Source organism: Phaseolus vulgaris, chromosome 5 (assembly GCF_000499845.2).
Source record: "Phaseolus vulgaris cultivar G19833 chromosome 5, P. vulgaris v2.0, whole genome shotgun sequence".
In the NCBI taxonomy this organism is placed as follows: Eukaryota; Viridiplantae; Streptophyta; class Magnoliopsida; order Fabales; family Fabaceae; genus Phaseolus; species Phaseolus vulgaris.
Window position 1 is genome coordinate 18758613 of NC_023755.2, and position 72089 is coordinate 18830701.

Here is a 72089-nt window from a genome sequence, read left to right on the forward strand (position 1 = left end):
TTACAAGAATTCCTACCATTAGGGAAGACTGTTAGAATTAGAGGCTATAAACAAGAGGGGGTGAATTGTTTAATGAAAGATTTTCGAAAATTCTGGACAAGAATGAATATAAATGCAGAATCACAAAAAAAGAAATTAGATCAGCCAATCAACAAAACTGTATCGACCAGTCCCTGGGCGTTGACTAAACCATTGGTGATGTTGGTGCCACGTAACAAGCGATTAGACGCGCGCATTTTCCAGAGTTTAAAAGCAAGCGAAGAAGCGTAAGCGACGTTAAACCCTAGTCGTTGATCAAGACACATGTAGATAGATAAGATAGGCCCGGAAAGACGTCACTTTGGCGTCGTATTTACGTCCTGTCGGACAGAGCCACATAGATCACCCAGGGCAAGGACTTAGCCTCTTCGCTGAACCACTGGTGATGTTGGTGCCACGTAAGCGGGTCCCATGAGCAGCGCGAGCCAGTACCTCGCAAAGCACGTGCGCCAAGGAGCCGAGAGTGGTCAGAAATCGGTCATCAGGATGCACCGACTTGCCACTAAACAGTGTGGAGAGGTCGGACATCGGAAACCCAAGCACTAGAGATGGGCCACGAGAAGTGGATCCCAGATCACACACCAGTTATCAGTAAGGGAGAAGCCTAAATCACGAGTGCCCATACATGTAGAGTGGACGACGCATTCAAGCGTGACACAAAGTATAAAAGCCGCTGGAAGGATATGGCCAGCAAGGGCCACGATCAGGGGCGAGCTGCATGCATGACACGTGAACAGCTAGGGCACTCTCAGAGGCGGCTGATCCCAGAGATCATGTGCACGAGGAGGCATCCAGGTGGTCATCCCATCAGAAGTTGCACTCCAGTTAGGGACCCCCACGCGCTAGGTTATCCTAAGAGTAAGATAACAACAGTGTTGGGCCCGTCCATCAGAAAGGCCCATTTCAGGTAAACAGGAAACCCTAGTTTTCAATCTATAAATAGTAAGTTAACAAACTGGGCGAGGGAGAATCCTCTTGCGTCGTTACACACACACAAGAGTAAGAGTATATAGTTTTTTGTGTTTCCTAGCCCTAGTACTGACTTGAGCGTCGGAGTGCAAACAGTCGCTAGGGCGCCCATTGTCTTTGTGTTTCAGGTGTTCATCACAGGGACAGCGTACGCGAACGCAAGGACTCTGGACGTGAGCGTGACGTAGACGTACGAAGGCGTTTCGAGTCAACCGACAGGAACAAAAACTGTTTTAATTTGATTCCAGAAAATCAATTGATTGTTTATACGAATCAATCTATTGTTTTTATCAGCACTTTGGAAAATCACAAATCAAACTGTTTTAAAAGCAGTGACTGATAGAGAGATTTAACACACAAGGATTATATTGGTTCACTCTTAACCTGAGCTACATCCAATCCCCAGAAATCCTTGGGTATTTCACTAAGCAATCAAATACAGATTACACAACACAAGCACCAAATAGGTGATCTTGAACCCTTCAAGAACACTCACCCTCTTTGAAACATAGCGACTATAGGTCAGAACACCCTCTAACTGTACACATCAGTTTCTTACACTTTTACAAAATGAATTGAAGAACAAAAAATAATAGGAAGGATCACATCTGATACAAAAACTAATACAACATAACCTACTCCACTCTTAACCAATGCAAAGCTTTTAGCAATCTTTGGAAAATCTTTTTATCTTTTGTAATATGATCTCTCTCTCTCTAATTAGAGATTCAAAAACCAGTTATATAGCCTAAAAAATAGTCGTTTCAAACTATCAATTAGGGGCCAAAATAGATTTGAAATAAGCAAAAACAGTTTTAACTGATTTAACCAATTCTGTTAAGTTTTTAAAAAAATCAACCGATTTAAAGTGTGAATCAATCGATTGAAATGGTTTTGACTGTGAGGTCAGCCAAATTCAACTTTTTCAAATCCTTTCCAAAACTACGAAGTGGAAAACAACCGATTGAAACGACAAATCAATAGGTTATTTTTCACTTTCTTTGAAAAACACTTTTCTTTAAAGAGCTTAATTGATTTAGTTTTGGATTAAGCTACTGATTGACAAATTCTAATCTACCCAGAACCCATGCCCATAAGCAACAACCTAGTCTTCAAGCAATCTTCATGGATTTGGAGACATCAAAGCTTCAAGCTCAACAAATATTATCTTAACACATCCTATTCTAGAAAAGAGTTTAAAAGGGAGGAACACCCCTCCAAATCCAGGTATGAAAGGTCACACGAGGAAGAAATAGAAAAAAAAATAAAATGAAAAAAATAGAAAAGTCTTTGTCTTGAGATGAACCAGATATTCATAACATTTTACCTTCTGAAACAAACCTTGTGAGGATGTGCTTGAAGAAAAATTTATGTCTTGAGCTAAAACAGATATAGATATAAATTTTTCCTCAAAAAAGAATACATATATGCTTGATTCAAAAGGAAGAAGAAGAGCAAACCCTCAAAGAAGAAAAGTCTCTTATGACACCCCTGCAAGCATAGTTGAGAAAGAATCCTTAACGGGGGATTGCAATACTTTGAACTCTTCTTTTCAATTATATAATGCTCATTCTTCTCCACAAAATCTCAAAAACAACACTTTGTGATGTTGTTGCCTAGCTTGAGCAATAAACAACACAAAGTGAACAAAAATATTTTTGAAAAAGGTTCTATGTTTTTCTTTAAAAAAAATTATAAAAATAAATGACCTTATTTCTGTTTTCTTTTGTTTTAATTTTATTTTAATAAAAAAAATTATCTCATGTTTGTTTGATGTCTATTGTAGAATAACATTTGATCCAGGAGGAAAATAACAAATAAATGAAGGTTGTTGTCATTGAACATCATTCAGGATCTGAGGACAGATCATTCTCAAGAGGGAGGGAATGATGAAAACTCATCCAATCTCAAAACATTTGGCTAAGAAGATTGGAAACAAAAAAAAATCTTAGAACTTATTTCAGGGAGAATCAATGTTGTCTGCTCTTCCATTTTTATCTAGTTTTATAAACATGATATAGAGTAGTATAAGCTTGTATTTGGGTCATTTTCTTGAACCATGTTTTAGGCCCATTTTCATGGGCCATGTATTGGACCAATTAGAGTAGAGTAAATAAAAAAAGAAAAGTCTAGCTAGAGTTACAATTGGACCTCTTAGGATACCACTTGTTATTATAAACGACATTCTATGAGTATAGAACCAAAAGAATATCAAAACAGGGAACGTCATACAGAAAGGTTTCGAGAGATTGAAATACAAAAGAGAGTATTTTACAGAATATCAAAAAAAGCCTACGACAACCAGAAGAAACCCACCTTATAAAAGCAATCCTTAAAAGAAATAACTAACAATAGTTATTTCAGTTATTTCTTACGTAACTAATTACAAAATATTCACAACAAAAGGATATACCTAAGTATAAAATGCATATCATCTGCTAAGTGGTGATAATTAACTAATGACTCTTCTCTTGGAAAGAAGAATCCATGTTGATAGAATATAGACCTATATCAGACATAAATGTTGAAGTTTCACCCATTGAGATGCTCTCTTCTTGAGTTATATTTTTCTTTCTCATACTGTAATATTGTTGCATCTCCAACTTCTTTCCATCTAATATTTCACTTGTATCTACTACCACCTCTGGAACTTTAGTTTTTCCTTCAAGCATGCATACAACAGAAGCCATGGTGGGTCTATGCATTGGAGAAACTTGCGTACATAATAGAGCCACATTAATCATTACCACTACTTCATCTTTTCTGAAATCCTTACCCAACCTCTCATCAACAAGGTCCATTAGATCACTTTGTTTTTTCAAGAGATGCACCTAGAAAAACAAAATAGAAATAACTTAGTTCTAATATAAATTAAAATCAACATATAAACTTATGGTTGTTTTGTTCTTCAAATGGTGCACTACATTAATACTGAATGATATTTTTAATAATGAAACAAAAAAATTCTCAGATACAATCATATGGGCATGGAAGTTGGAGATCCATGAGAGTAAAACTTACCAAATGAACGAGAGAGAAACATCCTTCCTTTGGCCAATTCATGTTATTACTTTTTCCGCTAACAATTTCTAGTGCAACAATACCAAAACTATAAACATCTGCTTTATCAGTTAAATAACCATGCATTGCATATTCTGGAGCCATGTATCCACTGCAGTTGTTAAAAACTCACATTAACAGTTGAGAATGCAATTTTAAAGTCAAAATAAATTTAGCAAAAGAATTTGGTTATGCATCTAACATATTTGAAGTCATAGTACATGTAATCTTCAAATATAAAAGGATGAAATATTACTAAAATTATTCATAAAAACATACTAATATATAATAACTCACTAAGTGCCAGCTACTCTGGTAGTTATGTGTGTGTTGCCCTCTTCATCAAGTTTGGCCAAACCAAAATCAGATATCTTTGGATTGAGATCTTTGTCTAGTAACACATTAGTGGCCTTGATGTCCCTGTGAACTATCTTTAGCCTTGACTCTCCATGGAGGTAAGCCAAACCTCTAGCAATACCAACACAGATCTTTTGCCTTGTTGACCAATTCAGCTTCAATTCAGATTTTTCTGGTTCTGCATTTTTATTTGTCACAAAAAGTAGAGGACATAGTATATTGAAATTTTTAGATTATTAATAGAGTTAACAAATGTAACACAAACAAAAGAATTACCAAATAAAGCACGAGCAAGACTGTTGTTTTCCATGTATTCATATATTAGCATCAACTGATTTCCCTCCATACAACAACCATATAGTTTAACTAGACAAGGGTGTTGCAAAGCAGAAATCATGCCAATCTCATTTACAAACTCACGATTCCCTTGTTTTGATTTAGAAGAAAGTTGTTTAACTGCTATTACCGTGCCATCTGAGAGAACACCCTGCATTTTAAGCTTTGATTAAAGTATTGCTTTTTTTTAGGAAGTTATGAATAAGTCATGTACAAAATGTTGAAAATCGAGAATACCTTGTATACAGGACCAAAACCTCCTTCTCCAATCTTGAAGCTAATATCAAAGTTTTTAGTTGCAGCTTTGATTTTTCTTAAGCTAAATAAGCCAGTTTGGAAATCTACACCCATTAATTCTGTTGAGACCGAAGAAAAGCATAAATATGTTGTGACATAATTAAAACCATAATTCCTATACTACCTATATTATAAGATATTATAAGTTATGCAAGCAAATGCATAAATAGTTGGGAAAAATATTGCCAAAAAAAAGTGAAATTTATGTCACAATAGATAAACTTGCTACTTTAAATAGGCTAAGAACTAATTTCAGTTTCAAAATAAGCATTGTTTAAACCTTAATAATTAGTGTCATTCAATACTTTATATTTTGGTAACAAGGTAAACACCATATTTTTTGTCCTTTATTAATTCTGGAGTCGGTAATAAGCAGATCAAAATGGTAATTTAGTATCAAAACTTTTTTTCTTTATTTTCTCTTAGAGATGTCAAAATACGATATTGGCGATCAAATTTATGTAATGGAACAAATTAAGGATGATCATATCTTTAAAAGAAAGTGTTAATAACAATATATATACAAACCTATTAATATATTAGAAATAGATCAAGTCTAACTAATAAAAGCTAGCCTAAGCGAGAAGGATTTGTTTAGAGAGTATTTTGGATATATTCTTGAAACATCTTAACACCTTTTTTATGCCTACGACCAAAAATTTGATGTGAAATTTATAACTAGATATTACAAAAGGTTCTATCAAGGTCCAATAAATATCCAAGGGCGCATTTCACCTACTCTAACTAGTGTATTAATTCCATGGTTTGTTTTAGTGCAATAAGGTAGATCTATAAAGGTGTAAGGTTTATTCTGTGTAGGAATGTATATAGGGCTTAAATACTGGGGACAACCACAGAAAATATTATGGTACAGTGCAAAACTTTTAAATTAGGGGATCGGTGTGGTGTTAGACATATAAAGCACAAGGAACGCTGAAGATCAAGTATCAAGGCACATTAGCTACAATCATTTGTCAAAAACTAACAGTCTGAAGCTTAAGTTTTGGTCTTGGTTAATTAGCAGTAGCAACTTTTGTGGTTGTAGGTTCACTAAAGAAGGTTTGGTGGCTACAAACATGTCTCACTACAACTTATGTTATAACTTTGTCTAATGTTGTCTTTGAAGTGAATTATTTGGGAGGGGGAAAGTGTTCTAGTGTAGGAAATAATATAGGTTTAGTAATCCCAATTTGTGGAGTACTAAAGAAAACAATAACCTTTGTAAATCTTCTTTTGCAGTTTTCGGACTTTTATGTATTGCAGCATTGTTGGCTTATTTTTTTAAAGTTGATACTTATTTTTTGTATAGTTGATACAGATTTATCAATCTTAAACTCTTCTTCTTTTATACAGGTTAAAATATCCTTTAAATACTTTAATTTTTTTGTTAATAGAAAAGATTAAAACTTTACTAGTTACCATTTCCTTATGAATAATCAAAGAAAATGTTGAATGTGTGAAACATTACTATATCAATCATCAAGTTTAAACATGTGAAGTTACTAGATAGACACAATTACCAAAAAAGTGTGAGATTTGTCAGAAATTCTTCTTGAATAAGATTAAAAAAAAAACACTCTGAAAACGTTGATTGATCCTTTTGACGAAAAAGAAATTAAGGATGTCATTTGAAATTGCGATAGTTATAAAAGCCCTGGTCCAGACAGAGTAACTTTCAATTTTATTAAAAAATACTGAGATTTACTAGAAAAGGATGTGCTAGGAGCAGTAAATCACTTTCACAGAGAGGGGAAGATCCTGAAGGGTTGTAATGCTTCATTCTTAACGTTGATCTCAAAGTCTGAGAATCCTCAATCACTTGAAGTGTATAGACTCATCTCACTCGTAGGATGTTTGTACAAGATTCTGACCAAAGTGTTATCAAATAGGATTAAAAAAAGTTATTGAGAAGGTGAAAGATGGGTCACAATCGGATTTTTTGTCTAATAGAGGATTATTAGACAATGTCCTTGTAGTGAACGAGGTTTTGGAAGATTTGAAAATAAGGAGGAAAAACGAGGTGATTATGAAACTTGATTTTGAGAAGGTGTATGACTCGGTGAGTTGGGAGTTCTTATTTTACATTATGGGAAGATTAGGGTTCTAGGGAAAATGGATACAGTGGATTAGAGCATGCCTTGAATCAACTACTATCTCGATTTTAGTAAACGGTAGCCCGACAAAAGAATTCAAACCATCTAGAGGCCTTAGACAAGGGGATCTGATGGCACCGTTTTTGTTTTTGATTGTTGTACAAGGACTGGCTAGGTTAGTAAAACAAGCGACAAGAAAAAACTTGTTCTCGGAAATAAAAGTTGGGGATAAAAATGTGGATGTGAATCTACTCCAATTTGCTTATGACACCCTTTTTGTATATGAATCAAATGTGCAGAATATCATGTGCATTAAGGGTATATTAAGATGTTTTAAATTAAGCTCCGGCCTTAGAGTTAACTTCCATAAGAGCAAAATTGGTGCAATTGGAGTAGACAGGTATGAGGTGAAAAGGTATTCAGAAATACTCCATTGCAGCCTAATGGATATATCATTCACATACTTAGGCCTACATATTGGTGGTTATCCATCTAAGTGTTCCTTTTGGGAGCCTGTGTTATCGAAGATAAGAAAGAAACTTTCAGTATGGAAGGGGAGGAACCTTTCCTTCGTGGGAAGAGTTTGTCTTATAAAATTTTTCATCAATGCCATACCACTATTCTTTCTATCCTTTTTTAAAGCCTCGATTGGAGTGTTTAAGGAGATCACAAAATTACAGAGAAAGTTTTTGTGGGGATGGGGAGCGGAAGGGAGAAAAATCACTTGGACTAGCTAGGAGAACATTTGTAAAGCGAAAGATGAGGGAGGCCTAGGTATTAGGCGCATTGATTTGTTCAATAAGGCACTCTTGGAAAAATGGTTATGGAGAATGGGATCCCCATAAATTGGACTTTGGAAGGATGTCCTTGAATCAAAGTACGGTTTGCGGAGGCTGACAAACTCATCTGCACCGAAACAAAACAGGTATACATCTAGATGGTGGAATGATTTATCCAAAGTCATCCTTTCAAACCAAGGTGACAATTGGTTCAATTTGAATATGGTTTGATAAGTTGGATCTGGGGAGAAGGTCAAATTTTGGGAAGATGAATGGCTAGCCAATGGTCAACTCAAAGAAAGATATGAAAGAATATACAATAACTCTAAGCTTAAAGAAAAGTCTATTGGTAGTTTTGGAAGATGGTATACAGAAGGGTGGGAGTGAAAATTTAGTTGGAGGAGAGAATGATTTGAGTGGGAAAAAACTATGATAGACGATTTTATGGCAAGTATATCACAGGTGTCACTACACCCAAATAAAGAGGATTTACGACTATGGAAGACCCTCCATTATACACATTGTCGGTAAAATCTGCTTATAATAAGTTAGTAAATCATAGATCTAGGGGGTATCGACGGTGTTTGAATATCTTTGGAATTTAAAGGTTATGCCCTCGGCTCTGTTTTATGTGTGGAGGGCCCTTTCAAATAGGATAGCAACTAAACAAAATATTTACAAAAGGGGCGTGACATTGAGGGATACTTTATGTGTTTTATGTGGGAGGGAGGAGGAGACAACTTCACACATCCTTGTTTCATGTAAGGAATCAATTAAAATATGAAATATGTGTTTTAGCTAGATGGGGATTAGTTCGGTGAATCACAATGAGTTGATTTATCATTTCGAACAATTCTCTTGCATATGCTTTAATTAAGAAGGCAATAAGTTATAATGAGTTGATTTATCATTTCGAACAATTCTCTTGCATATGCTTTAATCAAGAAGGCAATAAGTTATGGAAAAGCCTTTGAGTCTCAGTAGTATGGTGTATATGGAAGCATAGAATTATGGTTATTTTTAACCAAGCAAAGATATATGCAGAAGAAATTTTTACTTTGGTACAAGTACAATCATGGGTATGGATGAAACATAAAGAAAGGAAAGTCAAATTCTCTTTTTCTAATTAGATTTTATCCCCTTTAACATGCATTACATTGCAACAAAATAAATTTATAAATGTGTAATCAATCTTTTTTTCAATATTCACTGCATGTATGGTAGGGTTGTGGTAATAATTATGGGCATGTATTGTATCTTTGAACTAGTTGAGAGGTGTGGAAGGTAGTGTTTCTTGGTGCAGGTAAAGCTGGGGGAGCAGTGAATAACATATGTTAGAGGAGAATGCAGAGAGAAAGAATTTGGAAGGAGTACGCTGAACCTACTCTTGCTGGAAGGATATGGCACAGGGAGAATGTTTAAAGAGAAAAATCAAAGATAGAATGCCACTGTTTGTGCTGGTCAAAGAAGGCTGGAAGTGACTTAATGACCAACTGAGGAAGCCAATTTAAGGCTTTACCCAGAGTATTTATATAGAATTTGAATCCACAAGAGAAGGGGAAATAGAGGTGTTTTAGCAGCTGTCAATGTGAGGGACTAATGGGAGCATAGGTTTTATGAGTACCTGTAATTGGAGGGTGGGAGATGTAGGAGAAAGAGGCATGTTCTTGGATTTTTGAACTGGTGTTGTGATGGTGGCAATTGGAAGTTTGGAGGGTGGGGTTGGGATGGATTTATTGACAGCAAGTGTTATTCATTTGTATGGCGTTTAGGTGCGGCAGTTGGCCTATTCATATGGAACTTTAGAATATCAACATTGTGGCCTATTCATCCTCTACTTGCTTAAATGCAATTTCCAACACTTATCATATCAGAAACTTTTGAACCCCTATAGAGGAAGTAAACAATGTTGTTAAGGAAGCACGATAGTTGGAAACTGGTCCTAAAAGAACGCAGCTTTGGTATTTCTAAAGCTGGTATTAATTGGAGATGTTTCATTGATTTGGGGATGAAAATTGTTGCTTTGGTGTGATGACTCTTTTTTTCTGTGATACATGTTTTAATATTTCTTAGGGGCAGGGAGTTGTACTTATGTTTTTTCTGGTATGGGTACTGATGTTATCTGTTTTTGAATTTTTTTTTACTTTAGTTAGCAACATGTTATTTGTTTAAGGATCGAACATTCTTAAAATATCTCATTTTAATTCATTTTTATTTTGTTAAGAAAAAATAACAAAAGACAAAATTGAAATTATTTAGCCATATAATCATGTGAATAACTTATAAATGGGAGAAATAGCGTCATGCAATTTGTTTTCATCAAAATACATTCTTCTCAGGCATTTTTTTAAAGATTCTCAAGATACCAATAGTAATCACTATAGCATTTAAACATTGATTGTGCCCGACGTGTGGAATGAAGGACGAAGCCACAAATCACCTTTTTTTCACATGCAGGAAGGCTTGGGGTATTTAGAATATGTGTAATAGGTGGATAAGAGTAAATGTTTTGCATCACACTCCAAAAATGCCACTTTTGAACAATTTAATATGATAGGTCTGAACAAAAAATAGCAGGAGGTATGGAATGGAAAGTTGTGTGGATGGTAAGTTTATGGGTTTTATGGGTCATAGAAATATCATCATATTTAACAATGAGGTAAACGATAGTGTAGAGATTTTCATTGTGGTTCAGTTCAGAAGTTGGAGGTGGTAAACAAGTAAGGTATATAAAGCCAATTTCAGCTATTGGGATTGGTGCATTTGTCCTGTAACATGCCTTTTATTTTTAAGTGAACACTGATATGTAACTCTGTCATATGTAGGTGACCTAAAAAGTATGCAGTTCATTGCTTTGAGTAATAAACAATTATGTTTGGTGTGTCATGTTCTGTTGCCTTTTTGGACTAACTGTTGACCAAGAAATTAGAGTTTCGTTTCCAAGTGGATATACTTTCAAGTTCTAGGCTCCACCTCAAAGCATTGAGCTACAATCCTGTAAAGGAGACGAAGCCTTATTTTGCCCTTCCATTCTGTTGCAAATGACTTTTTCATGAAGGAAGAAGTATAAGCTAGTCTGTCTACTTTTGGTTTTGAGTTGCTGATAGTTTGCCTATTTTATGCAGCATTGACATATGCAAAGTGATGGAAGGTAGTTAGTAGAAGAACTTTTTATACTAGGATTTCCGTACAGTTTTGAACTAGTTTATTTTGTTGATGCAGCCTCATAGGTGTATTGGTATGAGGGCTGTTATTGTAGGTTAAGTATGTTGGGCGCTTTTGGTTAGTTTCAGTCCAGTAATCTTGTACGTTTAGGGGATAGGTAAAAAATGCAAGGTACGAACCTATTATGTGGTGGAGAGATTTAAGGAAGTTGGTATGAGGAATGGGGAGGGAAGTTTGAAGATCGTTTGAATTTGGAGGTCGGAAATGGGAGAGAGGTTATGTTTTGGTCAGACAATTGGATAGTCTTAGAAGACTTGAAGAGCAGATTTCTAAGGTTATATTCTTTGTCTGTTAATAAGGAGGCAGTTTTATGTGATTGTGGAATATGGGAGAACGAGACGTGGGAGTGGAACTTAAGGTGGAGAAGGGGTTTGTTTGCTTGGGAAGAGGAGCAAGAAAGTCAACTTTTAGAGTTGATCTCTAATAAGACACTAGAGATCGAAACAGTGGATAGATGGGTTTGGAAGGATAGCGATTCAACAGAGTTTTCAGTTAAGTCCACTTATGGGTTTTTAAGGGGAGAAGGTAGTGAGGAAGACTTAAGAAGATATAATTTTTTCTAGAAAATTAAGGCGCTCCCCTTAGCTCAAGTCACAACTTGGAGAGTGATTGAAAACAAGGTTGCTTATAGGGTTAATCTGAAGAGAAGAGGAATCGGGATCGAGAGTAATCTGTGTTGCTTGTGTAGGAGGTCAGAGGAGACAACAAATCATTGTTAAGGGCTAATTTTGAATCTTTGTTATAACTGGTTAGGAATAAGATCAGTCGATTGTATGGATCCTGGGTCTCATTTTGAACATTTCAAGATTCTGGATGCACCTATTTCAGTTAATCTTATTATGGGCAACTTGTGGATTGCGTTGGTTAGTGAGATATGGAGGCACGGAAATAACTATTAATTTAAAGGTGGAGTGGTTGATCATACTGAAGTTTTCTCTCTGAGATAGATTAAGGTTTGGTCCTGGATCTCATCAAAGATACCGTCAGCTAATTTCTCATTCTCTGATTGGTGTCTTGAATCCTTTGTATGTATGCATTCAGTTTACTTTTATGTAAAAGGTTGATTCTTGGGTTTCTTTTATTATTGGTAGAAATAGGATAGACACTAGGAGGTCTTTTGATTGATATGTAGATGGAAAGGTTTCTTTGGAAAAATCATTTTGCTGTATAAGGGTTGGACCACCCCTGAAGTGGCCTCATTTAATTTCATTGCTATTTAACATTCCTTCAACGCTCCACTTTTATTTTATTATTTTTTGTCTGATAAAAAAAATATTTACTCTTAAATCTATCTATTCTATGTTGGTAAAATAAGTTTATGGCAATTCTTTTTTTATAAATGATAATTATTATAACCTCTTAGTGCTTACCTTTTTCTAACGATACCTTTCTTCTTAAACATCCTCTCCACCAAGCTATGGCAAATATTATGATGATAACAAGTGCTCCAGTTATAATTGCAACAATATAATGCTTAGGTACACCATCTTTATTTTCCTCTTGGGGTGTAAAATCTGTTTCATTATGACAAAAATAAATTAGTTATATTAGATCATGAGGTGATGGGCGAGAAAAACAATGATGGAGAAGTAGCACTAACCAGGATCAACAGATATAGCAGATATGAGAGGACCATGAACTGATCCAAATGGTATACCAGTAGTCCCTTTTCCAGCCCACTGCAAGCGAATCTCTAAGGTACTGCTATTTACTGTAGCAGTGAACTTTTTTATGATTGCTTTACCAACTCCTCCTGCTTCTTTTGCAATATTGAAATCCTTCAGCACCAACTTTCTCTGCAATATTTCAATCCAAACACAAATGGCTCATGAAGAACAAAAGGAAGTTGTTAACATTAGCATGTGGTGGACAATGGTAAGATGATAAAACCATGCACCTGAACATAGATGTCAAATACACGTCTTCCCAAGCTGCTATATGTTTGATCATCAGTGAACATTATTTCTGCAAAATGAAGGCTTATTGTGTAGCTTCCATTTCCCATGCAAAATGCATAATATGTGAGAGAAAGGGGAGAAACACGTGCATCCATATATAATTCGCCATTGTTGATGTCAAGCTTTGTTGTATTAGACCAAGTATAGTAGTCCACACGACCACTATCAAAGAAATGACCAGTGTTGCTAAATACCCAATTTGATCCTGTTCGACGAAATCTTGCTGGGCCAGCTTCTTGTGAATCATCATCATATTTTATGTTTCCATTAGATATTAACTTCCCTCCACAATTTACATGGAGAGAGTATAAAGCTGGGACAACCAAAAAATGGTGAAAAACCAATGTAAGGAATCAAGCATAATAAGAAGATTGTTAGAAGAAAAATATTGAAAGCAAATTTTACTTTTTCTACTAATGTATAAAAAACTCAATTTTTTTTATTTCATCTTAAGTATGAAGGGAAAAACTAGAGAGTCTAACTGAAATATACAAGCCTGGGAATGGGAAACTAGTAATTTCTTTTTGTCAATATGACAAAGATAACATACCAAAGTTTATTTAATAGTACTTGACAATTACATCGCTTTCATGAAAAATAAAAATCGGAACATGATTAATATCTGTGATTCAAAATTGAAAAGAATAGTAAAATCTTTGTTGAGGAAAAGAATAATAAATAAAGAAAAGAATGAGACCCATCATTTGTTTTCTTTCTTTCTTTCATTTTGATGTGCTTTTGCCTATCAACCTTTTATTAAAAGGACAGTGATATGAATCACTAATTCTGGAAGTAAATATTTAGTGTACAACCATTAGTTGGAAATAATGAAAATCAAACTGGCACTTTATCGAACAAAAATACAAAACAAATGTAATCAAAATTTGCCGATGAAAGAAAGTGCAATCAAAATTGATACAAAGACCCCGTTACGTAGTTGTAATTGGGTTTGTAATTCATAGGAAATCATTGACAAATACCATCCATGATCATGACGAGTGGAATTATTCAAATGACTATAAGCATATGTTGGAAAGTGATTATCTAGGCAATATCATATCAACATACTAAGATATTTATATCATATTAAAATTGGACAAGTTCAAATAATAAAGCATTAGATAAATATTAATGTTTGAAACTTATAACATATAAACTTACTTTTAGGACAGTTAATGTGGCCTAAACATGAAACCATTCCCCTGAGAAAATAATAGACATGCTAAGTCAGTAGCATAAGATATACTTATAGATGAGATTAATTTAGCAGGAGTAATACAAATCTTACGAGTCATTTCCCTTTAAAGATGATGCAAACAAGTTCCTAAGGCACGTAGTAAACGGACAAGGCTCAGATAATATCTCAAAATTTTCTCAATAATAGAAATATGATAAGGAAAAGACTCTTACACACTTCCCTGTTGACATGTCAATTGCTCTGGGTTTTCGATGCTCAAATTGTTATATGAGAGATCGCTGTGAAAATTTATGCATGTGATCAATTCAAAACCACGGATGAAAGTAATTAATAATTTAATTTAACAAATCATATATAAGTTGCACATCGAATTACTTACGTATAATCTGGCCTGTCTATCCAGTTGGGCAGTGGTCCAGTGAAAAGATTTCCTGTTAAATATCTAAGTAAAAACAATTTAAAAAAATCAATTTACAGATTCATAAATTACTGATAAATTATCCATTTGATGAATATAAAACTTATTTCCAAATTATTTGATGTTTTCAAGAAAGATATGTATAACTTAAAAGGGTTTCATCTTATTAATATATTTTAATCTAGACAAGTCATGGAAAAAATAGTATTTACTAATCTCTCTATTTGTTCCCTTTTAAATATTTTTTGTTTTTATTTTTTATTTCCAAATTTTAATACAATATTAATTACTTTTTTTCATTTATATCCTTACAATTCACTTAAAATTTAATCAGTTTGCATAAAAATAACCATTTGGTATGTTTTATGGGTTTGGTTCCATGCAGGTCACTTATGCAGGATAAAGTAGATCACATGTTGGTAGAGGTATAGTTTCTAACTAAAGATCATAAACCATTTTGATAATTTTCTTTTCCTATTTAACATATCGATTATTTTTAATTAATAGAAAAAAAATTTGGTGAAATAGTCACATTAGGTATAATATCACCATTTTCAATACTAACATACAAATATATATAATAAAATATATCATATTTAAATTAAAAATATTAAAAAATATATTTAAAATTTTGATATTATTAATTGTGAAATAATTATTTTTTGAGATATTAAAGTCTTTTCATTCAATTTAAACAAGACAAATGTTTTGTAAAAAGAAAAAAAAAATTCATAATTGCTATATTTAAGAAAGTAACATTTTCAAGAATTAACCTTCTCGAATTTTTTATATTATGATTTCAAAAAATCATTTATATACAACATATGAAAATCTATTTTTTTTCAAAATAAAATGAAAATTTAAATAATAAAAGTCATAAGTCATTATTAATAATATATTTTATCAATTCAATTATTTATTTATAAAGTTTATAATTTATGAGATTCATAATTTTCAAGCATAAAAAAAATTGCATACCTAGTATCTCTTTAAAATAATTCAGAATTTAAAACATTGAGCATGAAAGTTATAAACTGGAAAAATAGTTATATTATTCATATAGTAAAATTTAATAGTATTTACATCGTTACTTCTTTCTTGTTAGAATGTTAATAGATATTCTTTAGAAAATTCCTAAATTATTGCAAGAAGTCCACAAAATTTGACCTCGTAACTTGATTAATAAAGTACATATGCATAATAATATAAAACAATTATATGAAATATAATAAAATACTATCATTAAAAGAATCATAGAATTTATAAAAATAAAAGAAATATTAAAAAAAAACAAAATGATTATATGGATTATGAATTTCACTATCATTTATACAAAAGGTTTTGTGTGCATTCATTTGTATTTGACAACCCTTTTGCAGGATTTACATTCTCTGTCGGCACCACCACAAACCTCTCTTGGCTAAATACGTTATACACAGTCAACTCTACTTCAAGAAAATTTAACCAGCCATATTTTAGGGTGTTCCTTGTTTCAACGGTCTCATCAGGAAGGTAAAATTCAACCAATAGAAGGGCTACCACTTATGTAAACATGTGAGCTTTGTGTTTTCCTATTAAGGGGTGGTACATGAGGTATGTATAAAGTGACCTCAATGGAGGAGACCAAGGTACAATTATCTAATCTCAATGTTACTGTAGTTAGCCAAAGTAAGTGGTGACCTAGGAATAGGTGGTGACCCGCTACCAACTTTCTACACAATTAATTAATTTTATAAATTTTGAGGTTTATGTTGTTCTTGTGTAGGATGGTGCAGTGCATGAGGTATGTGAAAAGTAACCCTAGTAGATGACACGAAGGTCAAGTTCTCTAATCTGACCATTAATGTAGTTAGAGATAGTCATATTAAGTGGTGACTTGTGTATAAGTGGTGACTTACTACCAAGTTTTTGCATAATTAAGTAACTTTATAAATTTTAAGCTTTATGTTGTTCTTGTGTGAGGTGGTGTTTGAGGTGTGTGTAAAGTGTGTTGAACCAAGTGGTGTTCAAGCTTTGAAGAATCCAAACCCTTTGAAGGATGTTGAAGCCTTAACTCTGCTTGTTGTTGTTGTGCTGGTTTAGTCCAGTTCTGGGGTAGTTTGAGTGTTGTAATCCACCCCTATATCGAATCTAAAGCATAGGCATTCTCAATCTTTGTGAAAGTAAAATATTTTCAAACTAAGTTAAAACAACCGATTGTTTTGTCGAAACAACCGATTGTTTATACTTAGATGTTTTAAGAAAAGATTGAAAACTGTTTTTCAAAAGGGTTGAACTGTTAGAACCAAAACAACCGATTGATTCGAGGAAACAACCGATTGTTTATTTTGGGACCATAACAGAAAAACTGTTTTATCTTTGACTGAGCTTTAAATGATTTAACTGCTTACGCTCCAGTCATTAAATGTTTTGACAAATCTTTTAATGCAATTTAAGAGTTTGTTAAGATTTGATAACAAACTACATCTTTGAATATATTCAAAAAAACATATTTGAGAATTAATCTTTGACAAGTTTTTTTTTGCTAAGAGTTTTTGAGTTTTTCAAAGAGCTGAGATTGCTAAAAGTTTGTGGAATAGGATTCTGCTTGTATTGATTTCAGATTATCTTCTGTAACAAGAGTAATCCTTGTACTCTGTGAAACAAGTTTTCGTTTATGTGTTTACTGAGATTGGCTGTGTGTTCTTGAGGGGATCAAGATCAGCAATCTTAGTGTTGGTATGTTGGCCAAGAAGAGTGTGTGTCTTGAGGTGTTCAAGGTCACTTTCTTGGTTGTGGTGTAAGTGATCAAGGTGTGATTGCTTTAGTGGAATTCCTCGGGGTTTCTAAGAAGACTGGATGTAGCTCTGGATTTGGAGTGAACTAGTATAAACATCTGTGTGAAATCTCTCTATCCCTAACTCTTTAAATTCAGTTTTGTTTGTTTTTTGCTGGTATAAACAACTGATTGTTTCTGTGAAACAACCGATTGTTTTTCTGGTACTGCTGTTTTTTATTGTTGTTTTGGCAAACTGAATTTCTTATCAATTGTTTCTTGAGATAATTTCATTCTTGTTTTAAAAGTTTGCGAAAACCCTCTTTAAACAATTCACCCCCCTCTAGTTTAAATCCATCCATTCTAACAATTGGCATCAAGAGCTTGGTTCTTGAAAGTTATTCAAGTTGATCCTAAAACTGTTTTTAAAATGGTTGATAGACTACCTTTTGGGGAAGGTGCTTCAATTAACAGACCACCTCTGTTTTGTGGTTTGAACTACCAATTTTGGAAAGTGAGAATGAAAATATTTATGGAATCACTTGACAAAGGAATTTGGGATGCAATTGAAAATGGTCCTTTTGTCCCAAAGTTTGAAAAAGATGAATCTGTAATTGAGAAGCCATGGTCTCAATGGACTGATGCAGAAAGCAAAAAGGCCAAATTCGATTGCATTGCCAAAAATATTATAACCTCTGCTTTAAATTCTGATGAGTTTTTCAGGGTCCCTCAATGCAAATCATCAAAAGAAATGTGGGACACCTTGGAAGTCACTCATGAAGGAACAAATGAGGTGAAGAGAGCTAGGAAGCATGCTCTAATTCAAGAGTATGAGATGTTCAGAATGCTTAAAGGAGAAACAATTACTGAGGTGCAGAAAAGATTCACGCATATCATCAATCATCTCATGAGTCTTGACAAGACCTTTGATAAAGAAGAGTTGAACATCAAAATCTTGAAATGTCTTGATAGAGCATGGCAACCCAAGGTAACTGCTATTTCCGAATCTAAAGATCTAACATCATTAAGTGTTGCTTCTTTGTTTGGAAAGCTTAGGGAACATGAGTTAGAGATGAATAGACTCAATGTTCAAGAGAGTGAAGACAAGCACACAAGGAGCATAGCCTTAAAAGCTTCCAAGCACAAAGGAAAACAAGAATCCACTGATGAAAGTGATGAGGAAAACCTTAGCTTGCTGTCAAGAAAGTTCAGCAAATTCCTAAAGAGAAACCGCAACAAAGACAACAACAAAGAAAGGTATGGAAACAAGAAATCCAATGATTTTAATTCCAATAACTATACTTGTTTTGGTTGTGGTGAGCAAGGTCATATAAAGGAAGATTGTCCAAACAAAGAAAGCAAGGAGAAAAAGTCTAGCTACAAGGAAAAGAAAGGCAAGACAAAAAGAGCCTAAATAGCTTGGGATGAAAATGAGGTGTCATCATCAAGTTCTTCATCAAGTGAAGATGAGAAAGCAAACATCTGCTTTGTTGCTAAAGATGATGATGAATCTTGCAGCTCAAGTGAGGTAAGTTCATGTGCTTCCTTGAATGAACAAAATTACAGTGAATTACTTGAAGCTTTTCAAGAAACTCATGATGAAGCTAATCGATTGGTTCTTTCAAACAACCCATTGAAAGATCTTAACAGCTGGCTAGAAAAGAGAGTGAAATCACTTGAAGATGAGATTGAAAAATCTAAAAATGATTTCAAAAATCTGGAAAACCATTTCAAAAATGCTTCTTGCAAGTGTGACACTCTCATTTGCGAAAATAGTGAAAATCTTGAGAAAAAGGTTCACTACCTTATTGAAACTGTGGACAAGCTTTCAAAGGGGAAATATAACTTTGAGAATGTCTTGGCATCTCAAAGCTGTGTTTTTGGAAAGGCTGGTTTAGGTTTCAATCCACAGAACCAACAAGATAAGTTTTCAAAATTCTTTTTAAGAAAGCCAGTGAAACAACCGATTGTTAAATCGAAACAACCGGTTGTTACATGCTTTTATTGCATGAAAAAGGACCATTCGGTTAGATTCTGCAAAATAAGAAAACTCTATGTTCCTAGAGGCTACATGAAATGGATTCCGAAAGGATGTGAGGTTCCAAATGAGAAAAAGAAATCTATTGGACCCACATTTGTGAAGGGACCAAATCGTGTTGCTTGAACTCATGCTTGTGCAGGAATTCTAAAGAAGTGTGAAGGACTAAGTCATGTGATCAAGTTCTTGGAAGAAAAAGACAATCATTGAAGCTGAATCAATGTTATGCGTCTGTCCAAAGGACCTCAATAGTGAAAAGAGGCTTCTTGATCATAAAGCACATGGCTCATTGAAGAATTAACATAAGGATAAGACTTTCCTTTATTTGTTCTTAATTTGTGTTTTATAGCTCTTTCTCATGGATAAAAAAAAATCTTTTTAATATGCTTAATATCATTTGCTTTGAACTCTTTCTGCTCATGGTTAAAAATCAAAATTAGTTTTAACTGTTGCAGAAAAACAACCGATTGTTTTAGGTCTGACAGCACTGTGAAGAAATCTTTTTAATTGCTATTTTGAATTTCTATCCATTGCAGATCAATTCAAAGAGAGAATCTTGGTCAAAGAATATGTGTTGAAAGTTGATCACGTTCAGAGAGAAGTTACAACAGTCATAAAGGAATATATTCCAAAATCTTGGAAATTCAAGAGCCTTAATGACTAGTCAAAGATCACATGTGAAGACCATGTGATTTTCAGCTTTTTCTAACGTTTTCTGTGCAGGGCAGAGTCAAGTCCTCTCTCTCTGAAAAATCAGGTACCCACTAATAAAATTGAATGCTAATTGATTCTTTTTCTTCTATAAAAACTGGTGCAGCTAATCTCTTCCACAAGAACAACCAATTGCAACATCTCTTGCAAAAATCTGTGAAGTGAGCTCTTCTCTGTTTTCTTCTCTGCCATCATGGAATCAACTCCTCCCACCTTAAAGAGAGTCAAAACCAGGGTTGTAAGGTCTGGAGGAAGGCTAGAAGGCTGGTTTTCTGGAGACAATGATCTTATTGAGAGATATAGGTATGAAACAAGTATCAAAAAGATAAACAACCCCAAGGTTGTATGCTTTGATTGGCTGAAAAGTCAAAAGCTTGACAATGTAAGAAGGTTGCTCAAGGATCAATCTCTCACAAAGTTCCTGGAGATGAAGGGAAACATTTATCCAGATTTGGTAAGGGTGTTCTACACAAATTTAAAGTTTGAGGGAAACAATCTAGTTTCTCATGTGAAAGGTGTAGAAATGGAGATAACTCATGAAGTATGGACTGTTGTTGCTGGTCTCAAGTTCTCTGGCCTTAGAATCAACAAGGGAAACCTTGGAGTAGTGGAGGATTTTAACAAAATCCAATACTACAAGAGTTTCTTGAAGAATCAACATGCTCAAGTGAGAACATGCTCGGTTGGAGGTCTAAAGCTTGATGAAAGATTGCTTGCTCTCATTGTGACTTGGATTTTAACTCCAAGGGGGAGTAATCATTCTGTTCTTACTGAGGAAGATCTGGTATATATCTTCTGCATCATGAAGAAAATCAAAATCAATTGGATCCACATCATCAAAGAGCACATGCAAAAGGCTATGAGGTTATGTGACTATCATTATCCATATGCTGTTTTGGTATCTAAATTTTTACTCTATTTTGAAGTGAACCTTGAGGATGAAACATCTGAGTTGGTCAAGTCAAATCAAGAGTTGAACAATGGATCACTCAGCAAAATGGGTTTTACCAAAGTAGGTGGCAAATGGATTAGCAAGGATGGTGACCTTGTTGCCTCATCTAATGGTGTTGTTGATCTGGAACAAGATGAACCTGCTGATATGGATGTTCAACATGAAGATCCACCTGAAGATTATCAAGATGCTGGACCTAGTGCTGGTGCTGGAAATCAAGAAGAAGAGATGCAAACCATGTCTCATTTTGAAAGACTCATGATGAATAGGCTTGATAGCTTTGGGGAGAATCAAAGAAACCTCCATGATCTCTGTGTTAGTAATTTCCAGAGGATTGACAACAGGTTTGACAACATGGATGCACGCTTCATGACTCTAGATGAACAAATTGAAGATGTCCAGAACCAAATCTTTGATCTTCAGTTTGCTGATGATGATGAATGAGGAAAAACAACCGGTTGATGTATCGAAACAACCGATTGTTTTTTGTGGTTATATCTGTTTTTTTTTAAATTCTCTTTCTTTCTACTGCTGCTGCTTTAATTCTGATGTAATCAAAACAATATTTTGTTTTATATCTTCTCTTTGTCTATTTGTGAAGACAAATAGGGGGAGATATATATATGCTGCTGTGTTTATATATTTTATTTTGTTAGAACAGTTTGGATGAGTAGTATTTGTTTCTGATTTAGTTCTAAAGTTTAATTTTTTTTATCTGTGCTAACCAAATATCAGAAGTTCTATGCTTTGTTCAAAATTGTATCTTGCAGGAACTGCTTCAGATTCAATCAGGTACAACACAAGCATCAGGGATTTGTCTTCATCAAATAGGGGGAGATTGTTGAACCAAGTGGTGTTCAAGCTTTGAAGAATCCAAACCCTTTGAAGGATGTTGAAGTCTTAGTTGTGCTTGTTGTTGCTGTGCAGGTTTAGTCTAGTTCTGGGGTAGTTTGAGTGTTGTAATCCACCCCTTGATCGAATCTAAAGCATAGGCATTCTCAATCTTTGTGAAAGTAAAATGTTTTCAAACTAAGTTAAAAACACCGATTCTTTTGTCGAAACAACCGATTGTTTATACTTAGATGTTTTAAGAAAAGATTGAAAACCGTTTTTCAAAATGGTTGAACTGTTAGAACCAAAACAACCGATTGATTCGAGGAAACAACCGATTGTTTGTTTTGGGACCATAACAGAAAAACTGTTTTATCTTTGACTGAGCTTTAAATGATTTAACTGCTTACGCTTCAGTCATTAAATGCTTTGACCAATCTTTTAATGCAATTTAAGAGTTTGTTAAGATTTGATAACAAACTACATCTTTGAATATGTTCAGAAAAACATATTTGGGAATTAATCTTTGACAAGTTTTTTTTTTTTGCTAAGAGTTTTTGAGTTTTTCAAAGAGCTGAGATTGCTGAAAGTTTGTGATTGATCAAAGTTTGTGGAATAGGATTCTGCTTGTATTGATTTCAGATTATCTTCTGTAACAAGAGTAATCCTTGTACTCTGTGAAACAAGTTTTTGTTTATGTGTTTGCTGAGATTGGTTGTGTGTTCTTGAGGGGATCAAGATCAGCAATCTTAGTGTTGGTATGTTGGCCAAGAAGAGTGTGTGTCTTGAGGTGTTCAAGGTCACTTTCTTGGTTGTGGTGTAAGTGATCAAGGTGTGATTGCTTAGTGGAATTCCTCAGGGTTTCTGAGAAGACTGGATGTAGCTCTAGATTTGGAGTGAACTAGTATAAACATCTGTGTGCAATCTCTCTATCCCTAACTCTTTAAATTCAGTTTTGTTTGTTGTTTGCTGGTATAAACAACCGATTGTTTCTGTGAAACAACCGATTGTTTTTTTGGTACTACTGTTTTTTATTGCTGTTTTGGCAAACTGAATTTCTTATCAATTGTTTCTTGAGATAATTTCATTCTTGTTTTAAAAGTTTGCGAAAACCCTCTTTAAACAATTCACCCCCCCCCCCTCTAGTTTAAAGCGATTCATTCTAACAAAGTGACCTTAATGGAAGACACCAAGGTACAATTTGTTGATCAAGTGTGATCAAGTGCTTTTGAAGAATTCAAATCCAAGGTGTTTGATGAAAGGTTGGTGTTGCTACTGTGTTTGGGTGGGATCTGGGTAGAATAAAGTGTGATCAACTCCTTTGTTGAATCTAAAATTGATGTGAATTAAAACCTTTTTGAAATTAAGTGTTTCCAACTAAGTGAAAAACAACCTATTGTTTTGTCGAATCAACTGGTTGTTTTACTCTTAGGAGTTTTTTAAAAAGGTTGAAAGGTGTTTGGTTTGGTTGACTTAACTGTCAAGCCAAAACAATCAGTTGTTTCGTGATTTCAACCGATTGTTTTTTTCAATGGTGAATCTGTTTTAAATGTTTTCGAACTGAATACGCTCATTCATTAATTGCTTTGACCAATCTTTGGAAAATATAAATGGTTTGTTTATGTTTTCAAATAAGAAAAAAACAACTTTGAGAAATTGAGTTTGACAGATTTGATTATAAGATTTCAAGATTCACATCAAGCTTTGGATTTTCAAGAGAGAGTGGAATAGGATTGCAATTGTATTCAATTCAGATTATACTGTTATCAGGTGTAATCCTTTCTAAACCTACTTTATTTATGGTGTTGTGTTGCCAAGGAGTATTGTGTGTTCTTGAGGTGTTCAAGATCAATACTCTTGGTGTGGTTAGCCAAAGGTAGTGTGTTTCTTGAAGGGTTCAAGGTCACTAATTTGGTGGTTTGTGTTTTGTAATCTGGTCTGATTGCTTAGTGGATTACCCAGTGGTATTCTGGGGACTGGATGTAGCTCTTGGTTTAAGAGTGAACCAGTATAAGTTGTTTGTGTGATTCTCTTTTACCCTGAACTCTTTTTTAATTCTGTTTTAAGGTTAACTAATATAAAAAAACTGATTGTTTCGAAGAAACAACCAATTTTTTTTTTCTATGTATTGCTGCATAACTGCTTGAGTTTTTGGCTAACTTGATTCCTCTTCTGGATTTATACAAAGAATTTCATTAAACCTGAAATTTTTTTCAAAAAACCCTTTTAAACAATTCACCCCTCTCCCTCTTGTTTAAGGTCATATATTCTAACAATTGGCATCAAGAGTTTCGAAAAATATTCTAGTTTGATCCTAAAATCTTTTTTCTATGGTTGAAAAACTACCTTTTGGGGAGGGTGCCTCAATTAACAGGCCACCTTTGTTTTTGTGGTTTGAATTATCAGTTTTGGAAGGTTAGAATGAAAATCCTTGTTGAAACCCTTGATAAAGGCATTTGGGATGCAATTGAAAATGACTCTTTTTTTCCAAAATTTGAAAAGGATGGATCTTCTATTGAAAAACCATGGTCCCAATGGACTGATGCTGAAAATAAAAAGGCCAAGTTTGATTGCATTGCCAAGAATATCATAACCTCTACGTTGAACTCTGATGAATTTTTCAAGATCTCACAATGTGCATCTGCTAAGGAAATGTGGGATACTCTAGAGGTCACCCAAGAAGGAACAAATTATGTGAAGAGAGCAAGGAAACATCTAATATAAGAGTATGAGATGTTTAGAATGTCCAAAGGAGAATCAATTGTTGAAGTACAAAAGAGATTCACTCACATTGTCAATCATCTAATGAGTCTTGGAAAAACCTTTGACAAAGAGGAGTTAAACATCAAGATTCTCAAGTTTCTTGATAGATCTTGGCAACCTAAAGTCACGGCTATCTCAGAATCAAAGGACTTGACATCTTTGACTACAGTCTCCTTGTTTGGAAGGCTTAGAGAACATGAGTTGGAGATGAATAGACTCAATGTTCAAGAAAGTGAAGACAAGCATGTAAGGGACATTGCCTTGAAAGCTGCCAAGCACAAGAATAAGCAAGACTCAAGTGATGAAAGTGAGGAAGAAACTCTTAGTTTGTTGTCCAAAAAGTTCAGCAAATTCTTGAAGAGAAACCGCAACAAGGAATCCAACAAAGAAAGGTATGGAAACAAGAAAACTAGTGATTTCAATTCTAACAATTACACTTGCTTTGGCTGTGGAGAACAAGGGCATATAAAAGTTGATTGCCCAAATAAAGAAGGCAAGGAAAAGAAGTCAAGCAATAAGGAAAAGAAAGGGAAATCAAAAAGAGCCTATATTGCTTGGGATGAAAATGAAGTTTCTTCATCAAGCTCATCATCAAGTGAAGATGAAAAAGCTAATCTGTGTTTGATGGATGAAAAAGATGATGATTCAAGCAGCTCAAGCAGTGTAAGTTCTTGTGCCTCCTTAAATGTTGAAAACTATAGTCAATTGCTTCAAGCTTTTAAAGAAACTCATGAAGAAGCAAACAGATTGGCTCTCTTAAACAAACGATTGAAAGGGTTGAATAACTGGCTTGAAAATAGAGTGAAGACTCTTGAAGAAGAATTAGAAAAGTAAAAAACTGATTTTGAAAATCTTGAAATGCATTGCAAAAAATTTTCTTACTTGTGTGACTCTAAAGTTTGTGAAAATTGTAAAACTCTTGAGAGTAAGGTCCACTATCTTGTAAGAACTATGGATAAACTTTCAAAGGGTAAATCCAACTTTAAAATTTTCTTGGCATTCCAAAAATGTGTTTTTGGAAAATATGTTTGGGGTTTAATCCTCAAAACTAGAAAAATGGGATTTCAAAGCCTTTTTCAAAAGTGTCAAAAAAACAACCGATTGAAAGATCGAAACAACCAGTTGTTACATGTTTTTACTGCATGAAGAGAGGCCACTCAGTTAGATTCTGTAAAATTAAGAAATATTTTGTTCCTAAAGGCACTATGAGTTGGATTCCCAAAGGTTCTGAAGTTTCCAGTGATAAAGTTGAATCAAAAGGATCCACATGTGTAAGGGAACCAAATCTTGTTGCTTGAATTTATTGTGTTGCATGAATACTAAAAGAAGCATGGGGTCTTGAGTTATAACATCAAGCTTTTGGAAGAAAAGGATTTTGTTTGGAATTCAATTAAGGTTCTGTACTAGCTTAAGGCATCCTGAAAGCCAAAAGAAGCATTCTTGATCATGAATAATTACTCATTGAAGGGACTCCATGACAAAAGGATAAGACTTTCTTTGTCTTTGTTTTTCTGTTATAAATTCATGCTAAAATCTTCATCTATGTGTATATGTACAATTACATTTTGATTCTTCTCTGTTTTTGTTTTAAACTCAAACTTTGTTGTTGCTTCAGAAAAACAACCGATTGTTTTCTCAAAACAACCGATTGTTTTTTCTCTGACAGCACTGCCTAAAATTGATTTAATTTCTTTATGCATTCTATCTTTTACAAATTTCTTTTTTAAAAGGATTATGAGTCAATAAAGCGGTCATGAGGTCTGATTTGGTTCAGGAGAAAGTTGCTTCTTGTCATAAAAGGAATATATTCCATATCTTGGAAATTCAAGTGCCTTTTTGACTAGTCAAATCCACATGTGTTGACCATGTGATTTTCTGGTAAGGGCTGACGTGGTTTTGTGCAAGATTGGACCATATTCTTCTTCTTGAAGACTGAAACTCACTACAACCAAAGGATCAAAGAGGATTTTTGTTTTGCTATAAAACCCTCTACAACTATTTTTCTACACAAAAACAACCCATTGGCATATCTCTTGCTTAATCTCATATCTTCCTCTGTTTTTCTGATTTCTCTCATTCTGGTTTCATGGATTCCACTCCTCCATCATAAAAAAGGATTAAAACCAGAGTTGTAAGATCAGGAGGGCGTCTTGAAGGATGATTTTCAGAAGACAATGAATAGATTGAGAAATACCACTTTGAAACAAGTAGAAAAGTGATAAACAATCCAAAAGTTGTCTCTTTTAGCTGATTGAAAAGTCAAAAGCTGGATGATGTGAGAAGACTACTCAAAGAACAACTGCTAAAGAGGTTCTTAGAGATGAAAGGAAACATCTATCCGGATCTTATTCGGGTTTCCTACAACAATTTAAAGTTTGAAGGTAACAATCTTGTTTCTCAAGTCAAGGGTGTGGATATGGAGATCACTCATGAGGTGTGGGCTGTTGTGACTGGAATAAAGTATGCTGGTTTGAGAATCAACAAAGAGAACATTGGTATGGTGGAAGATTTCAACAAAATTCAATATTACAAAAGCTGTTTGAAGAATCCTCATAAGAACTTGTTTTGTTGGAGGGTTGAAATTGAATGAAAGATTGTTGGCTCTCATTGTCACTTGGATTCTAATACCAAGAGGGAGCAACCATTTTGTTCTCACTGGGGAAGATCTTCTCTACATATACTGCATAATGATCAAAGTCAAGATCAATTGGATCCATATCATCAAGGAACACATGCAAAAATCTATGAGGTTAAGTGACTATCATTATCCTTATGCTATCTTGATTTCTATATTCTTAAACTATTTTGAAGTGAATCTTGAGAATGAAACATCTGAGTTGGTGAAATCAACACATGAAGTGAACAATGGTTCACTAAGCAAGATGGGTTTTACCAAGATTAATGGAAGATGGGTAAGTAAGGATGGTGAGCATGGTGGTTCCTCAAGTGGAATTCATGATGAACATGGTGAAGAAGATCAAAAAGTTGTTGAAGGTGCTAATATGAATGTTCAAGATGAAGAACAACCTGCTACTGACTTAGGTGTTGGACATCAAGGAAATAGGATTCCTTCAATGTCTTGTTTTGAGAGTTTCATGGTCAATAGGTTGGACAGGTTTGCTGAAAACCAATGGAATATTCATGATCTTTGTGTTACAAATTTTCAGAACTTTGACAACAGATTTCAAAGCATGGATACACGTTTTCAGACCCTTGATGAACAGATTGAAGCTGTTCAGAACCAGCTTTTTGAGCTGCAGTATGGGAAAAAAGATTGAAGCCAAAACAATTGGTTGATATCACGAAACAACCGATTGTGAATCTTGAAAGCCAAGTTTTGTTATTCTTTCTATGCTTGTATTGCTTTATTTTGGACTATTATGTTTTCATCTCTTCCTAAAGTGTATTTGTGAAGACAACTAGGGGGAGAATATGGTTTATGTGTTGTCCTACAAACTGCTATAACTTTGTTTTAGAATTCTGATGCAATCTGGTTTGTATGGTGCTGCAGTTTGGTGTGTTTTAGTTGAGTGTTTTGGCTGGTTTTTCTACTGTTATTGTTATGATTATGTAGAAAACTAGTTTATGTGCCATCATAACCTGCTATGAGAGACGCTTTGCATTGCATAGTTTTTTTGTTTTGCATGTGTTGTTTCAGATTCAATCAAGATCAACACAAGTAACCAGGGATTTGTCTTCATCAAATAGGGGGAGATTGTTGATCAAGTGTGATCAAGTGCTATGAAGAATCCAAATCCAAGGTGTTTGATGAAAGGCTGGTGTTTCTGTTGTGTTTGGGTGGGATTTGGGTAGAATAAAGTGTGATCTACTCCTTTGTTGAATCTAAAACTGATGTGAATTAAAACCTTTTTAAAATTAAGTGTTTTTCTAACTAAGTGAAAAACAACTTGTTGTTTTGTCGAATCAACCGGTTGTTTTACTCTTAGGAGTTTTTGAAAAAGGTTGAAAGGTGTTTGGTTTGGTTGACTTAACTGTCAAGCCAAAAACAATTGGTTGTTTCGTGATTTCAACCGATTGTTTCTTTGAAAATCCTAACAAAATTTAGTTTTGAATGGTGAATCTGTTTTAAATGTTTTCTAACTTAATACGCTCCTTCATTAATTGCTTTGACCAATCTTTGGAAAATATAAATGGCTTGTTTATGTTTTCAAATAAAAAAAAAACAGCTTTGAGAAATTGAGTTTGACAGATTTGATTCTAAGATTTCAAGATTCACATCAAGCTTTGGATTTTCAAGAGAGAGTGGAATAGGATTGCAATTATATTCAATTCAGATTGTATTGTGATCAGGTGTAATCCTTTCTAAACCTACTGTATTTCTGGTGTTGTGTTGCCAAGGAGTATTGTGTGTTCTTGAGGTGTTCAAGATCAATACTCTTGGTGTGGTTAGCCAAAGGTAGTGTGTTTCCTGAAAGGTGTTTGTGTGATTCTCTCTTACCCTGAACTCTTTTTAATTTTGTTTTAAGCTTAACTGATATAAACAACTGATTGTTTCATAGAAACAACCGATTGTTTTTTCTGTGTATTGTTGCATAACTGCTTGAGTTTTTGGTTAACTTGATTCCTGTTCTGGATTTATACAAAGAATTTCATTAAACCTAAAAACGTTTTCAAAAATCCCTTTTAAACAATTCACCCTCCCTCTTGTTTAAGGTCATATATTCTAACACAATTATCTAATCTCAGCGTTAATTAGTCAGAGTAAGTGGTGATCGGCTACCAAATTTCTGCACAAGGAAGTAATTTTTGAAATTTTAAGCTTTGTATTGTTCTTGGGTAGGGCGGTGCAGTGCATGAGATGTGTGTAAAGTCACCCTAGTGGAGAACACGATGTGTGTAAAGTCACCCTTGTAAAGTTCTCTAATGTCACTATTAATGTAGTTAGTCACGATCACATTAAATGGTGACCTGTGTAGGAAAAAGTGGTGGCCTATTACCAAGTTTTTGTATGGTAAAATAATTTTAGAAAATTAACTTTGTTTTGTTCTTGGACAGTGCATGACGTGTGTGTAAAGTGACCTTAGTGGAGGACACCAATGTCAAGTTCATTAATCTCAACATCAATGTAGGTAATAATAATAAGTGGTGACCTGTATAGTAATAAATGGTGACCTGCTACCATTTTTGTGTGCAGTGATGTATTTTTTAACTTTGTTTTGTTCTTGAGTGGGTTTATGCATGGGATGTATGTAAAGTGACCTCAATGGAGGACACCAAGATCAAGTTCTCTAATCTTGACGTGAATGTAGTTAGTCACAGTAAGTGGTGACTTTTTACTACGTTTTTGCACACTAATCAAATTTTTGAAAATCTGAGCTTACTGTTGTTCTTGGGTGGGTGGTGCATGAAGTGTGTGTAAAGTGACCTCAGTGGACTACACCAAGGCCAAGTTTTGTAATCCCATGTTTTATTAGTTAGAAGCGCATTATATTCTGATTGCATTGCTTTAAACTAGTTTGAATCAGATAAAGCTTATTTATAACCAAGGGGTTCAGCAGAAGATGTACTAACTTGATATATTTTGGGTTTGAACACACCAACTTTGTCACGGGTCACCATGGGATGATTTTTTATGATAGAAGCTAAAGCAGGTGGAGAAGAAGGAGACTCCATAGATTCACAAGAAATAGGTGCAGTGGTGCAAGCAGAAGTAGGAGAATAAGCAGTGGTGCAAGCATTATCAGTAGAAGTATTAATAAGAGCATATGGTAAAGAGGTGGGTGAAGTAACAACAGTGAGGGGCACATTACACTGAGTAGAAGGTGGCAAATCAGAAACAATAGAGAAAGGGTTATTTGTAAGAGCAAAAGGAAAAAAAGTTTAATTAAAAATGATATGCCGCGAGATAATGGTCTTACCAGAAGGCAATAAGCAAAGGTACCCTTTATGTTTAGAATCATATCCCAAAAACAGACATAGAGAAGCATGATATTCAAACTTATGATGATTATACGGTCTAAGCAAATGATAACAAGCACAACCAAAAACTTTAAAGAATTCATAATTGGGTTTCTTGTTAAAAAAAACTTCATAAGGGCTACGGTTGTTAAGCACATAAGATGGTAAGTGATTAATAATAGTAGTTGCAGTAAGAAAAGCTTCTCCCTAAAACTTATAAGGTAAAGATGTAGTGGATAACAAGGCTAAACCTATCTCAACAACATGTTTATGTTTCCTTTCAATTCATCCATTTTGCTCATGTGTGTGAGGACAAGTTAACCTATGTTTTATCCCATTATTATGCAGGTAAGGTGTAAGAGCAAGGAATTCCTTAACATTATCCATTTGTAAGCTTTTTAATGTGCATCCAGTTTGTTTTTCAGCAAAGAGTTTAAAACGCTGGAAAACCGAAAGAGCTTGAGATTTAGATGATATAAGATAAAGCCATGTAAAGCGTGAATAAGCATCAAGAAAAGCTAAGTAATAACGAGATCCATTAGACGAATAGTATGGAGAAGGACCCCATATATCAGCAAAAACAAGTTCAAGAGGACAAGTATAAACAATTTCAGAATCATGAAAAGGTAACTGATGATGTTCATCAATAGTACATTTTTCACACAAAAAAAAGTGTTTAATACATGGAACTTTGCACAATTTCATTATTTTGGTCACAGTGTTATAGGAAGCATGACCAAGGCGATTATGCCATAGTTGAAACTTAGAACACATAGAATTAACACTAATATTGAACACAGTAGGTTTGAGTTTGTGAGTAAACGGAGGAAACACATAAAGACCATCTTTAAGTTTTCCTTGAAGAATGATCTGCTTTGTATCTTGATGTTTGACAAGGCATTAATCAAAATAGAATTCAAAAAAGACATTACTGTCTTGAGCAAACTTAAAAACACCTGTAAGATTTTTTATGATGTTTGGAACATGAAAAAGTTGATTAAGATGAATTACAGTGTTATTGTAAGGAGTAACATAAGTGGTAGAGACAATGTGAGCAATGGGAGTACCTAAACCATTACCTAACTTTACATCCTCAAAGCCATTATAATTGGATTTAGTGGTAAAAGCATTGAAGTCACTTGTGAGATGATGTGTAGCACCGTTGTCAGGATACCAGAGAGGATTGGTGACCGTAGATGGTGCTCCCAAAATAGATGGTTCAACAGATTCATTTATTGAAGTAAAAAAATCAGTAGCATTAGCATTGACCGATTTATTTGAATAAGTGGCATACCTTTGCCAACAACAGAGAGCTGAGATACCCATCTTTCCATAAATTTGGCACTGGATCTTGAAATTGGGGTTTCTGTTTCCAGTAATTCTATTTGACCCTCTAGAGAAACGATTTAGAGGTCGTCCACCACGACGACCACCTTTGTGATTTTGATTCATCCATGGTTTGGTTGATGTAGGGTTTGACGTTTGCAAAGAAGCAGTCGAAAGATGTGCTTGAACAATACTAGAATCCAACAAGCAATGTTTGTCAAAATGTTCCTCTTGAGTAAGAAGAAGAGCCTCAATGTCTTCAATCGTGTATGGATTGATGCGAGAGGTGACAAAAGTAATGAAACCATCATATTCATCAAGTAGGTCGTCCAAAATAGCTTTAATTTGATCATCAATCAAGATTGGAGCACCAACAACGACAAGGGTATCCACGATTTTCTTTTCATCCAGAAGATAGGTGGAAATGGAGGGATCTTTCTCAGGATTGCGTAACTGTACCTTGAGTTTCTTAATTTTGGCTCGAGATTGAGTTGCGTAATACGTATGCAGTTTGGTCCATTTTTGATGCGTTGTGCAAAGTCCCACCATTTTCGTCAAGATTGGCATTGTCATGGACGCAAAAAGACAGGCGACAAGAAGGTGATCTTGTTGTTGTTGCTGAAGAAAAAGAGGGTTAAGGGTGGGCGACTCTGGGTTTTCAGTAGTGAGAAATTGTGGAGGTGATGAAGAATCCTCCAAGAATCGTGAAAGATTGAGACAATGTATCGTGGCAGTGACTTGTTGTTGCCAGAGAAGAAGTTATCATCATCCAATTTCAACGAGATTGGAGTAGAGAAAGTATAAGGTGTGAAGGATGAAACATCAAAAAAAAATTAAAGATTGTTAGCGGAAGAAGAGGAAGAGGAAGACATGAGTAAGAAGAGTTTTGTATACCATGTAAAGAAGAAGAAGGCACAGGGGTAAAGGAATAAAAACAAAGTGAAGGTTTTAAGAAAGGAAAGGAATTAGGAAAAGACTAAAAGAGAAGAGATATATTATCCCTTGACAATATATATATATATATATGTATCTTAAAAAAAATGCATTATAAATTTACAAAGTTCTTACCAACGACTTTATCTTGGTCAACTTAAATCAAACTATTTTTTTTATTTATTTTAGAAGTGTATTGGTCATTCTAATTTAGAACTAAAGTTCACACAATGATTTACTCAAGTAACAAAACTATAAAGATTTATACCATTTTAATTGTCAAAATCCTATATTCATTATACTAATTAGAATTATTGACAGCTTCTATAGGTAATATCCTAGAGAACTAGTTGGGCTATAAATCCCCATTAAAGGAATAGATAATTTTTAGTGATACCAAGTATATGCAAACTAAATGAAATTATGGTGAAATAAAAAATCAACAGGAAATATAAATTGTTACTTACAACATATTTATATCATTTAGGTCACCTAAGGTTTTTGGAATCGGCCCAGTTAATTTGTTAAAGCTGAGATCTCTGGAAAAGGGATAATAATGGTGTTAAAAGAAAATCGCGAAAATGTTTAGTGCCTACAATGCAATAAAACAACATAATGAACAAGTATGAAGTTCAACAATTATATGTAAAGAGTTCAAAATTCATAAATCAAGCTAAAAATGTTTGAACATTAACAAATGTATGTAGAAAAGAAATCAAACATCACTTACAATGATCGTAAACTAGTCACTTTTCCAAGGTATTCAGGAACCATTCCTATAAGATTGCAACTCCTCAGTACTCTGGGAAACCATCTAACAATATGTAAATATGTAGTAGCAGAAAGGAAATAAAATCGTTTATTCATATTTTTAATTATCAGAGCATTACATTTTGAGGCATCATAACATAATGGAAATGAGAAATTATAATATTAATCCAAGTATACTGACAATGTTTGCAAAATTGTTAAGTTTTTAAGTTGGGGAAATTGAGAATTTGGTCCTTTCAAGTCACTAATCCTCCTGCATCACATCTTAAACATGGTGAGGATAAAGAAGAATAAAATAAATTTTGAAACTTTGGTTGCAACATACTTACAAATCAGTGAGGTTGTTCAAAAATGAAATTCCAAAAGGAATTGGCCCACTAAAACCACTCCCGTACATCACCCTATTACAGTTAAAAACAATTGATCTATTAAATCAATAGATAAATAAATTTAAATTGCACAAGAAGAAAGGTTCATACAGCCTTTCTAAACTTGTCCATCTCTGAATGAAATCAGGTAAAGTTCCAGAGAATTGATTGTCGCCAAGTCGACTGCATAATAATAGTGTATGCATGAAATACATGTTCATTTTGCATTGAAACAAAATACAGTTAATGCAATTGAGAAGGATAAAAATATAATAAAAGAATGACACTTACATATGCTTTAGTGTAGTGAGTCTAGCAAATGTTGCAGGCAAATTTCCAGTAAAATAGTTGGATGTAAGAAGCCTATATAAGTCATTGAACTTTAGAACATAAGGCATAAAGAGTACAATGCAACTCAGTGAATTTGGAAATAATTTTCTCATAATTATTACCTAAGCACATTGAAGAAGACAAATCAAAGACATGTGAACAAAATTTTATCAATGAACATAAGTACTATTTAATTTTTCAGTGGTAAAAATTAATGAAGCCAGAAAAATCAACAAATGGCTTACAATCTTTCAAGTTGAGGGAGATTTCCAAGCTCGAGAGGAAGCTCTCCAGATAATTGATTGAACTCCAGGGCTCTATGAATTTCAAGTTTAAGACAAATTGAGTTGCCAAATACTTTCATAAAACTGAAAAGGAAATATTATTGTATGTAAATGACCACAAACTTACAAACTTTTCAGTGTGGTGATGTTTCCTAATTCTTTTGGTATTGGACCTGTTACCCGATTTCCAAGAATAGATCTATCATAATTAAGAAACATGCATAATTGGTTAAGTTAAATGTTTAAGAAATTAATTAGTATAACATTTTTAAAAAATATAAAAAAGTAAATGTGTTAATTATTCTTATGAATAAATGTTCTCTTTCACCAAAAAAAAAAAAAATCCTCTCCATTTAAAAAAAATGTGCTTTTGTAGATTGGAGTAAAATCATGTTAGGTCAAGCTAGGTTTTACTATGCTTGAACCCATCCTTGTTGGTTATAAGTGTTTTGACTAAGTTGGTTTGTTTAGAGTCTAAATTAGTGTAGTTATTAGTAGTTTCTAAATTGGTAAATAATTAGCTACCTAAATTTTAACTAAATTTTTTTATATTCTAAAGTTGGTATCTAAAACCTTTGTAACTAATTAGATACTAATTTAGAAACTAAGTTTATAAATTTTATTAATAATAGAAACTATTTTAGTACCAATAATTTTTTCTAGTCTATAAAATAATATTTAATTTAGTTAATATAGTAACTAAATATTTTGTCTTTAAAATTAATTTCTATTTAATAATTTATTTGTAGTGTATATTTTCATACAAACTAAAAAAAATCAATTATAATCAATTATTTTTAGTTACTCATATCTAACTCATACAAATCATATTCCTCTCACACTAAAAAATAAGCATAAAAGAAAGTCATTTTCCAATTATTTATACTTATAAATTATCTTGGGAGAGAATTTAAAAAAAAACATTTCACTATTTTTCATATAGAAACAACTAACAGTAGAAAAATCAAAAGGAAATGAGAGAGTACATGTTGACAAGCTTCATGAAGCCCCATTGTGGAGGAATTGTACCATTAAGGTAGTTTCGAGAGAGGTGACTGTGCCACATTTGAAGTGAAAGAATGAAAGTATTGTGGCAAAGTAAAGTATTATTATGGCAAAGAGAAGCATCTTTAGAATTTAGGTTTAGAATTACATACATTTTTTGGAGGTATGGCAATCTCACTAATTCACTTGGAAGTGTACCCGAAAGATTTTGTGACTTCAGAATACTGCAAGATAATCATCATACATATTGATCAAAAAATGAAATCATAAGTAAAATAATAATAATAATAATAATAATAGCTTGGCTTAATTATAATTTTGATTCTTTAATTATAGATGGTTTTTAGTTTGTTTTATCGTTAATTATGTAAACTAAATCCCAGAAATATTATAAATGTATGGTTTAATTTTATTTTATATATATAAACGAGAGAAAAATAACACAAGAGTTACATAATAAATTATCTTACAAAATCCAATCAACTAAATACAAAAATGGTCAATTTTATGATTGTGTAAGATGGTAAGTTCACAACAAGAAATTTATTAAATAACAATTAAATTTAGAGATAAAAAATATTTAGTCACTATATTAACTATATTAACTAAATTAGATATTATTTTTTAGAATAAAAAATTATTACTATCTAAATTAATTTTTATTATTAATAAAAAATTATAAAATAATTTTTAAATTGGTATCTAAATTAATTATCAAGATTTTAGTTACTAATATTTTATATTTTAAATTGGTCTTAATTCGTCTTTTAAAGACTAATTTAGAATCTAAGATATTAGTAGATAAAATCTTGATAACTAATGGTTAGATGACAATTTAAAAATTATTTTAGATACCAATAAATTTTAGTCTCTAAAATGGTTTCTAATTTAACCTAATAATAATTAATTATTTTGATCCTAAAATTAATTGCAAATTTGATAAATTTTTTAATGGTTTGGGTTCTAATTGTATCAATAACATAACTTAACATCACAATTTTATTATTTTAGCTTTCTATTCGTGTTAATTAGTCAAAGACCCGTAAAGAAATTTGAATTAACATTTCATAATTACAATATTTGAAATAGTTGTACATAATTCAAAATATGAACTTGTTTATCATATTTAAGAATCTAATTTGAGCAATTAGAATATGAAAAAAAAATACTATTATAATATTTAAGGGATTAAAAGTGTAAGTAGATCTCATAAGTTTGTCTATTATATGAAAACATTTCTTTTTTATTTTATTATGTTGGCTTAAATTTCTTGTTTGACTTTAATAATTTGAACTGTTTTAAGTATTTTTTAATTTTTGTTTAATTCCATCCTTCATTTTTTTATAATTCCATGCTAATTTTTTAACAAGATTTTAACTCTTAAAAAATATATATCCAAAATCTTCACATGCAACACCCTTATCTTATCTACTCATTAACTTCACCTATCAAAAGAAGACAATGTACTTAAACTAACCCAACTCATCAATAATGTAATTTCCATTCACAATTACATCAAAACCAAAAATATAAGCAAACTAAAGGAGAAGAAACACTAGTTTTCAACAGAATACCAAAAAAAAAAAACAAAGTTCCTCTTTCTTTTCTATTGTATTTAAATTTCAAATTTTACGATCTTCAAAAAAATTTAATATCCTGAATTTGTATTTTTCTTATTACATTTTTTTATTTTTACAATATTTTACTTAAATAAGGTAATTCAAATTTATTGAATTCAAATTTTATTTAGTATTTCAATTATCAATTAAATACAAAATTATTATTTCAGACTAGACAAAAAGTAATCATTCTAAACTTTAATCGAGAAAAATTAGTTAATATTTATTCAATAATAATTTTATTAATATTGATTGAGAAAAGCTTACAAACATCAATCTGAAAATAACTTTGACCTATATGGTGAATAAGTAATCTTGACAAATAATTTCTTTATATCAATGCGACTAAAATCTTCTAACTCACATAAAATGAAAATTAGTCTCATTGATTTTGATAAAAATAAATTAGTTGATATTTGTTGTAGAATAATCGCCATTGAAAAAACTCTAAATAATGTTTGTCCAGAAATATCTCTAACATACCTTGTAATCGGTATTGATTAAAAACAATCTCATATAATATTAATTGAAAATAATATATTTTTTTATATTAGCGGAAAAAAAAACATATTTGACATCAATCAAAAGACAATGTTTAGAGAAAAAATCTAATTAACCTTAGCTAAAAAATGACATTGACTTATTTTAACAACAAAAAAGATATAATCCCGTTAATGATGACAAAAAAATAATCAGAATCAACTTTAACTTTAAAACATTTCCATCAACATTTATCTTAAAAATAATTTGTCTTAAAAACAATATTAAGTTGATAGATAATGATTGAAGCCATCTCAACCATATCTTAACTAAGTTTAATTTGAATAAAAGATACATGGAGCTACTACTATTTTGATTAAAGTTGTCTCAACCATGTCTTAACCAAGTTTAATTTAAATAAAAGATACATGAATTTTTTGAGATAGGAAAGAGTACAAACAATTTTAAATTTTTACTTTTTAAATGAAATTTAAATTATCTAATTTCAAATAATCAAATTATTCTTATAAAATTTTAATACATTTTAAAATTATCTATACAAACAACATATTTATTATAAATTATTTTAAATTGTATACAAAATGTATTATTCTCTGAAAATTTCAAATTTTAAATGCAAAGTAAACATATATTTTAAAATAAAGAAAGTGTTAAAAAAATAAAAAGATATTTTTTTAGATTGTTTGGTATGATAAATAAATAAATAAAATATTTCTTCTTTGATTATTTAATTTTTTTTAAAATGTTTGAAATAACCCAAATACTTTAATTAAAAAATAAAATTTAATATAAATAAAAATATTTTTGATTTTTTATTTATATCATTATATAAAAGAATATTTTTTTACATTATTTAGTTAGATTATTTTATCGTTTACTAAATAAAATAATTTTATAATTTGATAAAAATACGGTACGTAACTGCAGAACTTTTTCTTATTTAGGAGTAGACAGGGTTGTTTCAAATTATCAAATATTTTTATTTAAACAGTGTTTTAAACTTATCCTTTTAAAAAAAATTAAATTATATTAATTTAATATAATAGAAATGTTACCTTTCTTCGCATGTGTTTTCCCTAATAAAGCGAAAAGGCTTTCTTCTCCTTTTTTTGTTGTTGTCTAAAACGAAACTATTTATAAACTTAAACTTTCTGTGAGATCACTATAAAAATAAATTGAATCTTCTATTTTAATTAGTCTATATTCAATGTTTATATTTTTTTCATGGGATTTTATATCAAATATAAAGACATTTTTCTCTAAATGACACACTTTTGGAAATTAATTTCTTGGATAACACAATTTTCGTTCACCAAACCAAATTCTCACATTTGTTTTTTATTTTTGTAAAAAAAAATCTCAAAATTTGGTTTTCGGAGGAAGCTCTATGTTTAGATCTTCTTACCAGAGCAAACTTTAACAACAATCTTGCAATTTTGAAAACTTCTTTAAAAAACTAATCTCTCTTTAATCTCAAATTTGTATCAAAACTTGTTGTGTTTGCTGTCATTTGCTTTGAAAGAAGTGTTATATTTATAACACTTGAAATCTAGTCGTTTTAGGCCATTTTAGTCAACTAATCCAGTTAAAACAAGTTTTCAAAACACCAAATGTAAAACAACCGATTGAATCGTAGAAACAACAAACAGATTTCTTTAAAAATCTTGATTGTTTTAGCTTTAAATATGACCAAGAGTGATTTAACAAATTCTTGAAAAAAAAAACAGAACAAAAGCTCCCACAAGCAGAAACCAGCTCAAAATTTGGGAGTATTTTTTGTTGACAATGAATAGGAATGAAAAAAGGTCATTGGATGAGTCATGAAAATTTGATTTTTTCAAAATATAATTATGACTTATAGTTTTCGATTTTGGCTTGTGAATTCTGAGACATGAAAATAATCCTTAAAATTGGTTCCTGATGGGCCAGATTTTGGGGTGATTTTGAATTTTTTATTTCTTATTTTTGGTAACTTGTATGAACTTAATTTTGTTTTATTTTCAAAATGGAGTTGTATGAAGTAAATAATCATAATTGAATATCTATTTTTTTAATTTTATTTTAGTATCTAAAATTTCATCTAGAATGAACTTTGTGGTGGACGGATTTCCTGGAATTAAAAAAAATTGTACGTAAAAAATGTTTTAAAATTTTAATTAAAAATAGGAAAAATAAATTTTAAATGAGAGAATTTTTTATTTTATTTAATTATATAAGACTGAATATAATTTTGTTTGATAGAATATTAAAGTATTTTAAAATTCGAAAATAGAAGTATATAAACCTTGAAAGTTAAAAATTAAAATAATTAAAATTTGAAATAATTTTAAAAACTGTAATTGGAAATATTAATAAATTAAAAATAATTGATAATTTTGATGTATTAAAAAATAAATGTATTGGTTGTCAAAAATTGAAATATTTGTAATGGTTAAAAAAATTAGAGATATGTATATTGAAGGAAGAAATAAATTTTTACAAAAATAATAAATTAAAAATACTTAGTTTTAAATTTAATTTGTTTGTAAGAATGAAAAAAATAAAAATAAAAACTATTAATTTTATTATTGAAAAATAATAATAATAATTATTATTATTATTGAAACTAAACTAACATAGGAATTTAAAAAACTACAATAACATAAAGTTAAATTTATAACATAAATTAAGGATAAAAAGTGTTGTATGAAACTGAAATTAAAATAATATATATATATATATATATATTACAAAAAATTAGGTGTTTAAAATGTAAAGTTAATATAAATAGGTGTTTTAATATTTTTTATTATTATTTATCATCTAATTATGTTAATTTAAAGTAAAAAAAGATAATATATAATTATAAAAAAGTAAAGTTAATTAATATTAATTAGTAACGCACAATGAAAAGTTGGACTTTAGAATTCGTTATCCTGAAAAGTAAATTTTGAGAAATTTTTTTATGAAAATAAGAAATAAAGGTGAGAATTCAATTTTTTATTTCTTATTTAAAAAAAAAAGTTCTGAGAATTTGGCTTTTTAGGATTTCAATTCTGAGAATTTTTATTTCTCCGATAATGAATAAAAGTGGAGAAAGGAGTTCAACTCTAGAATTTTTATTTTCCCTATAATGAATAGAAGTGAAGAAAGTTCGTTCGGTAGATCATTGAAATCTGATTTTTGAAAAATATAATTTCCACTTCCACTTTTCAATTATCGTATATGAATGTTTATCTAGAATTATTTATGTGGTAACAGAAATTTTGGGATGAGGTTTTGGAATTTATTTTGCTTTGTCAGAGTGAATGGAAAAAAAATTTAAGATAAAAGAAAAAAAAAGAAAATAATTTTTTAATTTTTTTTTTGTAAGTCAGGAATGTTGAAAATTTTAATTAAAAATTGAGAGAATAAATTTTAAAAGAGTGGAAAAAGTTATTAAATTATGTAAGATTAAATTATTAATTTTTTTAAAATGAATTTAAATATTTATAAAATTGAAATAAAAAGAAATATAAAATTTTGTTTTGTACTTTTTTTTCAAACCAAATACCTTTATCAAGTCATTATTCCCCTTTTTTTTCATTTTATTTCCCTTCAACCTAATATCTTTCCACTCTATCTGTTATATTTTCTTCTCTATTCATTCTTATCCTTACACTTCTTCCCCTGTACCAAATAAAGACTTGACATAATTGTAGTAAAACTGTAAAAAAGAAAACATAAAGAAATCCAAAAAAAAATAATCAGTGGAGTGAACATGCTCTTAGTAAAGTAATTTTGGCATAAATATTTATAACAAAAAACAAAAATTACATTTTACACAAACTTAATTTTTTTCAAAGTTAGTTTAAAAACTGTAGAAACCAATTTTAATTCATAAAAAATATAATTTCACTTTTTTTGTCTTATAAATACTCTTACAAAAAATCATCTACACACATCACAGTCTTCTGAACTTTTCACTACATTTATTCTAGTAAACTTGAAAAGATAAAGTAAAGCCACCCATCATTATCATAGAAGACTTTTGGGACAGATTTGACATCAGTCTCCTCTGTATCCTTCTCAATACATTTATTATAGTAACTTCATAATACCAAAACTAATCTACCAATGATTATTGTTAAGAATACTCGTGGGACTAATAATTTAACAGAGAATATTGTAACTTCAGTCAATGGGTCTCCATCTATTCCTATCATCTACTGATGAGAAACACTGTCTTCTTCGTAATGAGTGTAAACAAAACTCATTCACTTTATGAGTCTCCCTCGGTTTACAAGATGTGTTTTTGAAGATAGGGACTGAATTCAACTTTCTTTAGAGGAAAAGTTATTGTCCAGTCTAACATTTATAACTTTTTTTAAGTAAAAAATAAAAATATTTCAATATTACTAATCTCATAAACCGATTCAGATCTAGTTTTATAGTTGGTCGAACAGATCAAAATTGGGGAAAATATCTCCAAATTTCACAGGAAAGGAAATGCATTAAATAAAGAAACTTACATTGAAACAACATGGCAGAAGGTGTCAGTGGGGATAGAACAATTGCAGCTGACATTGTTTATCTCCGGAGTCACACTCCAGGGAGGTTGATTACTGCATGGATCTATATCTGTGTCCCAATTCTTGTTACCAAGGGTCTTGCCTATATCTTTCAGAGCTTTCACTGTACATAAGCAATTTTCAAAGGACCTCTTAGTTATCTTCCAAACTTACACACATCTTAATATTTATATCTATATATATCTATATATATATATATATATATACACACACACAGTACCTTCTTCTGGGTGAGTGGTATTTTGTCCAAAGGCAAGGGATGTGAAGCATAGCAGAAGGAGTGAAAGGAAGAGAAATTGAGAGGGAGTGATGTTCTTCATGCTGACTGAGAATAGAAATAGTGAGAGTGAAAAAGAAAGCTCAGATGGGTTGCAAATGAAAATTTTTAAGGTATTTGTGTTTGCAATTTTAGTGAGAACGTAGTTTCATTGTAATTTCGGCAATGAAAGGGAAAGGAAGGAATAATTAAAGAAGACCACGTAAGGTCAAACTACTCTTGCAGTCGTCTATATTGGTGTTGTGGAAAAAAAAAGTGAAAATATAAAAAAAGAAAAGTGAACAAAAATAAAATTGAATTTTTAGTCGAAGAAAAATTGATAAAATTAGAGTACATAATTTTATAATAGTAGACCATGAGAGATTAAGCTGCGGTTTTAGATAGTAAAAAAGGAGAACTTTGAAAAAGGTCCAGAAAAAAAAAAGGGAAAAGGATTTAAATATAATTTTAAATAAATTTCTTTATAGACTATTATAAAAATAAAAACAATTATAAATTAAAACTATTTTTACATAATGTTTTCTATTCAATTATTAAAGTACCTTTATTTGATTGTCTTTTTCATTTGCGTTTTTAAAAAATAATTAAAATAATAATATTTATTAGATGGGGGTGGTTATGGAGAATATTTATTTAAAATAATAAAATAATAATACAACTATCAAATAAATATTAATTTTTTCATTCAATTATTGAAGTGCCTTTATTTGATGGGGGTGGCTATGGAGAACGTTAAAAAGAAGCCAAAAAAGACTTTTCCAGCAATTACCCTTTTCATCGATCAATGTGCTACACCTATTTATGTATGTACGATAAAAATTTCTTTGACATGCTAAAAAGAAAATACTATAAACAGTAAAAAAACATATATATTTCACATGATTTATAATAATATAATATTTTTTAAATTAAAAACAAATAAAATATTAATTTATTAAAATATGAAGTGTATTTTTTACTATAGAATTAATATATCATCGCTCTGTAAACTCAAAAAACAAGAAGAATCAGAGAGAAAGGTTACTGGTTTCTTGAGTGGCTCGTTGGATGTCGTGAGAGAGTATGTAACTTCCTATTTTTTAAACAAAAACTAACACATGTTGTTTATTTAACTTAATTAAATCTTGTGGTCAGATTTAGAGAATAAAATATAATTATTTTATAAAAACAAAATAAGTTGATATACAGAAAAAGAACAAAAATTAATAGTGAGTTTAACTTACTTTTTAAAAGTTTAACTTTAAGTTATTTATAAATGTATAAATAAAAATTAAATTTTTTTATTTCATTTTACACTTAGTCTTTCATGCCCGAGAAATTTTGTACGAAAATGGATAAATAAGAAAAAGTGAGAGTAAAAGATGATGTTTTATGTATGAATATTTGGATTATTTTTTTAAGTTAAGAATAAATAATTACTATTATTCTATTTGAGTCTAATCTCGTAATTTTAATCTACTTCATATATAATTGTATTTAGAAACAAGAATGTACTGGTGAGGTTAAGACTGAATGAGTCACGTCATTTGATATCATTGACCGATCAATTAGATCATTAACTACATTAAAGAATAAATTAAAATAAATGATAAGTAAGAAAAAATCCTATAAATTAAGATAATTTTCCTATGATTCGATCACATTCAGTTATATTTGGGTAACACAAAAATTAGTTTTAGTAACAAAAAGTGAGTGATAAATATAAAATTTGTCACTACTTATATAAGTGACAAAAAAATTATTAAATTTATATTATTTTATATTTGAATTTATGATCTTCCTTTTTATAAGTAAACATTATTTTTATTTTGTGATAATGTAATTAATAGTGATATATATAAAATTTGTCACTATTTGTATATTAGTTGTGAGTATATTTTAATTTGTCACTATTTGTATATTAGTTGTGCATATTTTTAATCTGACACTATTTATATATTAGTTGTAGCTAATTTTTTAATTTGTTACTATTTGTATATTAGTTGTGACTATTTTTAATTTGTCACAAATTTTTTATTAAAAATAAAAAAATATACATGTCACAAATAATTATTCATTGATATAAAATATCATATGATAAATTTATTTTTCTTTTAATAAGAATATAATTAATAAAGATTTATTTAATGTTTATAAAATAATAATGAGTATATAGTATAAAAAATTATATAATATTAATTTTCATTATTATTATATCTAGTAATGGTTAAAAAAACATTAAATTTTGTCCAAATTTAGACTCATAATCTTTTATTTAAGAGACAACTTTATTTTAATTATGTCACTTTACATTTACAATATTTATTTTAATACCTTTATCCATCCATTCGTACCTTTATACCTTTATCCATCCATTCGTACCTAAAGCAGACTATAAAAGGGGATTGAGACCCCTAGTAAAGTACACCGTTTCTAAGACTGAAACTGCTTACTTACTTATTGTTTTTATAAGCTCTGAACTAACTTGGTCGTCAGAGTGCAATCAAGAGGTAGGGCCCCCTGTGTTTCATCGAAGCCGCCTTCCAACATCCAAAAGGAAGCACGTAATCCACTAGAAATAGTAGGAGCCACTGCTTGCCTTTAAAGTCAATCGGCGACAAGGTCAACTGGCAAGAACATTTGGCGCCCATCGTGAGGCTCGATAAAACTAGGTCCCACCCACAGTTGCATGAGAAATACAAAACAAGGTTCATCCATATCGAAGAAGGCAACATCGTCACCATGCAACAACTCATGGAGACTATCTGCGCTCTTCAGGAAACGGTAGCGGCAACCAAGACAGACCAGGATAGGATTATGGTTGAGGTTTGGGCTGAGCAGGCAGCCAGTCAAGACCAATTCCAGGTCAATTTGGATGCGTCACGAACAGACAACGAAGACTTGCGCAAGGCCAATGAGGAACTGCGCAGAGACCTGCAACGCATGAGGGAGCGTGCAACAAGGGAACGAACCCCGCCCATTCCAGTTAGGACACGCCCCATGCCATTCTCCCAGGCGATCATAAGCGCCGTAATACCCACCAACTTCATGACTTCGAAAATCACTTTCACAAGTACTGAAGACTCAGAGGCCCACATCACGACTTTCCACACCCAGATGATGATCTCGGGGGGAACCGAAGCCATGCACTGCAAATTTTTCATGGGAACATTCTCAGGCACAACCTTAGATTGGCTCATCAGTCTTCTCGATGGACACATCACCTTGTTTGATCAGTTCTCGACATTGTTCAGGAAGCAGTTCATTGTCAACCGAGCTCCACCCCTCAACTCTTTCGACCTCTTTGATATGAAACAATACCAGGGAGAGCCCCTGAAAGACTTCCTGAATCAGTTCGGGGCACTAGTGGTAAAAGTGCACACCAAGGATGAAGCCATGATGGTGCACGCCTTCAGACGGAGGACCCTTTAGTGATTCCTTTATAAGGTTTCGTCCGAAAACATTTGGCGAGATCTGTCGCCGAGTTGTAACCCACATCAGCGCAGAGGAAGAGGTAACGAAAAAATGCAGAAGCATTGGACTAACAAGACCTCGGGGAAACGGTCGACCTCAACCCATGAGGGTGCATGAGGCAACGACAGGGAAGAAATCCCCGACCAGTCAGGCACCCTACGAGCCGAAAAGGCATCAGACCAGGGCGCGGGAAGGAGTGCCCATTAGGCACAAGTTCATAATAAATCTTAAGAAGCTGATCGACATCCTTGACGTTGTTGGCAAACTGAAACCGCCCCCAAAGACTGGAAGAAGATTGGGGCCGAACAAGGACACTTGGTGCGAGTTCCACCAGGCCTTTAGGCACGACTAGCGCAACTGCTTGGCCCTCAAACACCAATTGAATGAGTTGGTGAGGGATATATTTCTAAAGGAATACCTAGAGGAAGGTGAGGAAGCCCCAACAACAATAGGCCCGACAGAAGATCTTGTGGTCATATCATTGAATTTTTTTAAGGTATTTATCTTTGCAATTTGAGAGAGAACGTAGTTTCATTGTAATTTCGGCAATGAAAGGGAAAGGAAGGAAATGGCGTTGGATTAATAGTAGGAATAATTAAAGAAGACCACGTAAGATCAAACTACTGTTGCAGTCATCAATATTGGTGTTGTGAAAAAAAAGTGTGAAAATATAAAAAAAGGAAAGTGACCAAAAATTAAATTAAATTTTTAGTCGAAGAAAAATGGATAAAATTAGAGTACATAATGTTATAATAGTAGACCATGAGAGATCAGCGGTTTTAGATAGTGTAAAGAAGGAGAACTTTGAAAAAGGTCCAGAAAAAAAAATAAAAGGGAAAAGGATTTAAATATAATTTTAAATAAACTTCTTTATAGACAATTATAAAAATAAAAACACTTATAAATTAAAAATATTTTTACATAATGTTTTCCATTCAATTATTAAAGGGCCATTTAATTGTCTTTTTCATTTGAGTTTTGTAAAAATAATTAAAATAATAATAATATTTATTGAATTGTAGAATAGAATATAAGTATCAAATAAACATTAATTGTTTCATTCAATTATTGAGGTTGAAGTGCCTTTATTTGATGGGGGTGGCTATGGAGAATGTTAAAAAGAAGCCAACAAAGACTTTTCCACAAGCACTTACCTTTTTCATCGATCACTATGATACACCTATTTATGTATGTACGATAAAAATTTCTTTGACATGCTAAAAAGAAAATACTATAAACAGTAAAAAAACATATATATTTAACATGATTTATAATAATATAATAATTTTTAAATTAAAAACAAATAAAATATTAATTTATTAAAATATGAAGTGTATGTTTTACTATAGTATTAATGTAATGAACCAGAGCGCGTAGAGCTCAGTTCTCGGAGATCGGACATGGCGTCTACAACAAGCAGGTCAGCTCGGCCGTTACGTGGCTGGGTTCAAGTATGTGAAAGTGTGTTAAACGGGCCTAGGGGTGCATGTAGTGCATTTGGGTCTATAAAAAGTAAAAGGTATTCTATCAGCTTAAGCCCAAAGTGTGATAGGGCTTGATAGAGTATTTGCATGCTAATACATAATGGCATATGTATGGTACTGTGATACACAAAGCATGTGAATGTACTTGAAAACAGATTTGATCCTGGGGGAATGGTACCCAAGTGGGTATCCAGGAGGTTATTCTGTTAAGATTTGATACACTCCAAGGAGATAAAATTCTGTGCAGCTGTGCTGTTAAGATTACACACACTGAAGTGTGATCTTCTCTCATTGAATACGTCCTTACTCGAGATAAGATTCTCGTAACAGAAGTTGTTACCGCAAGAGGTAACCTAGCGCCACTCTTAAAAGGGACTCAAGATCCTTGGTTATGGTTCGCAGTTTCTAAGACTGAAGTTAACATACACTCTTGGTGTTTCTTTGCCCTAATACTGACTTGAGCGTCGGAGTGCAAACGGCCGCTAGGGCACCCCTTTGTCTTTACAGGTGAGAGGTTTCTTGATGAAGTACGATTCTCAGGCGGAGATAGAAGGGCTAAGGGCTACCGTTGGAGTCAACCGACGAAGCGAGTCAACCGGCAGGAACATTTGGCGCCCACCGTGGGGCCCGTTAAAACTAGGTCCCATCCACATTCGTGATTGAAGCCAATGAGCAGCATGAGGACAGCTAGGCAAGGTCCCACAGGATCAGAAGGAGGCAACGATCTCACTATACAACAACTCATGGAGAACTTCACCGCTCTCCAAGAGTCGGTGGCGACATTTAGGGCTGAAAAGGCTCAGAGGGAAGAACAGTGCAGGATCGAGCTGGATGCTTCGCATGTCACCAATGATGAGTTGCGCAAAATCAACGAGGAGTTGCGTAGGGATTTGCAACGTTTGGGAGAACGCTCTATGGGAGAGCAGATCCAGCCTGCCTGAGCTAGGGCCCGTACAATGCCCTTCTTGCAGACAATCATCGAGACCATGGTCCCAGCGAACTTCGTGACTCCTAAAATTACGTTCACAGGTAAACGAAGAAGCCAAGGCTGACCAGTTAAGGTCATTCCTCGAGCGTGGAATGTGGCAAACCTCAAGTTGTATTTCAGCTAAGATATTCTTGCTTTGTTGTTGTGGCTCGAGCACTTGAACAGGTACATTGCGACTCAGATGCGTTGACCCTTGGCTTATAGACAATCTGGACATGGGCACCCTTGATTGCAGCTCGCCACCGTTGTGGTTCGAGCCTTTGATCGGGTACATTGTGACTCAGGTGCGCCACCCTTGGCAAAGAGACAATCTGGACATGGGCACCCCTGATCGCAGCTCGCCACCTTTGTGGCTCAAGCACCCGAACAAGTACATAGCTACTCTCAAGTCGCAGCTCGCCACCGTTGTGGTTTGAGCTATTGAACAGGTGCATAGAACCTTAGTCTCTTCACTAGAACATGTTCAGCTTGAGACTGGGGGGCTTGTGTAATGGACCAGAGCGCGTAGAGCTCAGTTCTCGGAGATTGGACATCGGCGCCTACAACAAGCAGGTCAACTCGACCATTACATGGCTGGGCTCAGGTATGTGCATATTAATTCTCATCCATGCATTGGTATAATCTTTCGCATATAATCCACACTGCTATCCGTGCAACAGACTAAGAGGTCCTCGTCTGCGAAATCTTCTGCAATGTTGACTTGTTTATCATTTGTACATTGATTCCTGAAATGCCTCTTTGCAGTTCCAACATGTTACACTTGAGCAATTTTGAGTCTTTGACTGACTCCTTCTTCTGATCTTGCTCCCACTACCTCTGATATTTCTCTTACCTCTGATGACATTCAGTGATTCACTAGATAATTCCCCAAAACTCCTTCTTCTGACGTCCTCGCCAAGAACGAGATCACGAATCTTCTAAAAAGTGAATCCATTAGATCCCGCTGAACTAGTAACTGTTGTAACCGTTCTGGACCAACTGTCAGGTAATGATGATATTAGTAGTAAAGCTTGAACTTCATCATCGAACTTAATGCCCACTGACGTAAGTGTGGCGAAGATCGAATTCATTTTATTGATGTGCTCAGTAACTGAACTAGGAAATCCTCAATTTGCATTTTCCACCAATTGAAATTCGTACCACCAAATTTTTCAATTCAGAACTTCCCGTCTTCTGCCATCTCAAGTGACTAGTCGAGATACTCGGTACAACTAATTTCTGATCTTGGCAATTTTTTTTTTTAAAAAAATCAAGAACACAAAAATTGCACCAACCAAAATCATCACTAACAGACCTGGTCGCAGTCCCCACTACACTAGCGCTCCATCGCACTGGACCGCAACTGCTAAGATGCGCACCGCCGTTGTTCGCGCTCCGCACCGCACTGGCGCGCTCCGCACCACCACCGTCGCTGGTCACTGCCATCGCATTGCACTTTGTGTCGTCTCATACCAGGACACAACCCTAACTTTGGGACGCCCCTGCCGCCCCTGCGAAACCCTAGCTTTGGGATGCCACTGTCTCCCTTACGAAACCCTAGCTTTGGGATGCCGCTGCGAAACCCTAGCTTTGGGACGCCACTGCCGCCGTTGCGAAACCTAGCTTTGGGATGCCGCTACCGCCCCTGTGAAACCCTAGCTTTGGGATGTCGTTGTCGCCCCTGCGAAACCCTAGCTTTGGGACGCCGCTGAAGCCGCAATTTTCATGTCTTGTCGATTAATTTCTGTTGATCGGATCTCTAGTGTGTAAACCAACCAAGCTCTGATGCCACTTGATGGGAAAAACGCACGTGGAACTAACACACACAATCACAAATTAACTGTAGAAAATAAACAACACAGGATTTAACGTGGTTCGATCGCCAATCTGCAACCTACATCCACAGACAACTAATTAGGTTTTCATTCTGTTTGTTACAATTTTATTACAAGCACAAAGATCTCTTAAATAGATATCATAGAGGGGACACAATAATTAAGTCCACTCACTAAAACAAGGTGTCTAGTTAGCCCAATCTAATTGGTCCTAGCTTCACACTCAACAGTCACATCACTTGGTATCATTGACCAATCAATCAAGGCATCTATACATAATACAAATGGAGAGGACTCTCAGAGTAAGTTTAAACACGTGTCCTCTCCAAAAAAATTTGAAAAAAAAATCAAAAAGATTTAATACTAAAAGTAGTAAAACTTCCACCAATCAACACAACACACCTGGGCAAACCAAAACGTGACACGTGCCACGTTTTAAAACTCACTTTGTCGTTTGGTTTCCCCATTCTCCCTCATTTTGCTTTCTCTGTTCTCTTTCTTTAACACTCTTTTTCTCTCTCATCCTATTTTTCTCTGAAACCCTAAACTCCTCTCAATCTTTTGCCCCTTACTCTCCTTTTTTCCTTTACTCTTTTCACCATTTCGGCAAATGCAGAGCTGCTCTATTGGAAAGTAGTTTTGCCTAAAAACACCATTACCCATCTTCAGAAATGGCGCCTTCTTTTGAAATTTGAAATGGTAATGACGATTTTTTTTCACTATCTATTGTGTTGTATCCAACGCTTTTTCATTTCTGTTCATTCTCCATGGACCAGGTAATGCTTTATATCTTTTTGTTCGTCTCATTATCACATATATGTTATGCTTTTAGGGTTTTCTGATTAAAAGATATTTCCTTTTTACGGTTAATTTTTATTTTGCTGCAAATCCACCGTATATTCATTCACCGATTGAAGATTTTTTTCTTTTTTGCATTCTAGGGTTTTCGAGGGTTTCATTGTTAATGGCGTTGTTGTTTTTTCAATATATGGTTTTATGGTTGAAAACGTCAAGATTAACAGAGCACATAAAAGGTAATGATTTTGACCTCCTCTTTTGGATGCATTTGATAATTGTTTGTTGCTTCCTCTTCTTATTCCATGGTTCATTAAAAAATATCTCCTTTTTACGGTTATATTCAGTCACCGATTGAAGATTTTTGTCCTTTTTTGCATTCTAGGGTTTTCGAGGGTTTAATTGTAAAAGGTACTGAGTTTTTACCTTTTCTTTGGATGCATTTGATAATTGTTTGTTGCGTCCTCTTCTGATTCCATGGTTCATTAAAAGATATCTCCTTTTTACGGTTATATTCAGCACCGATTGAAGATTTTTGTCCTTTTTTGCATTCTAGGGTTTTCGAGGGTTTAATCGTAAAAGGTACTGAGTTTTTACCTCCTCTTTGGATGCATTTGATATTCATGTTCATCCCATTTAATTGTTTATTGCATACTATTTTCATTTTGATTTTGTCCTCTTTCATATTGATGTTCATCAACATTTTTTGGTAAACTCTAATATTTATGCCAAGGCATTTTTTGTTTATTTGTTTCTAGGCTTCTCGGTTCAAATTTTCTAGGTTTGTTTCCTGCTATTCTGATTCCATTGTTCATTTAATTCATATTAATGTTCATTCTGATTTTGTTCTCTTTCATATTGATGTTGATATTGATTATGGTAAGAGTGTTACATGCTTATGGGATGTGAATTTCTTTTTTGCTTACTTGATGCATTCAACTACTTCCATAGTCTTTGTAATCTGTTTCTTATTATTTTTTCAGTTTTGTTGATATGAAGGTTTCTTAGATAGGAGTTTTTCTTAGACATTTACAACATCTTCATTTCTTCTTCTCTTCCAGATTTCTCAGATATTTACTTCAGCAAGTAATCATTATCATGTATTATTATTATTATTAATAATTATATTGTGGATGTTCTGTACTCTTTATACACTGCCTTCAACATATTAATTTATTTTTTCAATTCGATTTTTTTTTATATTTCTTGCTGTAAGTAATCATTATGAGAACATTAAAGAATTGAGATTATGAGAAATTTAAAATTTTTATATATTATTTTATATTGAGCCTGTTTTGTATTCTTTATTCTTTGTCAAATAATCATTATCATATAGTAGTATTATTATTAATTATATTGTGGATAGTTCTCTTTTCTTTATACATTGCCTTCAGCATATTAATTTATTTTTTCAATGCTGATTTTTTAGATATTTGTTGCAACAAGTAATCAGTATGAGAACATTAAAGTATTGGGATTATGAGAATTTTTTAATTTTTATATATTATTTTATATTGTGCCCGTTTTGCTTTTCCCATATATTGTGACAGTACTCTGCTTTATACACTACTTTCAAGATCATTATTTCTTCTTTCCAAATTTATTGCAGCAAGTAATCATTATATATTATATTATATACTGTAGCCTTTTTCTATTCTTTAAACCCTGATTTAAACACATTCATTTATTATTCAGAGTCCTACTTTCTTTCCCACTTCCTTACTTCTGTTGTTCTATTATTCATTGCCATGGCGCCCACTGCTGAAGAAATTGTTAAACTTGACACATGAGGTCTGTTTTGTTCAATGAACATCCGCGGTGAAGTATGTATTTTTTGTGTGTATTTTCTTAACTGTATACTTTTATACCATTTCTATACCATTTCTATTGAAGGATGTTGAATGCAAGGTTTTAAAAGGAAGGTTTCCTTATAGAACCATCAAAATTGGTAGCGGTTGGAAGAATTTTTGTCGTCGTCATTCTTTTCGTCCAGGTCAGAAAATTATCTTTGAATGCGATAGCAGGAACCCATCTTCTCATATCAGGGTTTTGCTTTTGATGACAAGTTTTGAGGACAATTTTTTTATGTTAACAAGTCTTTAAGTTTTTTGTTATGCTTTTAGGCTAATCCTTTCCCGTCGTTGTTTTTAAACAAAGACAAATATTTAATTTTGGTTGTTATTTGTTAACTATTACTTAATTTTTGTTAATTTACTTTATTTTTCGTTGTATTTCGTTCCCTACAGTATGCATAGATAACGTCTTAGATTATTCATTCATTATCTGAAATAGTTTAAACACATGTCATCTTTAAAACAAATGTACAATATTCCCAAATTTTTTCATCAGAACGCGTAAGAGTCAAATATTATAAATTACATGTTTAAATCAAATAATTCAGAGCTATATTTTTCATTTCTAAAATATGTATAGATTTTATCATTTCTTTACTTAAAAATAATACAAATTGAAAATATTTTTTCTAAGAACTTTGAAAATAGCAAGGATTCATTTTTTGAAATAATGTAAAATTAAGTATAAGAATATTAAGATATTAATATTAATATTGAAAATGAATTCAAATACAAAAGATTTTTTTTGTACTTTATTTAAAAAAATACAAATTGCAAAATTTGAAAAGCATAAAATAATAATTTATCAATTTTAAAAATGGCAAGATTCCATTTTTTTAATATTTAAAATAGTGAAAATTGAAGTATAATAATATAATAATATCAAATAATATCAACATAAAGAATATTAAACTTGAAAATGAATTCAAATAGAAAAGATTGAAAAATAAGACAAATTGAAAAATGTTTAATAGTATAAAATAATTATTTATCAACATTGAAAATAACAAGAATCCATTTTTTAAATTAATGAAAATATTAAACTTGAAAATGAATTCAAATACAAAAAAATTATAATGTAATTGTAATGCTATTTAAACAAATGAAGGATTAGGCCTGTAAAGTTAATGTCAAATCAATTTTGTCTAAAAGTCCATCAACAATCAAGTTTGAGGAGGGAGGAGGGAGGAGGGAGGAGGGAGGGAGTGTTTTTTCTGTTTGTTTCCATGGTTTTGAGAGTGGGGGAGTGAATGGGGAAGAGGGTGGAGGGTTTTTTTCATTCTTCACAAAGGGCATGTTTTTTTCATTTTTAAATTATTTTATAATAAATTATTTTATAATATTTTAAAATTTATTATTTATCAAATTTCTAAACTTACATTTTATACATTTTAAAAAATTCAAAAAATCTTTCCTAAATATTAAAGAAATTCTTTTTATTCCAGCTGATACAAGGCTTTTCTTAAAAGATGCATTTACTTTCCTGCCTTCTTAGGGATTTGACTATTGTTGCAGAGTCCTTACTCTGTCACATCTGCCAATTTGTACTCTATCTAAACTTACACCTAAACTCACCGCCTCTCTTCCATTTTGTGTTATTTGTTCAACACATTTGCTCTGCCCCAACCACCGCTACTTTCATAGGTTTTCCTTTTTTTCCACGTCTGTGAATTTGAATCCACGGTATATCAACCCCAAGGTACGATTTTTTCGTTCTTTTGTATGCATGGGAAAGCAATACTGTATCATGAAATGAAATTGGTAAGAACTTCGACATTTCCCCCCACATTATCTTTTGTTGGAAGTTTGACTGTGAATGTTTTGCTTAGCATAGTGATTTTTTCCCAAACTGTGTTAAACCTTTTCATAGGTTTCCCTTTTTTTCCATGTTTGTGAAACTGATTGCACGATATATGAATCCCCAGGTATGATTTTTTCGTTTTTTTGTACGATTATGTATAGATTTATGACATTTTACCTTTTTTCATGAAACTTACATTCCTTAATCTTCTTAGTATCAAGTTTGTAAGCTTTCAATCTGGGTTTTATAGATAGGTTTTCAAAGCAAGGATTCCTTTTTTTTGTAAAGCAGAAACGGTCTTTTGCAAATTTGCAAAAAAACGCATGTCAAGTTTATATTTTTGGAATATCTTTTTGTAAATTAACCAATTTTTGAACTTTGGTTTTCATCTCTTTTATATATTGCATGTACGTCAGTTTGTATAACATCATTTTTTATAGATAGATGTCTGTGAAAGTCTCTTCGCAACATTTTTCTCTTTCTAAAGTCAAACAACATTTTCATTAATGTTAATGCTTAAAGTAGAATGATGTTCTTTGGAGTGAAAAAGCAATTTTGTTTCCAGGATCTAAAAGTTAAGAATTTTATGACAATGTTAACGTTACCGTATGTATTAGACCATTTTATGGTTTGATTCTTTCAAAAATCTTTTCCTTTTCATGAAACATTGTATAAATCAATCATCATTTATTGTTAATGATTTTCTTTATTTAGTACTTCTTTATGTCACAATAGTCATTGTTTTTCTTACTATTCGTACTCATTTTGAAATCTAGATTTTAATTATTTTTTACTTTTTCAAAATAAATAAGCACCAATTCTTCTATATAAATAGATGCGTGGTATGTTATTTGGAATCTCATTTAGCATCAGCATTTGCAGTATGCACTTTCCTTTTACTTAAAAGTAATATCTTACAATGTCTTTGTTAAGACAAAATACAAATTCAATCAAAGATATCAATCCAGAGAATGAAAATTGGATTCTGATAGCAAGAGTAATTCGATTGTGGTTTGTGTCGGACTTCAAGAAAAGCAAGTTTCCATTCTCAATGGAAATGGTGATTCAAGATAAAGAGGTGAACTATTTTATCATTTCCTTTCTTATTGTTTTGTACTAAATATTAATATCAATTATTCTAATCATGGTTAATTTTGATTCTTCTTTTCCAGGGTGATAGAATTCATGTTTTTGTTAGAAAAACACTAATTTATAAATTTCAAAATCATATTTTTGAGGATAAGGTTTATTCCTTCAATTTCTTTAGTGTGGCAACTAATTCAGGATCTTATAGAACAACCCGTCACAAGTACAAGATTAATTTCCAGTTTGGAACTAAGGTAACCTGTGTAGGTAATGATCTGGTATCATGTGCAATACCTCAGTACACCCCAATGTCTGTGATAAGAGCCCCTGGTTTTGATACTGATTATTTAGTTGGTAAGTTTACTTATAATGGTTTTGGTTCAACATATTTGTTTCCATATGTGCTTACATAATTTTCTTCTTCCAGATGTTATTGGTTTACTGACTGGTGTAGGCACTGAGAGGGATATTAATAGAACAGGCTCATCAACTAAGTTAAATGTGATTTCTATTGAAGCTGATGGGTCAGCTAAAATTTTGTAGTTCAACCATTCAAAAATTTGTTTTAAACAATTCAAATTTTATTTACAACAGCTTGCGCATGGATTGTACATTATTGGCAATTACGTTGATGAGCTCAACGCATTTTTGTCATCTGGAGAGTTGCAAAATGTGGTCATCAGTGTGCAGTTTGCTAAAGTCAAGATTTTCCAGGGTATGTTTACTCATGAAACTGTAACTTATTTTTTTATTATTCTACTTAAATTTATGTACTTATAACCTAATGTATTTTATTTTGATTGTAGACAAGGTTTGTCTACAAAAATGCTTGGATTGTACGAAATTAAAATATAACTTACAGTCTAAAGAGGCTAACGAACTTAAGAAAATGTTACTTCAATACGTACTTTTGTCATCGAGTACTTGAAAATTATGACACGTTCTAACTACAAATTTAACATTTGTAGGATGATGGAAAATATAGATTCTCCTACTCAAGGACTAAGTCAGTTGTGTGATTCTGGAAAACAGAATGTTGATGATGAATTTATCCACTTCATTCTAAGAAACACTATTCAAGGCTTGAAAGATTGCAAGGAGGTATAATTATATATTTTTAGCAAAATTTAATTAAATCAATTATGTATGCTTAACTGCAGAACCTGTTTTTGTTTTCAGGAAAGCACTTTTGTTGTTTTAGCTACTATAAAACATATTGTAGCTAATGATGAATGGTGGTACACGACTTGCTTATGCAATAAAGCCGTTTACCCAGATTCGAAGATGTTTTTTTTGTGAAAAATGTAATAAGCATGTTATGAAAGTGCAACCAAGGTATTCTTTGTAAACACCATAATTTTTGTTTTTCATTACTTTCTATATTAGTAAAATCTATTATATTTTATTTCTTAACCTTTTCTTTATATTTTATATTTCAAGTATAAGCTGAAGGTGCGAGTAATGGATGAAACAGACTCCACCACTTTTGTTCTTTTTGACAGAGATGCAACTACACTGATCAATAAATTTTGTGCCTAATTATTTGAAAGTAATGACAAGGTAATTTTCCAATAATGCATATGTCTATTGATGCATATATGAAAATGTTATTGTATAAATTAATATACTAATATTTTTTTTTTAATTTCTAGAACTCTGACTCTGGTGTACTACCCAAAGAATTTGGTCTTTTGATAGAAAAAATTGTGTTGTTTAAAGTTGGTTGTGTTAAAGATCAATCTAACAGGTTTGACCAATCATTCTGTGTCAAAAAAATTTGTACTGATGACAGTATTATCCAAATATTTTTTAATGGTGGTTCTGAAAATGTGGTATGTATTTTTATTTTATTTTATTATATTTTGTGTTGCATTTTATTGTAAATTAATTATTTATATCTTTTAATTTAATTTTTATGTTGTCAAGGAACTTCATACTCAGAAGAAAAGACTGTGCAGTATTAAAGATGTCGAACAAGACGATTCCTTTGTAGAAGTTCCTCAGGTATTTTATATTTAAATAATTAGTTAAAAAACTAAATCTTACTAATATTTGTACTTGATGTTGCAGGATTTGTTTAAAAAATTTGCCAATAAAGTTGTTGAATTGCATTCTGAAACTGTTGACTTAGCGAGTGACAGTCAGTTAAGTGCTGAAGTGGTTCCTCCAAAACTTAAAAGAGATTTTGCTTCACCATCACACACAACCGATGATGATGTTCCATTAAGGGTATTAAGGAAAAATATCAAGATCGAAAAGGGAGTTTGATGAATGATGATTTTTGATGTATTTCTGTCACTGATAGACATTTTTAGTTTGTATTTGTAATTTTGTTGACTCTTTTTAATTTCTATTCACAATATTTTATGATGTATCAATACATTTTTAGTCTGTTTATTTAATATTGTTGATTTCATCATTGGACGTTATCCTTCTGGTACGTAATTATGTTATAGTTAATTTTGGCCTTCTACTTAAGAATGTTACATAGTTTTTGTGTAATTAATATAATGGCTTATTTTTGGGAAAAATGTTGGGCACAAAACTTACAGGTTTGTGAATTATGTTATAATGTTATAATTATTCCAGATATTACTTATCAACTTCTATAGCATATATGTTCTTCCATTTTTTTAAGCTTATTACAATAATATTTTGTTTTCAGAGGATGTATTATTACATGTATGTATATTTCTTTAAAACAATTTTTTATATATGTGTTTTTAATTTTTTTTTTGGAGAGAAGTCATATCATTTTAGGTTTTTAAATCCATATAATATATTTCTCATTGTACTCAACTAAATTTGTTTAAACTAACTTATTTTTAATTAATAAGGTGCATTAAATAGCTGTTAGAATTGTGGTCGTTCTCTATCCGTTATACACTCTTTTCAATGTCGTCCTTTAATCTTCCTAGGTATTTCTCTTAGATATGGCAGCAAGTAATATTTCAATGTAATATATAATATTATAATATATAATATATATAACATATATAATATATATAGTGTAATATATGTAATATATATAGATAAAGTAGGTAAAAATTATAAGTCTTTTTGTTTTATTATTAAATTCTTAATTATTAATTATTATTATTAATTGTACTAATCATTTAATTATTTTTTAATAAGATACTTGAACGCAAAAATTCCTGTTGTATAAGGCAGTGGAAAATTGAAAGGTCATAAAATAGAATGGAGTACAATTAATTACAGGTAAGCTTTTTTATCTTCTATTCATGATTGAGTATTTTATTATTTTTTCATTTCTAAATAATCAATTTTTTATTATTATTTGGTATTATTATTCATTATTAATTATTAATTCTCTATTCCTCCCCTTATTATTGAATATTGTATTTGAACTAAAAGGTTATGTTGTTTGAGACAATGAATATCAAAGGGTCAGCACTGATATTTGGCTATAAATACATCAGACACTTGGCTTTTGTTCACTCAGAATCCTACTCTTTTGTTCTTTCTATGTTCCTATATTACTATTCCCTACTTCCTTCATTGTCCATTATCCATTATTCACTTTGATGGATTTTAGTGCTGAAGAAATTCTGAAACTTTATACACGAGGTCTTTTTTCATCAATGTACATCCGCGGGGAAGTAAGAAGTTCATTTTTTTTCTTCAATACCTACTTTTTTCATCAATGCATTTTTATTGACTTTTATTTTTCATAATGGATAGAATGGTTATGTTGATCGTGCATTCGCTGCTGAGTTTCAAGGAGAACTTGCTAAGGAGTGGACTCTCGCAGATAGTGCAGGGAACGTCCATAAAGTATATTATAACCAAGATATACTGTCTCCCCAAATTTTGGATGGATGGTCGACTTTGAGTTCTTTTTATGGCTTTAAAGGCGACCACTCCATAGTCTTCCGTTATGGCGGTGTAAGTTGTTTCCACATAACTGTTTTTATGGGTGATGTCGGTGAAGATTGTGTTAAAACTTATTTGAAGGAAGTTAAAGGGAGGGAACTGCTGACCAAGGGTCCCTTTGAACATTTTTACATGGAGTTGTCTTCTTTTCAGATCAAAATAAATTATCTGGTTAGTTTAAGAATATTTTATTTTAAATGTTTTGTTTTATATTGTATTGCTTTTCTTCAATACTGACTCTCATGTTGTTGAGGGATTTGCGTGGTGGATTTGCGGAATATCTTCGCCAAACGAGATTCAAATACGTTACGCTACATGAACCACTACACGATGTTAAATGCAAAGTCCTAAGAGGAAGGTTTCCTTCCACAAACATCAAGCTTGGCATGAGCTGGAAATTTTTTTATAGTCTTCATTCCTTTCGTAAAGATGACAAAATTATATTTGAATGTCATATGATGATGACTCTTTCTGATATTAGGGTTCTGCTACTCATGAAATGTCACTACACAAGACAGGCCACACTCTATAATTAGATTTGTTAATGTTTTGGGATACTCCTTTCTGTTGTTTTGAAAGGATAAGAACTATTTACTTTTTGTTGTTTAGTTAACATTTTTACTTTTTATCTTTCCCAGTTGATTTTAAGGTTTATCATTGTTGGAAACCAGAACAATTTATTGTTATTAATGTTTATGTTTATTTGAATGTTATTATGTTTAAGGTTTATCTTATTTGTTTCATTTTATTTGTTTTATGCTTTACTTTAAACTTTCATTCATTATCAGGCTGGTGTATAATGTGTTAGCATTGTTACATATGCTTAACACTAAAATAGTTGCCAGTACATTAAACTCATAAAACTTTCATTATTTTTTTACATGTTATTCATTTTTTTAATATATTATGGAATGGTGATTGTTATTATATTGTTCATTATTAATGATTCAGTGATGTATTAATTCCTTTAATTGTTTTGAACTGTCTGCGCATACATTTTGACTTTTGTTATATGGTTTTTTAAATTTATTTTTCTATCTATAAACACTATCTCATTGTATTAATATTTTGTCATTATATATTTCATATATTTGATTTCAATTTATATCAAAGAAGGTGGTTGCATAATTTAATATATTTTTCACCTAAAACATGTTTTTGTTAAGAAACACACATTTCCCTTTTATCAGTTTTACTTTAAATGTATTTCTATTTCTATTTCTATTATGTCATTAATTATACTTTTTACATATTTTTTTTTACTTGCAGAAAGTAATGCAAGATCTTTTAATTGAAGATGTACCTACATGGTGAAGTTTGTGGCAACAATCCAATTTACATATATCATTTTTATTGGAATCTCAAATTAGGAAATTACTGTAATGTAAATGTTATATGGGGATAATTAATTAGTTCCTTTTTTTCTTTTATAATTCTTGTACTCTTTACATTGTAAGCTAATGTAGTCTAATCATCAATTGTTTAATGTTTATGTACTATATTTAATTTGAATTTGAATATTCACATTTGAAGTCAAATTGTCTTTATCAATCATTTCTAATTTATCTTAATTTTAATTGTTATTATGATTATTAAATATAGTAAATTGTGTATGAAATGTTATGGTTTAAATCTTGATTTTTATCTACTATTTATAAAATTTTATATACCATCAAATTATTGTCTGAAATTCGAATTTGAATTAGATGAAGAAATTAGTTTTTAAATTTATTTTTAAAAATTATAATAATATTACATACACTCTAAAAATTATCAAAACTAACCATCAACATCAAATCAAAATTAATATAATTTTCAAATTTACAAATTAAAATAAAATTAATCTCTAACTTATTTCACTTAAAATAAGAATAATAAAAAAAAGTTAAGACCTCGGAACTCTGGAACTCTCTGAAAACACTAAATAAACTGAGGGTAGGTCTTCTAAGCCTACTTCCCAATTCATTGTTCACTTTTCATCTCTTCGAATGTCATTATTCAATGCAAAGTTATGTTTTTTTCCAACAGAGAAAGACCCTTAGTTGCAAACATATGTGCTTTCATCATTTTCTTCTGATTGCTTTACTTTCTTTCTCCATTTTAGCAGAATTTGGTGGGTTTTGTTTTTTTCATATGTACTTTCTTATTTCTTTATTCTTGAGCTCTAGAACATAAGAACTCTATTTCTCTTTTTATTTTCACATGAGAATAAGAAATTTAGTATTCATACCTACTTTAGAGGCATCCAAGTAATTTTCCTTCTTTGTTGATTATGCCCATAAATCATAATTAAAGTTATGTTTTTTACATGCATTTAGTTCACAGATTTCAAGTTAAAGCATTTTATTAAAAAAATCTTCTATATTTTATTTACGATTTACTTATCAATGATTTTTGTTTGTTCATATCTCTTTTCTGGAATTAGTCATTACAGACAATGAATGCACATTTATGGAAACCGACAATGTAAGTAAAAGGTGAGCTTTTTGTGGATCGTTGACAAATTTTAGGGTTTCTTGCACGACTTCCTTTTTTTGGTTAAATAGAAAAACTATTTTTAAATTGTACAGAACAAACATGCGTAAAGTTTTCATTTTTTTGCTTACTACAATTCTCAAAATAATGTATCCATGTTTAAAATGTTGTGGTTTCATCTTTTTGACAACTAACTTGGACATTCTTTAAGGTTATTCTTTACAAATAATTGCCTCTTTACTATATTTAATTGCAGGTGGTTTCTTTCTAAAGTCAAACAAGAATTTCATTAATGGCAATGCTTAAAATAGAAAAACATTCTTTTCAATACAAAAGCAAATTTGTTGGCACAATTTAAAAGTTAAGTTCCCATTTTGGATATCGACTTCTATTCACGCATTGCATTCTCATCATTTAAAACTTATACTGCCTAAATTGCTAATTCAATTTCTTTTTCTTATTATTATTTTATAATTAGGTTATATTTGGAAATGATGGACAAGAATACAACTGGTTTCCCTGGTGAAAGGTACCTTTTTTTAATAATTATAACAATATAGGATTTGTATGCCCGAAAATAGTTTGTTCTGAGTACAATACTCTCTGAAGTTATGGAGGAAGTGATGCCAAAGGTTACTGCAAGAAACGAATTTGGTTCTCATTCTCGGGAAAACGGTAGTGTATCAGGAAATTCAACTACATTTATATTTATGGTTCTTCATTAGCTTTCTGAACATGCACATCAATGTAGTTCTTATTCGTAAATATTATTTGTTAGCCACAATAATGAACAAACAGTTTATGATACAAAATACTTGAAACATTCTTATATGTTTTTGTTTTGTTTTCCCCAAATAAATCCAACTTTTTTTAATTATAACATCAAAAATTGTACTTCTGTTGTTATTTCCACTACATGTCATTCCAAATGGAATACCATTAATTCGGATAACCATTTCAGCTTGAGAAGGGAGTACTATGAAAGATGAATTTTGATGTATTTCTGTCACTCTTGGACATTTTTAGTTTGTATTTGTAATTTTGTTAACTCTTTCTAATTTCTATTCACAACATTTTATGATTTATCAGTACAATTACTTTTAAAGTCTGTTTATTTAATATTGTTTATTTCATCATTGTACCTTATCTTTAAGGTACGTAATTACTTTATAGTTAATTTTGCCTTCTACTTAAGAATTTCACTTAGTTTGTGTGTAATTAATATAATGGCTTATTTTTTGGAAGAATGTTAAGCAGATAATCTTATAGGTTTGTCAATTATGTTATAATGTTATAATTATTCAAGATATTACTTATCAAATTCTATATCTTATCTGTTCTTCCATTTCTTTTTAAGATTATTACAATAATATTTTGCTTTCAGAGGAGGTATTATTACAGGTATGTATATTGACTTACAACAGTTATTTATTTATACATAGTTCAAAATTATTGTTCCCATTCAATTATTTTTCACATTTATGTTTGATATGTGTTTTTAATCATTATTTTTTGGGATAAGTCATAATGATTTTACTGTTTTTAATCCTTATTTTATATTTCTGATTGTACTCACCTTTTTGTGCAAACTAATTTATTTTTAATTAATAATGTGCATTAAATAGATGTCAGAACTGTGGCCGTTCTCTATCCCTTATACACTCCTCTCAATGTAGACTTTTAGTCTTCCTAGGTATTTCTCTTATATATGGCAGCAAGTAATCATTTCAATATATACATAAAGTAGGTAAATATTATAAGTCTATTCATTTTACTATTAAATTATTAGATTAAAAATTATATAGATATATTATTATTTTCATATAAATACTAATTATTAGTAAATAAAATTATATTATTTACTAATATTATTATCATTTGTTATAAAAATTAGAAAATTGTAATAATTATTATTTCATTATTGTTTAATAAGATACTTGAAAGACAAGTATTCTGTTGTATAATGCAGTGGAAAATTGAAAGGTCATCAAATACAATGGTGTAGCAATAATTACAGTTAACATACTTATCTTATCTTCTATTCATGATTGACTATTTTATTATTTATAAATATTTAAATAATAATTTTTTTTATTTACTCTTACTATTCATTATTAATTATTAATTATGTATTGATTTTCTTGAACTGAAACGACATGTTGTTTGAGACAATGAATATGAAAGGGTGACGACTCATATTTGGCTATAAATACGTAAGAAACTTGCCTTTTCATTACTCAGAATCCTACTCTTTTCTTCTATCTACGTTTCTATATTACCGTTTCCTAATTCATTCAATCTCCATTGTTTATTATTAACTTAGATGGCTTATTCTGCTCAAGAAATTCATGAACTTGATACACGAGGTCTTTTTTGTTCAATGTACATTCGCGGGCAAGTATATAGTTTATTTTATTTTTCTTCAATACCTACTTTTTTCATCAATGCATTTGGTTTACTTCTTTTATTTTTCACAATGTATAGAATGGTTATGTTGATCGTGCCTTCGCTGTTGAGTTTCAAGGAGAACTTTCTAAGGAGTGGACCCTCGCAGACAGTGCAGGGAACGTCCATACAATATATTATAACCAAGATGTATTGTCTCCCCAAATTTTGGATGGATGGTTGACTTTGAGTTCCATTTATGGCTTTAAAGGTGACCACTTTATACTCTTCCGTTACGGCAGTCAAAGTTGTTTCAAAATAACTGTTTTTATGGGAGGGATCTGTGAAATTGGTGTTAATCGTTATTTGAAGGAAGTTCAAGGAAGTGAACCGCTGACCAAGGGTCCCTTTGAACATTTTGACATTACGTTGTCTTCTTTTCATATCAAAAGAAATTATCTGGTAACTTTAAGAATCCTTTTTCTTTTAAATGCTTTGGTTTATATTCTATTATTTTTCTTCAATACTTACTCTTATTTTGTTGAAGGATCTCCGCGGTGCATTTGCGGAATATCTTTTGAAAACGATATTCAGAAATGTTACGCTACATGGACTGCTACATGATGTTCAATGCAAAGTGTTAAGAGGAAGGTTTCCTTCCACAAGCATCAAGCTTGGGAGTGGCTGGAAAATTTTTTATAGTCTTCATTCCTTCCGTGAAGACGACAAAATTATATTTGAATGTCATATGATGATGCATTCTTCTTATATCAGGGTTCTGCTACTCATGAAAAGTAACTATAAAAGACAGGCCAAACTCTATAATTAGATTTCTTAATGTTTTTTGGATAATCCTTTCTATTGTTTTGAAAGAAGAAAAAAGTTTATTTTTTGTGGTTTACTTAAGTTTCCCTTTGTTGGAAACCAGAATAGTTTATTATTATTAATGTTTATGTTTATTTTATTGTTATTATGTTTAATGTTTATCTGAATATATTTGCTTTTATTTTTTCTAGGCTTTACTTCAAACTTTCATTCATTATCAGGCGTGTTTATAATGTGTTAGCATTGTTACATATGCTTAACACTATAACACTTGCCAGTACATTAAACTCAGAAATCTTTCTTTATTTTTCATTATTTTTTATCTGGTATTCAATAGGTTTTAATATATTCTGCAATAGTGTTTGTTATTATATTGTTCATTATTAATCACTCAGTAATGTATTACATTTTGATTTTTTTTCACGTGTTTTGGCATACAATTAGACTTCTGTTATATGAACTTTTAAATTTCTTTTGTTTGTATGAGCACTATATGTTTTTATTAATATTTCATCCTTTGTCATTATATATTTCATATATTTGATTTCAATTTCTAGCAAAGAAGGTGGTCGCATAATTCAATATGCTTTTTACCTAAAATATGTTCTGTTAAGGAACAAACATATTCTTTTATACGATTTAGTTTAAATGTGTTTCTATAATATAATTAATTATACTTTTTACATAATTTTTTTTAATTGCATATATTAGTCCAAGATCTTTTTGGAGATGTACTTACATGATGAAGTTAGTGGCCAACAATCAAATTTACCTATATTATTTTTATTGGAATCTCAAAAACTTTGGAATGACCATCATTGTAATTGTAATTTAAATGTTTTGGGGACAATTAATTAGTTCCTCTTTTTCTTTTATAATACCTGTACTATTTACAATGTAAACTAATGTAATCTGCTCATGAATTCTTTAATGTTTATCTACTATATTTAATATTTATTTTGAATTATTTACATTTGAAGTAAATTTGTCTTTATTAACAATTTGTAATTTATATTAATTATTATAATTATAATTATAATAATGTTAATTAAATATAGTAAATTGTCTATGAAATTTTAGGTTAATTTTTTTATCTATGAAATTTTATATACCATCGAAGTATTTTCCGAAATTTCGAATTATTTGAAAAAATTACTTTGTAAATTTATTTGCCAAAATTAAAATAATATTACAGACACTTTAAAAAGTAAAAAAATTAATCATCAAAGTCAAACTGAATAAAATTTCCAAATTTTTAAATTAAAATAAAATCAATTTCAAAAGTATTTTACGTAAAATAATAATGATAAATGCATGGTTTCTAAAGTGAAAGTAAATTTCTTTGTTTGTTGATTATGCATACAAATTTTAATGAAAGTTCTATTTTTTACATGCATTTAGTTCACAGATTCAAGGTTAAAGCATTTCATTCAAAAATCAACCCTATTTTATTAACAATTTACTTATCCATGATTTTTGTTTGTTCATTTATCTTTTCATGGAATTAGGCATTACAACACATTGAAACCGACAATGTAAGAAAAGGGGAGCTTTTTTGGGTCGTTGACAAATTTTAGGATTTCTTGCAAGGGTTCCTTTTTTGGGTTAAATAGAAGAGCGCTTTTTGAATTGTGCAGAACAAACATACATAAAGTTTTCATTTTTTTGCTTACTATGATTCTCAAAATAATTCTATCCATGTTTAAAATGTTGTGCTTTCATCTTTTTGACCGCTAACTTAGACATTCTTTAATGTTATTCTTTACAAATAATTGCCACTTTAAATCTGTTCTGTATTCAACCTGACAAATATATTTACTTGTAGGTGGTTTCTTTCTAAAGTCAAATAAGAATTTCATTAATGACAATGCTTAAAATAGAAAGACATTCTTTTGAATATAAAACCAAATTTGTTTCCACATTTAAAAAGTTAAGATCCCATTTTGGATATCCACTTGGATTTATGCATTCCATTCTCTTCATTGAAAACTTATATGGCCTAAATTGCTAATTCAGTTTATTGTTGTGATTATAATTTTTTAATTAGGTTATATTTCCAAATGATGGATAAGAGTATAACTCGGTTCCTTGGTGAAAGGTAACTTTTTTAATTTAACAACATCAACAATTAAATATAGTTATATTAAAACTATATATCCTTTTTAAAGAAGTCTAAGGTAACTTTTTTAATTTAACAACATCAACAATTAAATATAGTTATATTAAAACCATATATCCTTTTTAAAGAAGTTGTCTGTTGAAACTTTTTTTATTAATGATCAATTAAATCAAATATTATATTTGACTTTAGGTATTACTTATACTCAATTAAATGTTTAATTGATTTTTGTTTTTAACTTTATATCCTTTAAAAATTTATTAACTTCTTACTTTGACATGTATATATTTTTCATAGTAACAAATCAGATAAGTATTTTTATTAAATGTATTATGGCAAAAGTAATGAGACATAAGGAACTAATGTTCCTCTAAATCTCTCAAAAATTTTGGCGGCAAAAGAAAGATAAGAAAGATAGTGTAGACACTAAGTAATTATAACAATAGGATTTGTATACCTGAAAATAGTTATTTCTGAGTACAAAACTCTCTAAAGTTATGGAGGAACTGAGGCCAAAGTTTACTACAACAAATGGAGTTGGTTTCCATTCTCAGGAAAACGGTAATGAATCATGGAATACAACTACATCTATATTTACGTTTCTTGAGTCATATATGTTCTTCATTGTTTTTCTGAACATGCACATCAGTGTAGTTTGAATTCGTAAATATTATTTGTTAGCGAAAATAATGAGAAAACATTCTTATATGTTTTTTTTCTGTCTCCGCCAAATAAATCTAGTTTTTTTTTTTTAATTATAGCATCAGAAATTGTAAATGGAATAACATTAACTCAGATAAGGATTTCAACTTGAATTGAATTTATGCTATTTTATTTCATATTCACATATATCTATATAATATAATTTATTGTTATTTGCAGAACAAGTCATTCCCAACAGAGAACCGTTAATTGAGATAAGTAGTGGTAGTTGATTTTATTTTTTGTTTTGCTTTAAATGACAAATCTTAGTGTAAATTTTTTTACTTTATTTTCTAATTTATTTTGTTTAGTTTGTCATCCTGAAAATGCAAGAAATGGAAGAACAACAAAATCTGATCATCAAAGTCAGAAAACAATATCCTTATCTGGGAGAAGCCATGGTAAACTTAATTTTATCTGTTTTTTTACTTCAAACTACCGTATGTTATGTATATATATATATATATATATATATATATATATTTTTACTAATTACTTTTGTTTTAGTTTTGGATCCTGATGATGCAAACTCTGCCACAAGAAAAAGAAAAATATACAGTTTGAATTGCCCAATACAAATATCAAAAGAATAGGTACTCTACCTCTCTCTATATTCCAGTTACAGTTAAAATCATTGTTCAACTAAATTGAATTTTGTAAAAGAACAATTAATTTAAACCATAGAATCAATTCATTTGTAACAATGACATTTCGTTTTTTGTTTAACTAACACACTATGTCATTGAATGTAATTAGCTCCTAAGTTTGTTAATTACATTATGTTCTTACAATGAATTGTGTACTAATTATATTATTACAGTACTGAAGATAATTCAAATAACTGATTTGAAATTATTTTTTGTAGGTCAAAATACTGTCAAATCAATTCAATATGTTTCTTCTCAATCATCGGTTATTACAGGAAGAGATTATGCAGTTTCTGAAAACATGACTGCAAACAAAGAAGTCAACACCATGCATTCAACTACAAAAGTAGTGTCATCAATGGGAACAATTACTAATGGACAAAGTAGCCTTACAAAATACCTTGATGGTGAGTTCACAACTCCTCATGTAATTAGGTTCATTAAAATTGATACTGATAATACAGAGTAAAATATATCACTAGCGCAGAAATGTTAATCATGTGCGACTATTTTACATTTACAAATGCGGCTATAGACCCGCATTTGATCAGCACGCATTCGTAAATCAGAGAGATACAAATGCGGCTATATAGCCGCATTTGTAAATACTATTTATAAGTGCGGTTATTTCAAATAGCCACATTTGTATATTCTTCTGAATGAGGTGAGGGGTTTAGGGTTTACAAATGTGACTTTGGTAATAGCCGCATTCGTAAATCATGTTTTTTTATTTACAAATGCGGCTTTGGTAAATAACCGCACTTGTAAATAGTGTTTTTTTTAGTGCAATTTGTATTGTCCCTAAACCATATAAATTAACCTGCATATTGATCAAAATTTTCCCAGCTAGACAAATACATAAATATAGAGATAAATTGAGAGAATCAAAATGTACATTACAAGTAATCAAATTACATATAAAACCTACACTATTGATCAGCTATCGTAGAGTTATAAAAATTTATGAAATATGTGGACCAAAAATCTCTGACATATAACATGACTTCCGAATTCATTGGTATTTCTTCCGTGAATAACGGCATTGCAAAATATAGTTGACATAAATTAGTTTTTAGATATATATATATATATATATATATATATATATATATATATATATATATATGCTCAAGAATTATAAAAATGATTTAAAATATCATGTTATTACCTCTTTTCAACCAGTTTTAACACCTAGTCTTATAATGGTAATCATCCATTGCATAATGTAATAGCCACACTCATAGCTTCCTGGTTGTTTATTACACTATAATTCAATAAAAAGTAAAAGTTAGTATATTGATAAACAATGATAAGAGAAAGAAAAAAATTACAAACCTTTATTTTTATCCAGTTCAAATTATTTGAACTGGATCGACCTTTTAGGATGTTATATCCACGCCATGAATTGGTTAATACAAAAAACCTCGTTAGTAGATGGTTAATTAGTAACATACAAAGTTAAGTTTATACTGTACTTACGTATCAATGATATCCTTAAATTTTGTGGGTATCTTCTTGTGTAGGGAACAGAACCACACATCATTCTTATCAACCATTGATAAGACAAGTAACTGCCAATGATGCCTATATCATCCATGAAAAGAGTTAGTAAATATTTAAAACATGAAATAGTAATAATTGATGACATATAATTAAACTTACTCAATATAAGGGCATAAATAAATTTGTTTTCCCTCTTTTTTCAGGGTGTTAGTGATGTATGTTTGAGTCTCATATGACCTTGGTCCAACGGGATTAGTATATGCAGGATCTAAGAATCCATACACATTTTGCTTCCCCTCAGTGAGACAGACTCCATGCAAAAACCTACAAGTTATTAGTTAAAGCATAATCAATAATAATTTAACATAAAGTAAATTGAATAATAGGTAAAGATACTTACATCATAAAAAATTGAATTATATTTATATTCAGCTCCTGATTCCCAGATACAAATTCTAATAAATCTGTGTTGTACATCATCAGTAGCAGTTCAGTGTTTATTTGAAAAAATGTATCATCCCACGGAACTGCAAAAGGTTCATTACCAATCTGACTAGCAATGAGACCTAAGGAAGCTATAGGATTGTCAATTGGAACCTCACGCTTCTTCTCCGGACTTGGTTTCCGAAAAAGGTTTATACAAGATAAAGAACATTTGTATTAAATTATATGTAATATATAAATATAAATAAAAATTAATATAATGAAATGAAATTATTACATGAGGTTGGGGCATAAATCAAATGAGGTCTCTAGGCCAGGCAACGAATGTCTGAAATGCATCGATCACAGTGGTTACCTCATCTGAAGGTAGTGGAACACGAGCATCAGGTAATCGTACTTTTTCAACTGTTACCTTCGCCACATCAGGGGAGAGAGGAACGTTATGTAAGGTGGTAGCATCTTCATAGACTTTTCCAAGGGCCACCACCCGAGGAAGTTTGCCGCCCACTACCAGTAACTCACAATCCTTCGTCTGCCCAATGATATCATTCCCTGATGTTGTAGGAGCCGCACAACTCCCCTTTGTGTTCTTGGGAGTGGGACTAACAAAGGGTTGAATCGACTCAGCACAAAGTTGTTGCGATAGAAACTCTTGTTGCATTCGATCATTCTCCTTTTTCATCTCTAACCGCATCAAATCAGTCTCCTTTCTCATCACCTCCATTAATTCTTCACGTATCTTAGTCTTCATTTGAGTTTCGTTCTCTTTGGAGGAGGAGGATGACTGTCGTTCTGAACTCCAAAATATAGTTTAATTCCAACCCCTTGTCCAGCTGCACGAACACGACCACAATGCTCAGGTCGTTCGATTGCTTCAACCAGGATATCGTGACGACCTTCAGCAACAAATTTACCGTCGGATTACAAGGAATCCTGCAAGAGTAGACAAAAATCGTATCAGTTTTTAATATTATTAATGCTTTAAAATAAATGAAAATAACAAAAATAGCTTACAATTTTTTCGATGATAACCCCGAATTGCTCAGAACTTGGTGCACCCGAGTTTTTAATTCGGGCCCTCTTCCATTTTACATGGCGAAAAGGTGGTGATGGAGGAGAAGTGACCCCTATTTCCACATTCTCAGACAACGTCCCCTGT

General features: G+C 31.5%; 2 protein-coding genes across 3 annotated transcripts; one reads left to right on the forward strand and one right to left on the reverse strand.

Moving 5' to 3' along the window:
- Positions 1 to 3237: 3237 nt before the first annotated feature.
- LOC137835246 (probable leucine-rich repeat receptor-like serine/threonine-protein kinase At3g14840) lies at positions 3238 to 42883 on the reverse strand. 2 transcript variants are annotated; one of them, XM_068643653.1, is made up of 24 exons: positions 42606 to 42883; positions 42326 to 42488; positions 35868 to 35939; positions 35697 to 35765; positions 34838 to 34909; positions 34672 to 34743; positions 34388 to 34459; positions 34208 to 34279; positions 34058 to 34129; positions 33910 to 33981; positions 33688 to 33759; positions 33425 to 33496; positions 14691 to 14753; positions 14524 to 14589; positions 14402 to 14437; positions 14275 to 14315; positions 13053 to 13426; positions 12756 to 12951; positions 12526 to 12669; positions 4999 to 5117; positions 4702 to 4912; positions 4366 to 4603; positions 4030 to 4180; positions 3238 to 3839 (listed from the first exon to the last, which is right to left on the reverse strand). In XM_068643653.1, the coding sequence occupies exons 1-24, from the start codon at positions 42703 to 42705 to the stop codon at positions 3465 to 3467; spliced, it is 2994 nt and encodes a 997-aa protein (XP_068499754.1). In that variant the 5' UTR covers positions 42706 to 42883; the 3' UTR covers positions 3238 to 3464. The 2 variants fall into 2 exon arrangements, with proteins under 2 accessions (XP_068499754.1, XP_068499755.1); XM_068643654.1 differs by lacking the exon at positions 34208 to 34279 and having other exon boundaries at positions 42606 to 42864.
- A 12886-nt stretch (positions 42884 to 55769) lies between these two features.
- Positions 55770 to 58204, forward strand: LOC137834079 (uncharacterized). The gene is made up of 9 exons (XM_068642145.1): positions 55770 to 55928; positions 56023 to 56290; positions 56364 to 56437; positions 56531 to 56671; positions 56743 to 56747; positions 56905 to 57037; positions 57589 to 57768; positions 57863 to 57940; positions 58007 to 58204. Exons 1-9 carry the CDS (start codon positions 55770 to 55772, stop codon positions 58202 to 58204), a joined length of 1236 nt encoding a protein of 411 aa, XP_068498246.1.
- The last annotated feature ends 13885 nt before the right edge of the window (positions 58205 to 72089 follow it).

Bases quoted from the DNA above. Each gene is read 5' to 3' on its own strand.
- LOC137835246 (XM_068643653.1), bottom strand. From the start codon at position 42,705: ATGAAGAACATCACTCCCTCTCAATTTCTCTTCCTTTCACTCCTTCTG. The intron at 42,489-42,605 runs GTACTGTGTGTG...GCTTATGTACAG, and splicing joins TACCACTCACCCAGAAGAAG to TGAAAGCTCTGAAAGATATA. The intron at 14,754-33,424 runs GTAAGTAACAAT...GTTTTTACTTAG, and splicing joins CTAAATGATATAAATATGTT to ATATTTAACAGGAAATCTTT.
- LOC137834079 (XM_068642145.1), top strand. From the start codon at position 55,770: ATGTCTTTGTTAAGACAAAATACAAATTCAATCAAAGATATCAATCCA. The intron at 55,929-56,022 runs GTGAACTATTTT...CTTCTTTTCCAG, and splicing joins TGGTGATTCAAGATAAAGAG to GGTGATAGAATTCATGTTTT. The intron at 56,291-56,363 runs GTAAGTTTACTT...TTCTTCTTCCAG, and splicing joins TGATACTGATTATTTAGTTG to ATGTTATTGGTTTACTGACT.